Source organism: Phoxinus phoxinus (assembly GCF_949152265.1).
Source record: "Phoxinus phoxinus genome assembly, chromosome: 13".
Taxonomy (NCBI): Eukaryota; Metazoa; Chordata; class Actinopteri; order Cypriniformes; family Leuciscidae; genus Phoxinus; species Phoxinus phoxinus.
In genome coordinates, this window is record NC_136888.1 from 7880448 (window position 1) to 7945447 (window position 65000).

A 65000-nucleotide genomic window follows, 5' to 3' on the forward strand; every position below is an offset into this window, starting at 1 on the left:
CATCTCCATCTCCGCTGTTAAGTAGATGCGCTTTTAGAGAGAAATGCTCCTTTCATACGCATTACATAATCAGAATGTATTAGCTTTCGATTCGAATTTGTTCGTTTTAAAGTGGACATTTCAAGCTTTAGCCTACATAGGCTATATTTTATTTCAGTTCTCGCGCTCCAGTTCATGGAGATCATGAAAGCGCGCCTGATTGTTTTATTTTATTTTACAAAAGCACAACGCTTTCTTGTTATTGTGAGTTCACACAAATAAAAGTAGTTGCGAATAATGTATTATTATTTTCTGTATGACCAGAAATGATAAGAGTAGGCTATTTTAAGTTGTTTCCACTGTTGATAGGAAAATGCAAGTGTTCGCGTCCGCGGCTCCGTGCCATGTAGTGCGCGCTCCACACAAACCCTTGGATATGCGTCAAAATCTTGTGTTTATTTGTGATAATCTCAGCCCTGTATTATCATTGTCTAACCCGTATTATGAATGACATTTGACGAATTGCTTTGTTCCTTTTTTGGACAAAAGCGTCTCTAAATATGTAGCCTAATAAATGTTATAATAATGATGATAATTATTATTATTATTTGCGTACACGGATCCCAAACACACCGCGTCTTCTAAGTCAGGTGACTGTAAATGCGCAAAAACTGTTTCCATTGCAGTTTTGCGAAATATTCCTTTTTGCACAGTTGGTCGCAAGATTTGTGTGCTTTGCAAAGGACAGCTTGGTAAAAGGCAGGACACACCTTGGAAATGCCAGGCATGTAATGTTCACTTGTGTCTTCAGTTGAACATTTAGTTCCTCCACATAGAGGAATTACAATAAAACAGATTGAAAAACAAAACCTTTCAATCTCTTTGTTTAGGCTTGCCTCATGATGGGCCATTGGGGGAGTGTCTGTCACACCCTGTGTCTGAATCTCATTAATATTGATGGGCCATTACCACTTCATGCATAACCTCTTCTGACAAATGGTCTTACAAAGTTTAAATCAATGTATTGTTTTATGTGAACGATTAGGCAGGATGTTTTTCACATCATTTTGAAGCCAGAACTCGAAGCGACAACATCCATTAGTCAGAAGTCTTCGGAACACATATTATGCATAGTATGCGTTTTGTGGTCTATTTCAGCAACTTTCATTTATAGTTTTTTCAATAACCACGCATAAACATTATTCTCTTAAAAATACAAACATGTACATACTGTCACATGTCTGTCCTGTCTTGTGATGCACATGGGTGTTTTGTTATTTTGGGGCCATGTGCTCTTGTCATTGTCTGGTCCCTCCCCCTTGTTATCTGATTATTGGTTTAGTTGTCCCACCTGTCCTGCTCGTTACCCTCCTTGTTTGCCTCCCTATTTAGTCTTCCTGTGTTTGCTGTCCTGTGCTGGTTCGTTGTACATGTTACGTGTGTCTGTGCCTGTCCTGCCCTGTTCCGTGTTGGATTAAGTTCTGATTTCCTTTGTTGGTTTGTTTGTTTCTTGTTTTATCTTTATTAAATCTTCATTTCACTCCGCATTTGAGTCCTTTTCCATTTTCCACTACCCACCGTGACAGAACGAACCAGCCCCATGTGGATTCAGCGGAGCGAACTTTGTCCGGCAGAGAGGGAGAATGGGATCTCCTTGTTCAAGTATTTTTCGATGTGCGCCCAAAGGAATCTGGAGAGGAATTCTTTGTCACTGGATCCATCCAGCGTTGGGACGTCATCGGTGGTTTTGGCCAGCCTCGAGTCTTCAGGCGTCCGTCGGGGAGGACGGAGGAGGAGGAGGAGATCTGCGCCGGCCCAGTCAGAGACCGTGCACGTCCCGTCTGCCCAGTCAGAGGCCATGCACGTCCCGTCTGCTCAGTCAGAGGCCATGCACGTCCCGTCTGCCCAGTCAGAGACCGTTCGCGTTCCGTCTGCCCAGTCAGAGACCGTGCACGTTCCGTCTGCCCAGTCAGAGACCGTGCACGTCCCGTCTGCCCAGTCAGAGACCGTTCGCGTCCCGTCTGCCCAGTCAGAGACCGTTCGCGTCCCGTCTGCCCAGTCAGAGACCGTGCACGTCCCGTCTGCCCAGTCAGAGACCGTTCACGTCCCGTCTGCCCAGTCAGAGACCGTTCACGTCCCGTCTGCCCAGTCAGAGACCGTGCGCGTCCCGTCTGCCCAGTCAGAGACCGTTCACGTCCCGTCTGCCCAGTGTGAGACAGATTTAGAAATGACCATTTGTGGAGCCGCCCAGGCAATGATGGACTATTTGGAGCGTCTGGCTCGGATCCTAGACATGCCAGTGTCTGCTGTTCCTGAGTCGGAGCCAGTGTCTGCTGTTCCTGAGTCGGAGCCAGTGTCTGCTGTTCCTGAGTCGGAGCCAGTGTCTGCTGTTCCTGAGTCGGAGCCAGTGTCTGCTGTTCCTGAGTCGGAGCCAGTGTCTGCTGTTCCTGAGTCGGAGCCAGTGTCTGCTGTTCCTGAGTCGGAGCCAGTGTCTGCTGTTCCTGAGTCGGAGCCAGTGTCTGCTGTTCCTGAGTCGGAGCCAGTGTCTGCTGTTCCTGAGTCGGAGCCAGTGTCTGCTGTTCCTGAGTCGGAGCCAGTGTCTGCTGTTCCTGAGTCGGAGCCAGTGTCTGCTGTTCCGATTTCGGTGGTTCGGAGACGGAGGAGGAGAAGGAGAGGAGCCTCTTCATCGGGTCGTCTGGTGGGTTCTAACCCAGAGACCAGCCCGGAGGTAACTGCCATCCCTGCCGCGCCGCCCGAGCTGCTCGCCCTGCCGGCCCCGCCCGAGCTGCTCGCCCTGCCGGCCCCGCCCGAGCTGCTCGCCCTGCCGGCCCCGCCCGAGCTGCTCGCCCTGCCGGGACCGTCCCAGTTACTCGCCCTGGTTCCTGAGCCGGTGTCTGAGTCGCTGTCTGTTGCTGTTCCTGAGCCGGTGTCTGTTGCAGTTCCTGAGCCGGTGTCTGTTGCAGTTCCTGAGCCGGTGGTGTCTGTTGCAGTTCCTGAGCCGGTGGTGTCTGTTGCAGTTCCTGAGCCGGTGTCTGTTGCAGTTCCTGAGCCGGTGTCTGTTGCAGTTCCTGAGCCGGTGGTGTCTGTTGCAGTTCCTGAGCCGGTGGTGTCTGTTGCAGTTCCTGAGCCGGTGGTGTCTGTTGCAGTTTCTGAGCCGGTGGTGTCTGTTGCAGTTCCTGAGCCGGTGGTGTCTGTTGCAGTTCCTGAGCCGGTGGTGTCTGTTGCAGTTCCTGAGCCGGTGGTGTCTGTTGCAGTTCCTGAGCCGGTGGTGTCTGTTGCAGTTCCTGAGCCGGTGGTGTCTGTTGCAGTTCCTGAGCCGGTGGTGTCTGTTGCAGTTCCTGAGCCGGTGGTGTCTGTTGCAGTTCCTGAGCCGGTGGTGTCTGTTGCAGTTCCTGAGCCGGTGGTGTCTGTTGCAGTTCCTGAGCCGGTGGTGTCTGTTGCTGTTGCAGTTCCTGAGCCGGTGGTGTCTGTGACTGTTCCTGAGCAAGGGTCTGTTCCTGTTCCGCTTTGGTCTTCACCGCCCTGGCCGCCCGAGGGGTCTTCACCGCCCTGGCCGCCCGAGGGGTCTTCACCGCCCTGGCCGCCCGAGGGGTCTTCACCGCCCTGGCCGCCCGAGGGGTCTTCACCGCCCTGGCCGCCCGAGGGGTCTTCACCGCCCTGGCCGCCAGAGGGGTCTTCACCGCCCTGGCCGCCCGATGAACTGTCCACTTTGCCCTGGCCGCCCGATGAACTGTCCGCTTCGCCTGTCCCTTCCGTCCCACCCTGGTCTGTCCCTCCCGTCCCGCCCTGGTCTGTCCCTCCCGTCCCGCCCTGGTCTGTCCCTCCCGTCCCGCCCTGGTCTGTCCCTCCCGTCCCGCCCTGGTCTGTCCCTCCCATCCCGCCCTGGTCTTATGGAGCGTCTGGTAGCCGCTCCGTAGGGAGGGGGTAATGTCACATGTCTGTCCTGTCTTGTGATGCACATGGGTGTTTTGTTATTTTGGGGCCATGTGCTCTTGTCATTGTCTGGTCCCTCCCCCTTGTTATCTGATTATTGGTTTAGTTGTCCCACCTGTCCTGCTCGTTACCCTCCTTGTTTGCCTCCCTATTTAGTCTTCCTGTGTTTGCTGTCCTGTGCTGGTTCGTTGTACATGTTACGTGTGTCTGTGCCTGTCCTGCCCTGTTCCGTGTTGGATTAAGTTCTGATTTCCTTTGTTGGTTTGTTTGTTTCTTGTTTTATCTTTATTAAATCTTCATTTCACTCCGCATTTGAGTCCTTTTCAATTTTCCACTACCCACCGTGACACATACATGTTGCTCACATATTATGGTAGCCCTGTTTGTGCTATATAGAGTGAATTTACACCTTTGCCATTAACATGTTTATAAATAACTGAAAAAAGCACAAATGTCAGGGCATTTCAAAACATCCCAAGGGCCCCAAAAACACCTTGGTCCCCAGAGGGTTAAAGACATTGTAAACTCAATTGGAGTTAGACAACACATGTCAGGACCGACTCATTGCCGTAATCATACTCTAGATCTAATACTATCACATGGAATAGATGTTGATGCCGTTGAAATACTGCAGCAGAGCGATGACGTCTCAGATCATTATCTAGTCTCGTGTAAATTACATTTAGCCAAGGCTGCAAAGCCGACTCCGTGTTATAAATATGTTAGACCTATCACTTCTGCCACTAAAGATTGCTTTATCAATAATCTTCCTAATCAGTTTCATCATCTCAGCATCCCGGATAGCTTAGAAGAACTTGATATTGCAACAGAAACTTTTAACTCTCTCTTTTCCAGCACTTTAGACACAGTTGCTCCGTTGCGCTTAAAGAAGATTAAAGAACATAGTCCAACGCCGTGGCACAACGAGCACACTTAAGAGAGCAGCCAGAAAAATGGAGCGCAACTGGAAGAAAACAAAACTAGAGGTGTTTCGGAATTCATGGAAGGAGAGCTCGATTGCTAACAGAGAGGCTTTAAAAGCTTCTAGATCTGCTTATTTGTCAACACTATTAGAAGAAAATAAACAATCCTAGGTATTTATTTGAAACAGTGGCTAAACTAACGAAAAAGAAAGCTTCAAGCCCAGAATTTCCAAGCAACACAGCAGTAATGACTTTATGAACTTCTTCACTTATAAGATCGATAATATCAGGGACAAAATTATAACGCAACCGTCTAATACAGTATCGCATCAGGAAGTGCACAAGACATTACTCACCGTGTTTGTTGACTGATTCTTACTCACCTGGGCTTTTATGAACTCAAAGGCGCGGGCGCGCGAGAGAAAAATGAATAACTGAGCACACGGGTGGTGCGTTAAAAGGCTAGCGAGTTAGCGTGTTGTGCTGACAATAACGGAAGCTAGCAATGTCAGGTTAATCTGAGATGTTGGGTAAGCTGTATTTAGTTGTATAAACAACTAGAAATGATGATGGTTCAAAACAGAAAGAAATACGAAGCTAATACGAGGCTTAGACGCAGCAAACAAACTCACAGCAGCAGCAGAGTCACAGCGGGGCAGACAGGAGCAATCGATCTCAGAGCAGCAATCACACTTAGTGTTAAGGCGAGCTTAACACTAAGCTCGATCATTCACAGGCTTCGGTCACAAGCTTCAAATCAGAATAGATTTTTTGACATGCGCACACTGCACAAATATAGTTTCCAGCTGTTTGCACATAACTCCATTCGCCGAATCCGTAATTTTTGTCCGACAAAGCAGTCAGGAGAGTTAACTTAGTAGATTAACGTTGGAGATTTGAACTTGAAAAACGGAGTGTACTTGTGTCTTTCTGCGGTTAAAACAACATTCCTTCTTATGTTCATTCATGTTTATTTGATGCTATAAATTAACTAGAAGGAAGAGATGATCGGCTCACGAGCAGCTTTAACTGGGGCTCTACAGCGATCTGTCAGGCACATTAAAGAGCCACAAAATGGTATTTATTGTTTAAATTTCTTGACAAAATTGAAAGTTGAGACTTTGTTTCATATCAAAAATAACCTGGTCTGTCCTGTCTGTCGGCGAGTTGTCAGTTTCCTTTCTGCTGCGATGTATTTTTCACTGCGTGAGAACATGGTGTGGCGTGAGAGCGGCATAGCTTGTTGGACATAGCAACAGTAACTAAAGGGGACGGGTCTTTATGAACAGTCAATTTGGAGACAATGAACGTGTAGTGGCGGTTTTATGATATTCATTGATCTTTAGTAAAATATAGATGATTCAAAGAATGTCACATGTGTGACTCTCACTTGTTAGTGTGAGAAGATTCTGTTTATGTACCTGGGAAGGCAGAAGGGAGAGACACTCCAGAGAACAGACGAACGAGGACCTCTGACCTAGATGTCAGAAGGCCATTTGGTGAAGGAGGGCTTAGGAGTTGGCTCTAGTGACGAATCGAAACTAGTGTTATGGCTTCCTTGTCTATGGAAAATTACTGAATGGAAAACTACTGTGGGAGGAGGGCTCTGAAGAAGAAGACCTTGAATCTTAGATAAAAGCTGGTTCAGTCTGTCTGGGGGTGTGTCACTCTTCTGCACAGGGTAACAGCTGTGTATTAGACTGCTCCTTCTTGCAAGAATAAATACTTCTATTTTATAATTTGACTCTGAGTCTCCCTTACGCAGTGATGTTTGTTTGATGAATTTTTGCCACAACAATTTGGTGTCAGAAGTGGGATTCCTTGGACGATGCCTCCTGGACCTGAGATCGGACGGTGTTTGGCCACCTGGACTGAGTAAGTTCCAGCTCTACCTCGTAAACTTGAGAGAGAGAGGCCGGCCGATGTCAGAGCCCGGGGGGGTCGACCACTGGAATCAAAGAACTCAGGTGGCTCCGAACAACATATCTCTGGGTAAGGTATAATTCAATTAAGTTTAATTGGGGGAAGAGTGAAATTGAACCATATTGGCTGAGAACTGTTTTCTGTGGTACGTAATCTGAAATTAATTGAGATCTACGTACAGATCAAGATATTTCAAACAGATACGAGGAAAATAATCTGAAATTAATTGAGGTCTGTGACAGAACAAGATATTTCAAGCAGATAAATAATCTGGAATTAATTGAGAACTGTGGCAGACCAAGACATTTCACACAGATAGGTACCTGAAAATTCATTGTTCCACCACGGAGCGAACTATTTTTGGGTGCTGAGACTAATTGGGGGAACCAAGACAATCGTAACAGATTTTTTTTGGTAAACCGTAATTAGGAGGACACTAATAGTGTGACCCGTCCGGCTGGGTTAAAAGAAAGGTCGGGTTTGTCGGGGACGCCTGACAAATAAAGAGAACGCGCGTAAAAGAGAAATCCACAGAGAACAGATAAGCGGCCAATATGGGGAAGTCTCAAAAGCAAGCTTGCGAAATTTGGTACACCGGTGTTTTGTCAAATGAGATAAAATTAAGGGCAGAAATGTATGATATTGAGCGCCACAAGATTAAAGATGGTGCGGGAATCAGTTGAACAGGGCAGAGAGAAACAAAGGTTGTTGTGTCTGCGTTCAACGTGTGTAAAAGTGTGAAAAGACAATGAGTTGTTGGCTTGAAGAAGATAAAAGATAAAAGAGTCGATGTAGAATGTATTTCCATATAGTAAGATTGAATATAACTGATAAAAGGTTTTATTTTTTCATCCATTAGATGGATGCATGACATTAGATGTCAGAAGATTTTGTTTGTAACAAAAGTTGAAGTAGCAAGCAGCAATAAGGCTGTCTTTGTGAAGGATTGAGATATGAGTAATATGATATTTTGGTTTCTGTAAAAAACAGTAAGTGGTAAGATAAGTGGCACAGAGACAGTAATGATAATAGTTGTTGAATCGGCAGACTAACCATTTTGAGGAGAAAACAACTGTAGAAAATGTATGTTATGAAAATAACATTTCTGATCAAATTTATGGAACTATATATGAACGGCTGTTAAGTCAGATTAAGAAATGGTATGAAAAGTGAGGTTCAGATTAAAACTTATAATAAGGTATTGAGTATGATTAACAGGGATTAACATGAAATAAAGATAATGAATGTTTCATTTAGCAAAATGGGGAACAATTCTATATTTTAGTGGTAAAATAAAGAGTGAAATTATGTTTATTTTTGGTTTGACAAACATTGTCTTTTGAACCTAAAGACTCCAGCTATGCTGGGAGAGTACAGCAACAGCGCGTGCTTATTCAGCCCGGCTTCCGGATGTTAAATGTGTACGTGCTATTGTAATCAGTGTTGTTGATAATAATACCGAATTAGAGAAATGTAAAGACATATTTTGGAATTCAAAAAGGTAAAATGTCGGATATTTTGTTGATATTAAGTCATTGAGGGAAAAAAAGACATTGTCTGTTTTATAAAGGAAATTATGGGTCGGGGATAATTTTCCCTGGACAAGTGTTAAAGTTAAACAGAAACTTTGTGAAAACAACTTAGAAACAATTTATGCATTTCCGTGCAGTTTATGAAAATGAATGTTCTGCCAATAATGATGAAGATTATGATTTGGCTAGTGTGATAGAATCCGCCACTGGTGGACTGTCAAAGAATAGAGAGAACTGCTTATCAGCTGTGTTTACATTCTGATTGGGACACACTGCTTCAAGGGTGTCAGTAAGCTGGAGCTGCTAGAAAGCTCAAGGTAATCGAACTATAGGCAAGGGGACAGAGAATGTTTTAATTGTGGTCAGCTGCGTTTAGCAGTAACTGTAAATGACCACTCATGAAAGAAAAAAGAAAGTTGATAGATGGAAGTCGTAAGTAGATTGAAAGAGAAAAGAAAGTTGAAAGATTTAAGTTGTAAGGAAATCCTTTTAAAAGGAAAGAACTAAAGTACCAGTAGATGTAAATTGCAGATAAGCAAAATATTTGTAAAAGTAAAGGTAACTAAAAATATGATTGTCTTATAATGAAACGCTTAAAAAAAAAGGTTTTGGAAGATCCTAATTGTAGATTGGTAAACCCCTAGAAGAGAAAATATGGAAAATATTGTCAGATAAAGTTGTAATTGAAAACCTGACAACTAAAATGTAGATGTTTTAATGAAACGTTATTGAGAAATAGAATAACTATTTGTTGCTAAATGTAAAAATGTAGAAAGGGATCTGATTAAACAAACAGCTTGGTAGTGTTGACCATGAAGCAGCTAGAAGATGTTTTGGTTTCAAAAGATAAGATTGGGACTTGGCTGAAACTGACTCAATATGAGTGGAAATTTGTAATGTCTAAATTCCCTGATGTATGGGCAAAAGACAACTATAAAATTATTCTAAAATTGAAAAGCGTATGTAATTTCTGGCAAAGATGCCTTAAGCTGCCAGAATTAAAAGATAAAGTAGAGAATGTTTAGTATGACAAAAAAGTGTACCAAGTCCTGAAGGCCTCAGAGTCTCTGTCTCATTCAATGTCAGAAGGCTGTTATCTTAGCCTGTCATGACAATAAGCTATTTAGTAAAGCACAGTGTTTCAGTTGAAAATTATAGACACAGATGTTAAAAGAAATCATGTTAAAGGAAATCATTGCCATTCAGAGGGCAATTTGTACTTAAATATTTTAGATTTGTAAAACTGAATGACTTTAAAGAAGTCTTTAAAATAATAATGTAGACCTGAATTGAGAAGTGACATTTTTGTACTTGTTATTTTAGGACCAGTAATGTCTCTGTCTGATCTTAGCCTTCACCATGACACAGGACCTATGACCATGCTATAGATGTACACTGAACAGATGGATGTGAATAAAGTTCACTGTGATTTTGTTGATTCAGACAGGTCTAACAGATTTGAGTGATTAAATACTGTTGTTATTAACCTGTCTCCCTTAACATTTATTAGGCATGCAGTCCAGATAGAGGTGACTCTTGAATGTGCCTTTCCTAAGCTCCAGAAAACAGCTGAGTTCTGTTGAAGAAACTGATTGTGTGAGCGGGTCATCAGTGGGTACGAGTGGCCTATCCAACGACGGGGCAGATCCTTCTGGCCAGGGGACTATACCTAAGGCAGGGAGGTCACGCAATAACACTGGGCACCTCCGGATGGAGGTGCCATATGTGAGAAGGTATGAGAGTTGAGCGCTGATTACCGGAGGCCAACCGGGGTCAGCATAGCATTGGGAGGTCAGATGCTGTGTGAGGAATCGCGACGGTCTGACCCGAGAGAATGTAAGTTCCTCTATACCACTCACCAGAGAAAACCCCGCAATTCACTGTATGGCTTGTTTTCAATTGTGACAAGTCTGATGGAAATTATAGATAAAGAGCTAATGTGAAATGTGCTTTCAAGAGTCAGCTGAGACCATGAGGTGATTGTCCTTATTTGTTGGGGAGACAGTAACATAACTTATTCATTTATATCAGGAACATGTTGGTTGCCTTATGGGCAAGGAAAATTATAGAAGTTGATTTTGAACTAATGTGTCTATAAGATGGTTTTAACTCCTGAAGGTTAGACATGGTGATAGCTATAGATTAAGACCGATTTTGTAGAGTTTGGATAACAAAGGTTAGGTGAATTGAGAATTTATACAAGTATTCAAACTAAAGATAACCTTATAAATACTCAGAGCATAATGTATTTTAGATTATTGTAATGGTTCTAATTTGAGTTAAACATTTGTATATTAACATTTATGAACTATTAAGGGTTCTATGATTAATTAAGTTTCAGTCTTAGGAGGCTGTTGAAAAGATTATTTGTATAAGAGAGACTGCTGAGTGGAGGAAGGGACTTGGTACTCTGTTTGTCTTTCTGTTATCAGGCATGGTAAGGCAAGCTTAAACAAAATAATGATAATGAACCAAAACAACCCAGCTGACTTTTCTAAAGACAAAATGAATAATGAACAGATAGAACATTTGAAAGGCCATGTAAAATTATATGAAAGCTACAGGAGAATGTGAAGTTTAAATCTTATTTAAACCTTAAATATTATACTTTTAGAGTTAATATAAAAAAAAAAAGCGAACATTGTAAATGAGCAGTTAACATGCTGTATGTGTGTCTTTAACCTCTGGAGAGTGTTTTTTCATTACAGATGTGTTAAGGCAAGTGTGATGGGGACAGCACTTTATGTCTTGTGTTAGTTTAGGGCAGCTATTCCGCCCCAATATTGCGCTCGCGACATTTGCCATCAAAATATGCCATAGAAACCTGCAGGTATGAATAATATGATGCGCAATACCTGCAATCCCGCGCTGAGGGGAGGGTGTCAAACTCGCTGTCGGAGATATGAGAGAATGAGAACGCGCAGCTGGTATCGGTGTAGGCTATATACTTCAGAAAATTAGTAGCCTATTGGAGTATTGTCAGATATTTCAGTATCGAAATGTATCTATGTAGTTTGTTGTTTCTCCAAACTTTCAGTCCAGCCATTAATCACCCTGAGCTACTTGCCTCCTTCACTTATGATCAGCTCTTAAAAACCTCAGACTGCGGCGGCTTTTTTCAGTCCAAATATCAGGGTTTTTATTGGTCCGTTTACGATCAGATATTTTTATTGGCTATCGAAATGCCGGTCAAAGATTTGAATATCAATTCAAATTGTACTCAGTAACGAAATATGATTTTACAAGTAGTGAAGTAGATTACTTGGCTAAATATCTACTTGAGTACAAGTAAAATTACAGATTTAAAAATATACTCAAAAAAGTACAAGTACCCGAAAAAACTACTTAATTACAGTAACGTGAGTAGTTGTAATTCGTTACTTCCACTTCTGTGTAACACAGAGTCGGCATTGAAGCCTTGGCTAAATTAAACAAGACGATAATGATCTGAGAAGTTATCGCTCTGCTGTAGAATTTCAACGGCATCAACATTGATTCCATGATATAATATTAGAGTATGATTACGACTGAGTAGGTCCTGACACGTGTTGTCTAACTCCAATATAGTTCAGAATGTCTTTAAATGCCAACCCAATGCATCTTTTTCGTTATCTACATGTATAATAAAATCACCAACAATTAGGACTTTATCTGCAGCCAGTACCAACTCTGATAGAAAATCAGCAAATTATTTGATAAAGTCTGTGTTGTACCCTACCCTGGTGGCCTGTATACAGTACCAGCACAAATTTCAAACGTGATTTATCATTTACACTAGATAGTGTTACATTAAGCACCAACACTTCAAAAACTCAGTAATTCTGAAGATATTACTATAAATTACAGCAACACCTCCCCCTTTGCCTTTCAGACGAGGCTCATGTTTATAACAGTAATCTTGCGGGGTGGACTCTTTAAAGTAATGTATTCGTCTGGTTTTAGCCAGGTTTCTGTCAAACACAGTACATCTAGGTTATAATCTGTAATCATATCATTAACAATACGTGCTTGAAGTAAGGGATAGAGTATTCAGCAACCCAAGCTTTATCATTTGTTCATCCGTATTATATCTCCTTTTTATTTGTTGAACATCAATTAAATTTTTACCCTTAAATTAATTTAGGAGTTTTTTGTATGTCCTTATTCGGGGAACAGACACAGTCTCTATATGATGATAATATCTAGGTGAAAGAGTCTCTATGTGATGGGATTTATCTGACCTCAGTGACGTGAGACAGCTAGCAGACGGTCGTTTTAACCAGTCTGTCTGCTTCCTGACCTGGGCCCCAATTCATGTTTGAGCTCTAAGACTATATGCCATATTACTAGAGAGAAGAGCAGCACCATCCCAAGAGGGATGAATACTATCTCTTTTATACAGGTCAGGTCTGCCCCAAAAACCTTTCCAATTGTCTATGAATTCTATATTATTTTGCGGACACCACTTAGACAGCCAGCTATTGAGTGAGTACAGTCTGTTACTTCACTATTGTGTTACTTTACTATGTGTGTTACTTAGGTAAGTACCTGCTTGTTATTTGTGCTCAGGAACCTAAGACGAGGAGTCTGTAGCAGCACTGTCTCACTTGTTGGACTCTGGGCCCGTCTTCCTGTGGTCATCCTGTTCTAATTTCCTCGCGGTGGTCTCTGTCTGTGTGTGGAGCGCACGGGAACCACCATACTGAGAATCATTTATTTTTGCATTTATTTTGTGCTACAAAGTTTACTCATAAACTTTTCACGTTTGTCACTGCTTTTGAGTCCTCCATTTATTTGAGTTACTTGACAGAATCAACTGACCACGATGGACTCAGCGGATGAACTTAAGTTGCGTCGAGCCTTTACTCAACAGGGAGTTATTTTAGGATGGCAACAGGAAGAACGGACAGCTTCTCATCAGGCCATGACATCTAAACCCACCTGCTCCTCATTCCAGTGAGCCCAATTCATGTCGCTCATTTCTCTCACAGTGCTCACTGACTTTCTCACTGCAACCTTCCTGCTTTTTGACAGAGAGGTTTAGAGCGGCTTTACCCATCATGCATCTTGCAGGGCTCGCAAGGAGGTGGGGAGCTTTTTGACAGAGGTTTAGAGTGGCTTTCGTCATCATGCATCTTGCAGGGCTCGCAAGGAAGTGGGGAACAGCCATGTGCAGGATTCCTGCAGATCGCATGAGAATTTCTCACAGGTGTTTCGTAAAGACTTTGATCGTTCAGCATTGGGTACAGTGGCGGCACGGCATGGTCGCTGTTGCAGCAGGAAGCCAGGTGCGTGGCGGAATATTCGATCGAGTTCCGTACACTCGCTGCATCCTGGGGTTAGAAACCCAAAGCTCAAACAACCTGCTTGTTATTTGAGCTCAGGAACCTAAGACGACGAGTCTGTAGCAGCACTGTCTCACTTGCTGGACTCGGGACCCATCTTTCTGTGGTCATCCTGTGCTAATTTCCTCTCTGTGGTCTCCTCTGTATGTATGCGGAGTGCACTGGAACCACCATACTGAGAATCATTTATGTTTGCATTTATTTTGTGTTTACTAATAAACTTTTCACGTTTGTCACCGTTATTGAGTCCTGACACAAACAAGAAGAAAATCAGTGCAAACACAACTGGGCTCCAGGACCTTTTGAGCTTGTACCCATAAATGTATCAATACATCTTAAATATATGCCTCTATTATTTTAAAATGATGATTGGTTTGAAAAAGTATGTATTTTTCTAAAAAATGTCACCCTTCACCCTGGTTTTATATGGTTTCTAGCCAGACCAAGCATAGAATTTATGGTCCCACTTTTGCTGATGATCCAGTTTTATCTGTTAAAAGAAAGTATTTATTTTGTATTCATCATATATAAATACATCAAATATGTGTACTGTATATTTACATTAATTTGGGTTATTGCATCTGAAGAGCCTTGTGCACCACCACAAATGCTAAAAATTAAAGGGATAGTTCATACAAATTTTTTAATTCTGTCATAATTTACTTACCCTGAAGTTGTTCCATATCTGTATGAATTTATTCATTCTGCTGAACACAAAAGACGACATTTTGAAGAATGTCAGTAACCAAACAGTTGACTTCCATAGTATGGCGAAAAAAATACTATGGAAGTCAGTGGGGCCCATCAATGTGGGGCCCAATGGGGGTTGGTTACTGAAATTCTTCAAAATATCTTCTTTTGTGTTCAGCAGAAGAAAGAAATTGACAGTTTTGGAAGAACTTGAGGGTGAGTAAATAATGCCAGAATTTAAATCTTTGAGGGAACTATCCCTTTAAACTAACCACTGTTCTTGAACAGTATTATCAAAATTGCTCCCTGTCTTTCAGCCTGACATCCTGGCCATGGCTCACATGCACAGGCGTACTCCCTCTCCAGCTCTCATTTTCAACACAATCATTTCTCTTATTGTTCTCATTCCGGGAGACTTCCAGGACATAGTCAACTTCTTCAGGTATAGTGCCTGATTTTGCATTACACAATATTACCCATGGATACAGATGATTTAACATAGAAATAGGAGTTGGTATGAATGAATTCCTAAACCTCCTTGTCCTCCCCCCAGTTGCCCTGTATCTGCGGCCTGATGGGAGGACAACAATCTCTTTGTGCATCAAAGTTTAATTTATTAACCACTGTACCCAGAAATCTACAGTATATTCATCAACAAGCTCAGTGTCTTTTCCATGAACGACAGTAAGGGAGATAGGAATGGACTTTCTAAGATAGGAATAGACTTTCTAGTCATAACTCATATAGTCTATAATCATAACTTTGGTCTTTGCTATGTTTAGATTTAGACTACAGTTTGCACAACAAAAAAAAATTATATACTCCACCACATGCGAGATGTCTCCTCATTTGCTAGGAGGGTCACAATAACTGTATCACTTGCAAACTGCATAAGAGTAGTTACGGCATCTTCAAAACCCCTTCCCCTATATGCAAACTTAAATGGGTATAACATATATTCTACATGCTTCAATATCTCTATATCTCAATTTTCTCAAATGTTTTAATTACCAGAGAAGTGAGGACTACTGTTCTAAAATAATTTAAAACCTTTTGGGTCATTCATTTCGCCATAGAGACAACTGTAGCATGTTCCCAATTTTGTGGGACAATTTGCATTTTAAGCACTTTATTACTGCACTCAGGTGAAGTAATAAAGTCCGTGATAGTTGCTCTTGGGGTAGGGAAAAAATCCAAAGACACAAAGAACAGGTCCCAGGCACTCAAATTTCAAATGAGGAGTAGGATTAAGTTAAAGAGCCTTTATTGAATATGGCTTAGGTCATTAGGTCAAATTTCTCTCTGGCGCGTTCACTACTGCGAAGATCACGAGTCAGCATCGTCAACTTCATCTTTGCAGACGACACCGACAGAAAACACTTGATTATTAATAAACAATTGAAATGTCCTTGCAGGTGTGCTTTCTGTCTGTCCGTGAACTTTTTTTCTGGAGCACGTCTCTAAACTTAAACAAAACTCAGCGAATACTATTCACCCAGGCATGAGCAATATATCTTTATAATCATTTAAGTGTGTACTTTTAAATTATCTAATTCAAAACTAAAACAAATATTCTCTGTTTATGTAATCTATATAAAAAGAGTGAGTTCTCATTTCAGCTAATTATAGCTCATTATCTTTTAATGTGACCACGCCCACAGAGTTACATTTTACAAAATTACATTTCCGGACATGACCATTGACTCCAATGTTAAATGGGTCCATGGCCAATTCTATTATAGTCAAAAACTCGAGAGAGGAACCATTGTCAAAAAAATGTTGTCCACCACTCTTGTTCATCCAAAACAAACTACAATATAGACTCAAGGTGTTAAATACCGGAATTATCCTTTAACTTTTAAATATGTATGATAAAATGTATACTTTAAAAAAAGAAAGATTACACTTGAAATATTGTTAAATTGTAATTGTTGTTGATTTACATGTGAACACTTTTTAATAAAATAGCAAAATATATATTTACAAGGTAGATCTTTATAGGTCAATATAAGCCTTCTCATTAAATTATTTATTATTGTTTTTTATTAGTGACACATTTGGGCAGAGGATATATTCCAAAACTTTCTGAAAATACAGTATGAGAATTAACTGCACAATTACTAGAAATGTTTACCTTGGATATTATACAATTTGCATGTATAAAAAAAATTGTGAAAAAATAAAAGTTTCCAAATCTAACTTTGAACCAATTCTGTAGAATGGCCCATATAGCCTATTTGAACATGATTTGTTTCCAGGTATGACTATGTACTAAAAATGTGCTTTTGACTTAAATTTATATTTGGATTATATATATTTATTTATTTATTTTGTCCTCACATTCTTTCTTGTGTGACACACCTGAATGAAAGGCTCATTATGCAAGCTCATTATGCGGGTCATTGGCTTCTCAGGTGTGAACCACTTACTATTCATCCACGCCCCTGTGCATATTGCCTTTCCAAACAAAAAGTGTTTTACAAAATTTAAATCAATGTATTGTTTTATGTCAATGATTAGGCAGGATGATTTTCAGATCATTTTGAAGGAAAAACTCTAGGCGACAACATCCATTACTCAAAAGTATTGTGAACACATATTTACTGTGTGTTTTGTGGCGTTATTTCAGACACTTTAATTTTTTTGTTTTTTGAATAACCATGCATAAACATTATTCTCTCAAAAATACAAAGATGTACATGCATGTTGCTCACATATTATGTCCATACACATATTATGCCCTGCTTGTAATAAATAGAGTGTAATTACACCTTTGCCATTAATATGTTTAAAAGCAACTGAAAAAAGCACAAATGTCAGGGCATGTCAGACCATCTCAAGGACCCCAAAAACACCTTAGACCCCAGAGGGTTAACCTTGCGGCTCATATCCAATGCCCTGTTTTACATCAGGTATTGATGAATGGAGGTTTGGTTACAGCCTGAATCCACGAAAGCCTGATATGTACCCCCATTAACCCTCTGGGGTCTGAGGGGTTTTCTGGGTCCTGGAGGTGTTCTGACATGCTCTGACATTTGCGCTTATTTCTGTTACTTGTGACATTTTCATTGTCTTAGTACACTGTATTCAGAACACACTCTGCTACAATATCAGGAGCATGTATGTAAAAGTTTGTAGTTTTGAGATAATTATGTTTTGAGATAATGATGTCATAATACCCATACTAATTATTTCATCACAAGACTTTTGAAAATTGTATCATGTGGCCTAGAATATTTGCTTCAAAACTATGTGAAAATCATCCTGCATACTTATTCATATAAAACAATATATTGATTTAAAATTTGTAAGACATGTTTTGTGTAAGAAAGCTGTATGCGAGGAGGCGTGAACAACCCATGCATATTAAGTGTTTCACACCTGAGAAAGACAAAGACCCTCCCATAATGGCCCTATTAGGAGCTCTCAGGCCATATCATTATGAGGAACCTTGCACAAAGAATGACTGCATTTAAAAAAGAGTGGCTTTTTGATTTTTGGGATTTATTTACAACACAACATAATCCAAAGAAACACAAAAAGCACATTATTGAACACACTGATCACACCTTTGTGCCATTCCTGAAACATAGTACAAGTTGCAATATGGCAAAAAAGAGCAAACAAGCGTTGTGTTGTTCCCTGCCCACGTTATTTTACGAGCGGGGACACACACATCAGCTTGTTTGGGAGTGGAGCATGTTAACAGTCAGTTCTCGAGGGGACTGCTTGTGAGCATTGCTAGAAGCTGTCCGTGAGGACGCTCTGCTCCCGCCGGCCGTTCTTCGAGGATGACGGTTCGGTTCGCGTTCCCCGAGGCGCAGGTCCCGCTGTTGCCGAGGCGCGGCGGGGACTCGTTTCGTGGGGTTCGTAAACGGATCTGACAGCGGGGTTGAGACGGGCGCGCCCTATCTCGGCTCTCATCTGCCAGATCCAGTGGCTTTTCTCGGGAGAAGCACGCGCTGCGTTTCTCCTCCCCGCGATGAGGCACCGCACTTATGCTGCGATTTTCCAGTTCCGAGGTATCGTTTATGTTTTGTTAAGAAAGAGAGAACAAAACAATAAAGAATATATATATATATATATATATATATATATATATATATATATATATATATATATAATAAGGCAGATCTTTATGAGTTTCTATAATAAATAATTAAGTTAGCTCATAACTCTGTTGAATAAAGAGGAGCTTATAAAGGGAGGTTTTATCTAGTGCTGTTGCTAAGTTAAATATTTACTGGCCAGCCAACATTATGAGAGTGAGAATATAATGATTCTGAGAGTGAGAATATAATGAATATAAACTCTATATCTCAGCCTCCTCGTCGGGGATTGCCGATATTTCTCAGTGGGTCCTGCACACTATAGAAGGGTTTCAGAATTCAGTTCGGTTCTCGTCTGCCCAGATTTCTAGGGGTCCTCCCCACAGTGGTGGACCCCGAGCAGGCTCTGGTTATGGAGCAGGAAGTGCTGACACTTCTGCAAAAGGAGCTATAGAAGGGGTTCCTCCTCCCAGCAGACAGTCAGGGTTTTTCAGCCGTTACTTCATTGTTCCGAAAGAGGATGAAGGGTTGCGTCCTATTCTAGATCTGCGTCAATTAAACAGCAGGTTTCAGAATCTCAAGTTCAAAGCATGCTTACGCTAATATGATTGTGCACAGATTCAGTCCAAGGACCGGTTTGTCACAATAGACTTGAAGGACGCTTACTTATCTATCCATCCTCATCACAGGAGGTTCCTGAGGTTTGCTTTCAGGGGCGAAGCATACCAGTATCGGGTTCTTCCATTTGGCCTATGTTTATCACCCCGCATCTTTACAATATGCGTGGATGCAGCTCTGGCTCCTCTAAGACTCCAGGGCATTCACGTATTATATTATATCGACGACTGGTTGATCCTAGCTCAATCTGAGCATATGGCAGTTCGGCATCAAGATGTCGTCCTGTTTTATTTAAAGATGTTGGGGTTGCGACTCAACACCAAGAAGAGTGTGCTCCTCCCAGCTCAGAGGACCACTTTTCTAGGTGTGCTATAACGATTCGCCGTAAATGGGGAAAAACTAGGCCAGTCACTCACTGTGAAGCAGTTTCAGACTGTTGGGTCTCATGGCAGCTGCGTCCAACGTAATTACTTTTGGCCTTCTGTACATGAGACCCCTGCAGTGGTGGCTCAGGACCAAGGGGTTTTCTCCGAGGGGAAATCCGTTTTCACATGATCAAGGTCACGCGGCTATGCCTACGTGCCTCGGTCATGTGAAAGAACATTGGTTCCTCGCCCAGGCCCAGTGTTGGGGGCTTCTTGTCGATGCATAATGCTATCGACAGATGCTTCCCTCACAAGTGGGGGGTGATCATGAGTGGTCACTCTGCGAAGGGTCTTTGGCAGGACTATCTTCCTTTTTGCACATAATTGGCTAGAAGTGATGGCGGTATTCCGATTATCTCAATACTTCCTGTCAGACCCGAGAGGTCACCATGTGCCCGTCCTTTCGGACAACACACTGATGGTCTCGTATATCAGAGCAGATATCCTGTTGAGGCAGGGGCTGAGGCCCGGGGAATGGACACTTCACCCCGAGGTGGTGGAGCTCCTTTGGGAGAACTTCGGTAAACTCAGTCTACCTTTTTGCATCGTTTATATTACGCATTGCCCTTTGTGGTTCTCCCTGATGCATCCAGCTCCGCTTGGACTGGATACGATGTACTAGGTGTGGTTGAGGTTACACCTGTACGCATTTCCCGATATCTTTGCTCCCGGGAGTTCCGGAGAGGGTTTGCCGGGTAGGGGCTCATCTATTATTAGTAGCCCTATTCCGGCCGGCCCGAGAGTGTTTCTCAGACCTACTGTCCCTTCTAGATGGCTCTCCCATGGAGATTCCGTTCAGGAGGGACTTAGTGTCCCAATCAGGGACACAATATTTCACCCTCTTCCGGAGTTATGGATACTGTGGGCTCGGCCTCTGAGGGGGCCCAGCTCATAGATTCAGGTCTCTCGACCAAGGTCGTGGAGACCATACTCCAGTCTAGAGCTCCCTCCACGAGAATACTGAATATGCATTGAAATAGATACTGTTCTCTGCCTGGTGCGGAGAACACCTTCTGAATCTTGTTATCTGCCCTGATGGTACAATACTTGATTTCTGCAATTAATGTTTCTTTGCTGGGTTATCTCTGAGGAGAGATCCTTAATTTCGTTTTCTCCGTGGTACATGAGGCTGAGGCCTGCACATACTTGGATTTGCACCTGGTAGGGTGATAGTCTTTCTTCACCCCAGGCCGGGTTGTATTCCTAGGTCCCTTCTAAAATTGCGGCCTTCTGTCCTCCACCTAATACCCCAGATCTGGAAAAACTTAATCTGTTATGCCCTGTCCGGGCTTTGGATGCTTATGTCCACAGAGCTGCCCTGTGGCGTATATAAGAGCAATTATTTGTTTGCTTTGGGTTAACTAGTTAGGTTGCCCTGCATCTAAACAGATAATGAGCAAGTGAGTAGTTGATGCTATCTCACTTGCTTATGAAGCGGCCGGACAGCCTTCACCTTGGCTGTCCGGGCCCATTCTACGAGGAGTATGGCTGCCTCTATGGCTCTAATTTCGGGAGTTTCCCTTCACGACATTTGTGATGCGGCAGGCTGGTCCTCGCCGCATACATTTGTCAAATTTTATGACTTAGACCTCTCCACTCCTGGGGCTAGGTTGCTTGCTTCTAGTGTGCGCAAGGTCTTCACACAGAACGGGCACTTGTCATTATGGCGTAGTGGGTATGGGGTTCCCATTGCGTAAACGCAGCGGGAGTTCCCTTGATAGGGAACGTCTCTGGTTACGTATGTAACCTTAGTTCCCTGAGAGGGAACGAAACGCTGCGTTCGCCTGCCATACTTCCTGCACTTTTGAGAGGTAGGTTAAATAATAAAATAACTGTTTTTTGGATGGCTGATGACTCAGTATGTTCCAGTACTCACCATGATGAGTCTAGTTATTCAAAGCCAGTCCAGAGGAATGCCGTAAAATCGGCCACAGGGTAAGTGTTCCAGACAAGTGCATTTATAAAAACAATTCTTAAAAATTTTTTAGTTTATGAATAGTTCTCTAAAAGACAGCAGTGCATAGGCTAATTATTGACAGCTTTCCAAATCATAAGTCTGCTACGCTATTACATATTTATAATTAGTGTACATTATCTAGCAGTAATGTTAATCTAGTGCTAGTAATTTTTCCTGCATTAGTTATTAAGTTTTGCATGAATTGTGAATTTTTTTCATTATTTCTCTGGGAAGTATTGAAAAATAGTAGTTATTGATTAGTTATTAGTGAACTACCACTTAAATCTGTAAAAAATTAGTTCTCTGGGAAGTATTAAAAAAATGGTAGTTATTGATTAGTTAATAGTGAACTACCACTTAAATCTGTGTGCTATTAATTACTAATTCGTTAATCAGAGTTACTTGTTAGTTAACTGTAGTTACTAGATTGTTAACATTGTGTTACTCATTTGTTCCTGTGTAGTTATTCATTAACGAAGGATCCGTATTTTAAAGTGTTACCAAAAAAAATATATGTAATGAACACCTTGTTGTGCCTTGTAGGCATATACGTGCAGTACTGCATACAATAATAATAACAAGCCTATAGCAGCTAGGCAGCCTATAAATCGTTAAACACTTCAGTAACACTACACTAGAGTAAAAATATAATTGATTATCATATGTTACTTTAAATGTTTACAATTTTTATGACGTTATGAATTGAGATTGGAGTAAAAACATGCGTTTTGCTTTTCAAGCAGACATCGCGACTGACTCAAACTCACTGTGCGTGCAGAGAACATTTACTGAAGCGATGGAGACGCTGAATGTGAAGTTTATGCAACAATAAAACTAACTAATATAATTCAGAATTATTTCTTATCTTAAAATCTTTGTCTTCAAATCGCATTCTTCTTCGGATGTAAATCCAATAATCTCGCGCGCGTCTTCCAAACTCGACAAACAGTAGAGGACTGATGGAGTTAGGTGCTTTGTTTTTGAGGTAATGAGCGCGATTTGCATGTCTATATCTTTTGCGCGTGTGGGTGTGGTCACATTAAAACTAATAAGCAAGGGTTTGAGAAACTGGATATCTTGTTGGTTTTATACAAGTGACTTAAACAGAGAATATTTGTTCTCTTACGTAGAGTTCTCTCCTACTGCGTCGAAGCGACGCTACGGGAAAGATATTCTTTTTCGAGATTGAAGCCAAAAATTAATCCTTAATTTTGTAAATATGTAAAACGCTTTTCTGTAGCATACAACCTAAGGCGGAGCGAATCGCGCGCCCATTGGCTGCTTAGCCAGAAAAGCACAGCCTATGCGAGGCCAGTGACGCCAACCAATGAGGACGCTCCGCGCCCTCTGCGTCAACTCCCGCCGAAACGGGCGTGGTCTAGGCCTCTAAATATGAGCATAGCTGTCTCCACTCTGATTTTCTATTCTTCACGAAGCTACACGCATCGTAGGACCGGATTCGAGCCACCACAGCCGCCTGATACAAGCACCTCAGCAGGACGAGCCCTTATCTGAAGCCGCTGGTCTTCGCCGCCTTCAGCCGCCGTTCCCTGCTGCGCTTCTCCGGCGTGGAATATCCTTTCTTTATCCTTGTGTGTGTTTTGTGTGTGTGTTCGCCGCCGCGTCACACATTTTTTCTCACAAAAGAGCAACGAGTGTCTTTTTAAAGATGCCTCGTGATTCCTGCGGCTCCTGCCGAGCCACGCTCATCGACGGGGACCACCACATGCTGTGTGTTTCCTGCTTGGGCGAGGAACATGCAGCTATCGCTCTCGGTGATGGCGGCTGCCATCACTGTGACATGATGCCAATCGCGACTCTGCGGACTCGCCTGGCATCTTTCACGGAAGCTGCTCCTCCACCCCCTGTAGCGCCGCGCCGTAAAAAGCGCCGCGCTCAGCGGGTCCCGGAACCCCCCTCCACGAGGAGCTCGCCGCCGCTGCCGCCGCCGCTAGCTCCTCTCTCCGCTTCGTTGGAGTCGCTCTCCGACGGACAAAGGCCGCAGCCCGCCGCCTTGTCTGTCATGGACGACGACCAGCTAGCCGCATCTGAGGGGGATGACGACTGCTGTTCGCTTCTCGCTTCGGAAAGCGAGGGATGGGCGAGCTCCGTGGATCTCCCCTCCCCCGCTGTCCCGGAACGTCGAGGAGGGAAGAAAAGCATCGAAGCAGAGCTAATGCGTCTGCTCGCGCAGGCCGTGTCGAGCCTCGGCCTCGATTGGTCGACGCCCGAGGAGCCTGCCTTCAACCGGCTGGATGGATGCTTCCTTTCTGGAGACCGCGCTTCGCCCCCCTCCAGGCACGCCCCGTTTCTTCCTGAGCTTCATGAAGAGGTGGCGAAATCATGGAAGGCGCCTTTTTCAGCCAGAGTACGTACTTCTGCCTCGCCAGCATTCTCCGTTGTGGACGGTGCTCGAGACAGAGGCTACCATGCTCTCCCTCCGGTCGAGGAGGCCGTAGCGACTCACTTTTGCCGGCCCTCTGCTGGACGACGGGCTAAGGGAGTCCTACCATCCAAAGCCTGCCGCACGTCGTCAGCTTTGAACGGCCGCGTGTATTCCGCCGCCGGACAAGCTGCATCGGCGCTGCACACCATGGCGGTGCTTCAAATCCACCAGGCTAACCTCCTCCGCAAGCTAGACGAGGAAGGCCCGGGCGCGATCAACGTGCCGGACTTGCGTAGCGCCACAGACCTCGCTCTTCGTGCTACTAAGTCCGCCGCACACGCCATTGGTAGGATTATGGCCTCAGCAACTGTTTCTGAGAGACATTTGTGGTTGACGCTATCTGAAATGGCGGAGTCAGAGCGCTCTGCGTTCCTCGACGCACCCGTTTCAGCGACTGGCCTCTTCGGATCGTCCGTCAAAGACTTCGCGGACCGATTCGCCGAGGTGCAGAAAACATCGCAGGCAATGAAACATTTCCTACCAAAGCGCTCCAGTTCCGCAACAGGCCGCCCTAAACAGCCGTCTGTTCGAACTCAGCAGCGCCCCGCGCCAGCCGCGCCAACCCAGCAGCAACAGGCCCGAGAGAGACCACGGTCTCGCTCCGCTGGAAGCCGCCCGCCGCCACGAGGTCCTCGGCCTAAGATCACACTCAAGCCCGAGGCCTCGGCGCCATCCTAGCCTTGCTAGGAAAAAGACGGTGTTCGAGTCCCGCTGCAGCCGGACTTCCACCCAAGATTCCCGCTTGTACAGCCCTAAGTTCCGTGTTTGTACCAGCGTATTTAGCAGCCAACAAACCGGCCGTAAAGCCCGTTTGCCTGCACACAAACGCCGTTTTCACGGCGACCCAGATAAATCTAAAAAAGAGTTTAATTTCTGGTGTTCCGGCCACGGCCGATGGTGTAATGTGTGTAAATGCAATGCCCACCCAGTGCCCATTCATTCACACAAGCACAGCCCCGTACAACACAGGGTTTGCACACATAAAATCGGCTCATGCCGATTGTGCTTTACATGTAGTGAGCGTGCCCACTGTCCAGTGCCCACAACCACTACACACTGCACGCTCCGCGGTTTCTGTAAAAACGAAACCAACGAACGATCAGTCAGTTCACAAACACAGTATTCCCGGTGTTATAAATGTGCCCGCCACCCCGCGCCCACATTTACTCACAAATATAACGAGCCCTACGGGACTCGTCCCGCGCGCTCTCTCTCAACTCAGAGAGCAGAGCGCGCGCGGGATGCATACTGTGTTAAACATGCCCCCCGCCTCAGACGCCACGGCGTCCATGTTACAGCACACGGTTGCTCTCGTGTCGCCGCCATTTCGCGACCAGGGCCCAGATTACATTCAACCCCTAGGCACGCGTGCAGATGCATGGGAAAGACTTCCCGGGGTCTCAGAATGGGTGCTAGAGACTATAAAAAGAGGCTATTCGCTACAGTTTTATCGACGCCCTCCCCGTTACACGGCGAGAGTCGAAACCACGGTAAAAACAGAAGTAGCACATCTACTTCGAGCCGAAATAGCGAAGCTATTGAGCAAAGGGGCCATAGAGCCTTTATCTCAAGCTCAGAGCGAAGGGGGTCTGTACAGCAGATATTTCCTGGTACCGAAAAAAGACGGGGGTCTCAGACCCATTTTAGATCTGAGGCATCTGAACAAAGCGCTAACAAAGCGAAAGTTCAGAATGCTCACGACCAGAAAAATCCTCGCGCAGATTCGCTGGTTTATGGCAATAGATCTGAAAGACGCGTATTTTCACATACAAATTGCGTCACGTCACAGGCGATTTTTGAGATTCGCCTTCGAGGGCCGGGCATATCAGTACACAGTCCTGCCATTCGGCCTGTTCCTAGCACCTCGTACATTTACAGTGTGCATGGACGCGGCGCTGGCACCCCTGAGACTCCGAGGCATCCGAATTCTGAATTATTTGGACGATTGGCTGATTCTAGCTCAATCGCCTTCAGAACTCATTCGCCACAAGACCCTAATACTCGATCACCTCGAGCACTTAGGTCTGAGAGTCAATTGGGAGAAAAGTTCACTGTTTCCCAGTCAAGGGATCTCCTTTTTGGGACTGGAACTGAACTCGCTGTCTATGACAGCGCGGCTGTCATCACGGCGCAGGCAAAACACCCTGCTGATGGCGAAATCCTTCCGCAGCGGTCATGTAATGCCGCTAAAGAAGTTTAAAAAAATGCTGGGCCTCATGGCTTCAGCCTCGGCAGCTCTGCAGTTGGGCCTGCTGCGCATGCGTCCACTGCAGTTCTGGCTGAGAGCGCGCGTACCGCGCCGAGCATGGGTTTACGGTCGTTATCGCCTCAAGGTCGATCAGGAATGCATTTCAGCCCTGACACCATGGAGAGCGTCAGACTGGTACCGCTCAGGTGTAAGCCTGGGGACTTCCTCGAGCCTGAAGGTGGTGTCCACGGACGCGTCCACCTCAGGCTGGGGAGCACTGCTCGAAGGCAGACCGTTCTTTGGCCAGTGGGCGGAACGAGTCGAACTACCGCACATAAACTGCCTAGAAATGATGGCAGTGGACTTAGCGCTGAGGCGTTTTCGTCCTCGGATAAAGGGACACCACGTCCTGGTCCGTTCGGACAACACGTCGGTAGTGGCCTATATAAACCGCCAGGGTGGCGTGGGATCCAGAAACCTCTTCAGGTTGACGGAACGCATACTGGTGTGGGCCCAGCACAACCTGCGCTCGCTGAGAGCAATACATGTGCCAGGTCACCTGAACGTAGGACCAGACAGACTCTCACGGGACAACGTCCCGACGGGAGAGTGGTCTCTACACACACAGACAGTGAGTCTGTTGTGGGAAAGGTTCGGCAGAGCGGAAATAGACCTGTTTGCAAACCAGGAAAACGCTCACTGCCCGGAATTCTTTTCAAAGAGCGTGAACGCGCTGGCCAGTGTCTGGCCTCGCCGTCCGCTCTATGCTTTTCCCCCTGTCTCACTCCTGCCTCAAGTGCTGGAGCGGATCAGGAAAAGCGGATGCTCAGTGCTTCTTGTCGCACCATACTGGACGAATCAACCTTGGTTCCCAGTTTTGATGCAGCTGAAGAGTACTGCCCCGTGGCCGATCCCAGTGAGAAGGGACCTCCTCTCGCAGGCCATGGGCTCGATTTTGCATCCTCGCCCGGATCTATGGTCCCTACATGTGTGGGCCATAAATGGGTACCCGCTTACCTCCCTAGAGGAGTGTTAGACACGATCGAGCAGGCTAGAGCCCCGTCTACTAGACGGCTCTACGCGTCCAAATGGTCGGTGTTTTCTGGTTGGTGTTCAGACCAAGGTCTGTCACCACTCCAGTGCGGGGAAACGGAGATCTTCTCCTTCCTGCAGGAGCTATTGGATAAGGGAAGAACCCCATCCACGCTCAAAGTCTATGTGGCAGCCATATCAGCGTTCGTTAATCCAACGCTTGGCCATTCACTGGGCAGAAACGACCTGGTGGTCCGTTTCCATAGAGGAGCCAGGAGGTTGAATCCTCCGAGGCCTCCTTCAGTCCCCGTTTGGGACCTTTCTACGGTGTTGAACGCTATGAAAGGGGCCCCTTTCGAGCCTATTCACTCAGTTGACATGAAGCACCTGTCTCTTAAGACCGTGTTTCTTTTGGCTCTCGCTTCAGTGAAGCGTGTTGGGGATTTGCAAGCGCTCTCAGTTAAAGCTTCTTGCATGGAGTTCGGGCCCAACGACTCTGTAGTTGTACTGAAACCGAAGCATGGGTACGTACCTAAGTCCCTCAACACTCCGTTCAGGGCTCAGGTCATCTCCCTGTCGGCTCAGCCGGCCTCTGAGGACGGAAATAGCTCCCTTTGCCCGGTTAGGGCATTAAGAGCTTATGTGTCCCGCTCCGCCGTTTTTCGGCAGTCGGAGCAGCTCTTTGTTTCGTTTAGTGGGCGCTCTAAAGGGCGAGCTGCGACGAAACAGAGTCTATCTCGATGGGTAGTGGACGCCATTGCGCTAGCCTACGCATCTAGAGGTTTGGAATGCCCCCTGGGCATTAGAGCACATTCTACGAGAGGCGTGGCCTCTTCGTGGGCTTGGTATAGCGGAATCTCACTACAAGATATCTGTATGGCGGCAGGCTGGGCCTCCCCGTCTACATTTATAAGGTTCTATAACCTAGAGGTTCCTGCGCTGCAGGCTAAACTGCTCTCGGTCTAGAAAGACTATATATAGTGTTCCTGCCCCGCGCTGCGGCCCAGGTCACTCTTATGTTTAAGCATCACTCACTGACAATGTGTCCCATGAGCATGCTATTACCCCTCACATATATATCTAATATTCATATATATGTTTTTTATGCCCTTATGAGGCATTATTATTATAAAGGGATGATGCTATTTAGCCGCTCTCCCTATACATTCTTGGTGTAGGCGCTTGTATACCAGCGCGCGCGCCCTCGGGTGTCTGTGTCGGTCCAAGAGCACGCACGGCGTGTTACAAGGGTTCCCGTAGCGTCGCTTCGACGCAGTAGGAGAGAACTCTACGTAAGAGAACGTACTCGGTTACTAACGTAACCTCGGTTCTCTCTAGGAGAGGGAACGAGTACTGCGTCTCAGGCCTAGCGTGCCCACGCTGTGTCGCTTCAAGTGACGAAAATCAGAGTGGAGACAGCTATGCTCATATTTATAGGCCTAGACCACGCCCGTTTCGGCGGGAGGTGACGCAGAGGGCGCGGAGCGTCCTCATTGGTTGGCGTCACTGGCCTTGCATAGGCTGGGCTTTTCTGGCTAAGCAGCCAATGGGCGCGCGATTCGCTCCGCCTTAGGTTGTATGCTACAGAAAAGCGTTTTACATATTTGCAAAATTAAGGATTAATTTTTGGCTTCAATCTCGAAAAAGAATATCTTTCCCGTAGCGTCGCTTCGACGCAGTACTCGTTCCCTCTCCTAGAGAGAACGTCTCGGTTACGGATGTAACCCTCGTTCCCTGAGTAGGGAACGGAGACGTTACGTCGAATGACGACGAATGGGGTTCGCTTAGAAGCCTATCCTCTTCGAATATTAATAAAACGAGCCAATGGCAAGCAAATGCCATGGGTCTGCTGAATTTGCATAGCGTAACTCCGCCCCACTGTGTGGGTATATAAGGAAGTGAGCCGGCAACATGCAGATATGTTTCTTCGCTGAAGGAGCCAAGCTGAACTCAGGCTGTTCCAGCGGTACAGCGGAAGTGGCAGGAAGACGTAACGTCTCCGTTCCCTACTCAGGGAACGAGGGTTACATCCGTAACCGAGACGTTCCCTTTCGTTGTCACTTCGAGTTACGTCGAATGACGACGAATGGGGTTACCAGTCCAATCACGCCACCTCGGCTGTCTTCCAGTGCCCTGCGTAAGACTGAGCTCCCTGTCGTGCTAGCACGGACGAAGGACTCCACTTAACACAGGAATACCAAGGTACACTGGGAGCATATCTCAGTGGAATATGCAATCAGTGCCCGCCCGAAGGGGGGACTTAAGAATAACATATGACCCGGAGGGGGGTGCATACGGAAACACTGGGGTGTCCAGCCCGTAGGGTGGAGTATTTCAACCCCAGGGGTGGCAGACTGGCTTGCCAAGGGAAAGACACATGCTCGAGAGAGGCTTACAGTGGAATACACACGTGGGGGTCGCCCAGCGGGGGAACCATGCACATGGAGGCACCTAGCCAACGCGAAAGCTGCCGGAGGCATAACTCTGGCGTTGACGTCAACAGCGCTGGAGGAACTCAGGGCTTATCAGGCTCACCTGAGGAATATCGCACGTATCCAGTCCGTGGAGTGGAATGGCGAGCAAGCGAAGACACCTGAGCGGGTCCTAGCACCGGCTGGTTGAAGCGAGTACACAGGAGGACACTGGCTCCACTCGGAGATTATAGAATCTGGCGAATGTGTTGGGTGTCGCCCAGCCTGCAGCTCTGCAGATGTCTGTTAGCGAGGCGCCATGCGCTAGAGCCCAAGAGGAGGCCACACTCCGGGTGGAGTGGGCCGTCACACCAAGGGGGCACGGTCGACCTTGCTGCTGGTAAGCCAAGCAATGGCGTCCACTATCCAGTGAGACAACCTTTGCTTGGAGAGAGCCTTTCCCTTCAGCTTCCCACCATAACAGACAAAGAGCTGGTCTGAGGTCCTGAAACACTGCGTTCTGTCTACGTAAGCACGGAGGGCGCGTACTGAACAGAGCAATGCCAAGGCTGGGTCTGCCTCCTCCAGGGGCAGCGCTTGCAGGTTCACCACCTGGTCCCGGAAGGGAGTGGTGGGAACCTTGGGCACATATCCAGGCCGGGGTCTCAGGATCACGTGAGAAAAGGCCGGCCCGAATTCCAGGCACGCTTCGTCTACAGAAAATGCGTGCAGGTCCCCTACCCTCTTGATGGAGGCCAAAGCAACCAGGAGCGCTGTCTTAATTGACAGGAACTTAAGCTCCACTGATTGCAAAGGCTCAAAGGGAGCACTCTGCAGGGCATTTAGTACCACCGAGAGGTCCCAAGAGGGAACGAGAGGAGGGCGAGGAGGCTGTAGTCTCCTCGCTCCTCTCAGGAACCTGATGACCAGGTCGTGCTTTCCCACGGACTTACCATCAACTGCATCGTGATGTGCGGCGATAGCGGCAACATATACTTTCAGGGTGGAGGGAGACAGCCTTCGCTCCAACCCAGCAGGAAGGAAAGCACGACACTGATCGGGCATGATCTGGGGTCTTCTGAGTGAGAAGAGCACCAAAGACGAAGAGGTTCCACTTCAACGCGTAGGCATGTCTTGTCTTAGTGGACGACGCTCTAGCGGAAGTGATGGTAGCCACCACCGCTGGTGGTAGGGTACTCAAACCTGCCTCGTCCCGTCCAGGAGCCACACGTGGAGGTTCCAAAGATCGAGACGAGGGTGCCAAGGGGTGCCCCGTCCCTGAGAAAGGAGGTCCTTCCTCAGAGGAATTGGCCAGGGAGGTGCTGTCGCGAGGAGTACAAGTTCGGAGAACCAGGTTCGGGTGGGCCAGTGCGGCGCAACCAATATGACCTGCTCCTCGTCCTCCCTGATCTTGCACAGGTCTGTGCAAGAAGGCTCACTGGGGGAACGCATACTTGCGGAGGCCCCGGGGCCAGCTGTGCACCAGAGCGTCCGTGCCGAGCGTGCCCTCGGTCAGGGAGTAAAACTGGGCGCAGTGGGACGAGTCGTGGGAGGCAAACAGGTCTACCTGTGCGTCCCCGAACTGATCCCAATCAGCTGGACCGCCTGGGGATGGAGTCTCCATTCTCTCGGAAGAGGCTGAAGCCGTGAGAGCTCGTCGGCTGCACAGTTCAGGTCTCCCGGAATATAATGGCTCGAAGCGACCTCAGATGCTTCTGACTCCATATGAGGAGGTGGCGGGCGAGTTGCGACATACGGCGGGAGCGTAGACCACCTTGTCGGTTGATGTACGCTACTGTCGCGGTATTGTCTGATGGGACTAGTACGTGCTGGTTCTTGAGCAGCGCCCGGAAGCGGTGCAGAGCGAGACGTACTGCCAGCAACTCGAGGCAATTGACATGCCATAGGCGGTGGGGACCTGTCCAGGAGCCCACGGCAGCATGTCCATTGCACATGGCGGCCCAGCCCGTGGAGGAGGCATCCGTTGAGACAACAACATGCCTGGAAACTCGTTCTAAGGGCACTCCGGCCCGAGAAAGCTGAGATTCGTCCACGGGGAGAAGGTCTGATGGCAGGTCGGAGTAACTGGTACTCGGAACGTGCCCTGACGCCATGCCCACCTCGGGACTCAATCGCAAAGCCAGTGCTGAAGCGGTCTCATATGAAGCAATCCGAGCGGCGTTGCCGCGGCTGCAGATGCCATATGCCCCAGGAGCCTCTGAAAAAGTTTCAGTGGAACCGCACTCTTGCCCTCAAATTGTCTCAGGCAAGTCGGCAGTGACTGCGCGCGCTCGCTCGTAAGCTGCGCGCACATGGCGACCGAGTCGAATTTCCTACCGAGAAAAGAGATCCTCTGCACGGGGCAAAGTTTGCTCTTCTCCCAGTTGACCCGAAGGCCCAGACGGGCTAGGTGCCGGAGCACTAGGTCCCTGTGTTTGCAACCCTGGTCCGAGAGTGAGCTAGGATTAGCCAGTCATCGGGATAATTCAGGATGCGAACCCCGTGCTGCCGTAGCGGCACAAGGGCTGCCTCGACGACCTTCGTGAAGACGCGAGGAGACAGGGCCAACCCGAATGGGAGAACAGCGTACTGGAATGCCTGCCCCTCGAAAGCAACCCGCAAGAACGGTCTGTGTCGAGAAAAAATGGAGACATGAAGTAGGCGTCCTTCAGGTCGATCGCTGCAAACCAATCCTGTGGCTGCACACATTCGAAAATGCGCTAGGCCATGAGCCTCTTGAACGGAAGCCTGTGAAGGGAACGGTTCAAGACGCGCAGATCCAGGATTGGCCGTAACCCACCGGATTTCCTGGGGACAATGAAGTAGGGGCTGTAGAAGCCGGACCTCATTGCGGCTGGAGGGACAGTCTCGATCGCACCCTTTGCCAGCAGGGTGGCGACCTCCGCTCTCATGACAGGGGCATAGCCACCGACCATAGTGAAGCGGACTCCCCGGAAGCGGGGAGGAGACCGTGCGAACTGAATCGCATAGCCGAGCCTGATGGTTCGCGCAAGCCAGCGGGACAGGGGGGAAGCTCTAACCAGGCTCCCACGGACTGTGCCAGCGGGGTCATGCGAACGACAGACGTCCCCCCGGGGGTGCAGCGAAGCGGAATGACCGGCCCAGACGTGGGTGGCATAGCGGCCCGGTGTGGGGGCACGGTCATTAGCCGCGTCCTGCCAGAGGAGGCCAGGGAAGGACCAGCGTTCCACAGGGGCGTGCTCTGGCAGGGGTCTGGCGACAGAGGGGGACGAGAGTGGCGAGGCCCGTGAGCGTGCGCACTGTCATCCGAGAACTCTGTGACAGAGGAGGGCGAGAGTGGCGGGACCCGAGGGTGGCGCGCACTGTCGTCCGAGAACTCTGTGTGCTCAGAGATGGGAGAGACAGTTCTTTGGAAAAAGAGGTTTTCCCCCGGCCCTCCACCGGGGGAAGGAGTGGCCCTGCAACCAACTCCTAGAAAGAACTGCAACCCATCTCTGAGCTGCCCGTAACGGGAGCACCGCATTGCTGCGGGGCTGGTACGGGCTGGGGCGCCTTCCTGCGACTACCTCCACGGCACGGCCTGGGTGAAGGGTGCTGCTAGGGCCGGCAGGGAGTGTCGCAGGAGGGCGCCCTCGGCGGCGAGCGGAATGAGGCAGCTGAGCCGGCGGCTGAGCAGCTGGCCGCGGGATCAGAGCCTCAGTCCGCTCTGGGCAGCCGAGAACTCTGGGCAGAGTCCTCGACTGCGCCGCCGCGGAGGCCAGTCTGGGATATGGGGAGTTGAGGAAGCGGCTTCGCTCAGCCTCGCCCATATCAACCAGACTAAGCCAGTTTTTGTCTCTGGACCACATATGTGGACATCACCTGACCCAGGGAGCGTGTGGTCACCTTCGTCGCCCGTAGAGCGAGGTCGGTGGCGGCACGCAGCTCTTGCAAGAGCCCTGTACCAGCCCTAACCTCGTGCATTAGCAATGAGCACCCCTGGCCTGGTAGACCTGAAGGATGGGCATAGCATGCAGTGAGGTGGCAGCCAGCCCCGCAGCTCTATAGATCTCTGCCACCGGAGTAGACAAAAACCTACATGCTTTGGGGTGGGTGGGTGCTTAGGGCCGCCACGCCAGTGGAGGCGCTGTGGGGACACAGTTGTGTTGCCACAGAACACTCCATAGGGGGAACCCCAGTGTACCCACTGGCCGCGACCTCATCGAGGGCAGAGAAGGCGGAAGAGGCCGCTGAGTAATCTCATGACCTCTTCATGCACGTCCAGGAAGAAAGGAATTGGGGGCGGGCCGACGTGTGCCGGTGCGTCCCCAAAAACCGATCATCAGCTTTAAGCACTTGGGACATGGCGGAGGGTTCCACACAAGCCCAAATGCTCGCGACTGCCCGGGGAAGCATGGCAGAGTTCTGGTTCAGACTCGGGCAATGCTGGCACACCCGGAGGAGGCAGCACAGCCGAGTCTTCTCCAGCGTACTCACGCCCACCTTGTGATGCGGCGATAGACAAGATTTCATCTGCCGGGGCATCGAATGAAATGCTGGACCAGCCCGCGACCTCTGGCCGGGACTGGTCAGCGATCTCATCCGGATACCACACGGGTTGCAATGTGAAGAGGAGTGTGTGGACCGAGGATAGATCGTCGGGTTGGTTCCACACAGCAGCCTCTGATCACCCTGGCCACCAGCCGAAGTATTCCCTCTTGCGGAGAGAATAGATCGGGGTGTGGATGAGGGGACTCTCTCTCGAGGAGGTCATCGAGTCTCGATCGTTACATTGCGATGGTCATGTCCCCGCAATGAGAACATGACGCATCCACGAACGCTGTCTGTGCGTTTGCCCAAACACATCAGACAGCGTCCATGCCCATCAGCTGATTTAATCTGTGTATCGCACCCAGAAACACACGGGCGAACCGTCTTTAAAAAGACGCGCCGCGTGCAGCTCTTTTAGAGAGATAAAACTCAAACAGCAGTGTTGAAGCGCCCAGGGAGAGACACACGACTGGCAGACCACTGCGCAGATCGGCAGGCAATATGAAGCTCGCTGGAATTCGCCGTCACACCAACACTTCTGAAGAGTAGCTCGTCTCGAAGAGTGAAGAGAGATGATCTCAGAATGGCTTGTGGAGTGAAGAATGCTCTTGGCTCCGAAAGCGAAAACATATCTGCATGTTGCCGGCTCACTTCCTTATATACCCACACAGTGGGGCGGAGTTACGCTATGCAAATTCAGCAGACCCATGGCATTTGCTTGCCATTGGCTCGTTTTATTAATATTCGAAGAGGATAGGCTTCTAAGCGAACCCCATTCGTCGTCATTCGACGTAACTCGAAGTGACAACGGAAGGGAACCGAGGTTACGTTAGTAACCGAGTACGTTTTCTTTTTTAATCAGGTCATTTAAAAGTACACACTTAAATGTTTATAAAGATATATAGCTCATAAATGTGTGACAAGTATTCGCTGAGTTTTGTTTATGTTTAGAGACGTGCTCAAGAAAAAAAAGTTCACGAGACGGAGAGGCAGAAAGCACACCGTTTTTTTCTTTCTTTATTTTACAAAAGCACACCGTTTTGTTTTGATTGTAAGTGGACACATACAAAAGTAGACATCTCACAGATTCTTTTTTCATATTTCTTAAGTCTGTATGACCATAAATGACGGAGTATTTTAAGTCTATGTTGCTGCTATGTAAAAAAAAACAGCAAAACGTGCCCGCGCGTTTGCCGCCCCCAGAGGGTTAATACTAAGAGGTATTAGGTACTGCCCGGCTTGATCAGCGGCAGCCCATGGGGAATCTGGGATGCAGATCAATGTGCTCACCTCCATAACTGGAAACCTGTCCTACAAAAGACCCGGGTCCTCTCTTCTCCAGCAGACCGACCCAGGCCTCCCCGTCTCCCCAGTGGCAGAAAGTTGGCCAAGCGACTGACAGAGAGGGGAGGGATGAAGGAAACACGGATGCGCTGGCACTCTTCGACATGCCCCCTCGCGTTCCAGTTCTGGAACCCAGGGAATATTGTGAGGTTAAGCTGCCTCTTTTCCCCACGGTGGCTGTCAAGGGGGCGCGTTGCTCCGTGACCTAGTACTAGTACTCTGCCAGCTGGATGGCCAGATTCAGCGACGCCGGGCGATGGCACTGGACCCACTCAGCAGTCCTGCGTGGCAGCAGAGCGATGAACTGCTCCAGATCAGCAGCCACTTGCGGCAAGGGTCCCGAAGCTGTTGGGCCATCACGACGAGCCGACCGTCATTCTTCAGCTCCCATTACCTGAAGCGCTGTCGATGTTGTTCGGAGGAGAGGCCGACCCGTAGCAGAATGGCCTGCTAGAGGTCGTCATTTGCCAGGAGGTTCTCCACATGCAACTGTTGGGCTGTTACCGGTGCCTTCACCGGGCAGCAGTGGGATCAGGAGCACTGGCCATTGGACATGAGCCTACCCACATGCCTCCGCTGTCTTCTCAAACAGGTCCTATGGGCCTCCGGATAATCCTGTGGACCGATTTTGTCAATGGGTAATTTTGTCCTCGTATTTTTATCTGATGGCATTGGACAGTTTCTTTCTATTAGTCCACCAAGATCCAATCAAAATGTAGCTAATTTTTGTCCACTGTTATGGACAGAGAGGGGCCTGGCCGTAAACTGTGCCCTGGAATGTGCTGTTCACCACACCAGTGATCACACGCTCCTGATCACATGCACTTAAGCATTTTCTGAAGTTTATTGGAGAATTTTTATTTTGGGCCATGGTAATCAGAATTTCTTTCTAGCAAAATTTGGCCAAAAATGTTTCTCTGACATTTTTCCATTTGTTTTCTAGCTTTACTGCCTGGATCTTCTATGGGATGACAGTATCAGGTCTTCTGTATTTAAAAATCAAGAAACCTGACCTTCCCCGGAAAATTACGGTGAGAACACACATTCATGATCCATTTATTAACCCATTCATTGCAAATGTGTGTTATTGCGTTTACCCTTGTGGGAAATTAAACTTTCTCTCATAGAGCCGACTCTTTTAAGTGAACGATGAGAGTCGGATCGCATCTGAGAGCTGATTTCCTTTTTTGTATATTAATACTAGATAGAATATTATGATTATCATTCGCTACACTGCTCAGCCACACGTAGTCCATACACTAACTCAGGGGTCGGCAACCCGCGGCTCTAGAGCCGCATGCGGCTCTTAAGCGCCGCCCTAGTGGCTCCCTGGAGCTTTTTCAAAAATAGGAAAATGGAAAAAATATTTTTTCGTTTTAACCCTTTCGCACGTACGATCACACCGATGTGATCAGTCTTGGCTGCTCCCTGGAGCGTACGATAACGGTGGGATTAGAGCGCTCAGTGCATCACGTGATCAACTGCTAAATTCAAACGTGCTTTGGCGCGTTGGCTGGCGCTGAGCCAGAGACGGACGCGCTCAGTGCTTGTCATATCACAACTATTCAGTGTTTTCAACCACATAATGGTTAATTTAGGTTTAAGACATTTAAGAATAACATAAGTACTAAAAAAACCAATGAATTTGATGTTGTAAAATATACACTGATGTCTATGGAAGCGGCAATAATTATCCTTTATAATAAAAAAAAGACGACACGTTTTATTCATATCAGATACACATTGTGTAAGTAGCTTTACATTTTACCCTATTCTTCTCCCAGTTCACCAGCCACTTACTTTCATGTATTTCGGGAGAAGTGGAGGAATTGACGTGTTGTAAATCCAACAGATTCCGAATCTCTGTCTGAACAGTGGCACAAACTACATGGTGCCGCCCATTGCGCATACAGATCAACTAACGCGATCGTTATAAAGGTGTTTATACAACAAAACACATCCACATGCACATATTTGACAATCGGAAATATCATTGTTTCATACTATAGATAATAAATGTGTGAATATTTTTAATAAAAAAGGAAAAATTACATAAAAGCAGATCATCATTGATTCAGCGCTGTGCTATATGTAGTATAGTAGCTGCAGACCTGGAGCCGGTAGATATACGCCCCAGGCAGTTTTACGCCCCAGGCAGTTTTACGCCCCTGTTGTTCCTGATGCGTCCAGTAGGGGGATATACTGCGAAATAACATCATTAAATTGACGCTAACACATTAATAACCCGTCCATAGACTTGACAATTTTGTGTTTTTTGTTAATTTAAATATAAACGCTACAGTGTAGATCTGCACGGATTAAAATAGAAAAATAGATGCAGATATTCAGTCGGGGTTCACTCTCTTCACACAGCCTACTTTTGTTTTTGTGAATTGAAAAATTAAAAATACACATAGTTGGATCAACTACGTGTTATGACAAGTAATGATGATATGACCTACTGCAGTTATAGGCCTATTCACCGTATGTTTTTATATGGAGACTAATTGAAATATGTTGTTGTGAATTTATATAAAGTTACATTTAGATATTAACCATATTTAGACTGTTAAGAAGGTTTCATCCAATCAGAGCGTTGTTTAATAAATTACGTCAGTCAGTGCCTAGTCAGTAAAAGACGAACAATATGAATGCTCCGATGCAGAAGATTAATATCTTATCTTTCCTTCAGCAGTGGTCTTATGTGAGCGAGTTAGTGACAATAATAACACTCACTGTTACCACTCACTGTTACTATTCAACCTGAATCAAGAGTAAACTACAAACTCTGCTTCAAACTCTGAGTTTTATGTGTTCTTGCCGACACACCAGTGCGGATACAAAATCCACCTGCTCCAGTAAATACAGTCCTTAATTAATCCTCCAAACATTTGGTCCTTCGAGCCGGATAGTGTGTTTACACTGGACTAATGATGTCAGAAGAGCAGAGTGCAGAGTATCAAGATCAAGGAGCACGCCCTAGACGTTTAGTTCGTCAACCAGCTTACTTACAAGATTTCGAGTTGCAGTATGCTGGGCTGCCTAGAGCTAATGTCCTCCTGCCTCAGACAACACCACATCCACATGGGTCAGATGACTTTCAGCAGGATGAGGAGGACATAGATATGACCCGTCTACATGCACCCAGTATGTACCATGATCAAAGAGAAGAGACTGTTAGATCACCTGATTCTTTAGAATCATCACGCCTGGCTTTAGAGCCCTGGTACCTTACCACAGATCGTTGGAGTGAGAGATATGTATACAGCCCTCAACGGAATGGACGTTCTTCACTTCCTGACGTCCAAAGCACAATGCGCGATCTGGAAGAAGAGAATAAACGTCTCCGTGCTGCTCAGTTATCAATGAGGGAAGATATCAGCGAACTTCTAGTGATCCAGAAAGGCATGCAGGAAATGCTGGTTACCCAGTCACAAAGTCAGAGGTCAACTTCTACACCTAGGCCACAGTCCAGAGTATTAACCCCTCCAGTTCCTTTGCCTAGAGTTGTAAGCCAAAAGTCAGAGTCTTCAGTGACTATACCAGCCCCTAGAGCCTTTCCAGTACCTGCACCACGCCAGCTTTCTACACCTAAGAGTACTGATCCTTATGCAGCTACATTCAGCTATTCACAGCATGGCCCTCCTTCAATTCAGCCTGACTCAAATGCCTTTGTTACTAAGAACGTAGACGCTAATATTCACTCAGACACTGTGGATACTCACAGAGTTACCCAGGTCAGATGGCAGCCAACGACAGAAAGGAGAGCTTCTATTATCTCCACACCTCATACTCCTTACTCCAGTCAGTTGCATGTGGTACCGGCTAACCTTTCAGGGATGCAGACTAACACTTCAAGACAGGAGATCATTTATAGAGGTCCACAGCCAACTATTCCAGACTTTACTCGTAGAGACCCTAGTGAATTTGCCCGTCTCAAGCTTGCCCTTGGTAACCTACTACCTGACGAAGCTACAGAGCTATTCAAATACCAGGTTTTGGTAGACCACCTGAAATTAACAGATGCTCGCCTCATTGCTGATTCCTTTATAAATTCATCCACTCCCTACTCCGATACTCTGGCAACACTCACTGAACGGTTTGGCCAACCTCACCAGCTTGCTCTGAGCAAAATTGCTGCCATTATGGATGCATCAGATATTCAGCCTGGTGACACTGTGGGCTTTGAGCGTTTCGCTCTTCAGATCTAGGCCTTAGTAGGATTCCTTAAGACATTAGGAACTGAAGGAGACATTGAATTGCATTGTGGTTCCCATGTTGCTCGACTTTTGTCCAAGCTCCCGCCAGAACAAAGAGCATCCTTCCGAAGACACATGAGTTATGAACCAGGTTCAGTATACACTCTTCTTGATCTAGCAAAATGGCTTAATTTCGAATCCTGGTGCCAAGACCCAGAGAGCTTTGGTGGATATAAGCCTCAGAAAGATAGAGCCCGTAACCGAGTGGATCAACACAAAGAGACTAAACCCAAGGTCAGACAGACTACAATCCTTCATGGCTCAAACGAACCATTTTCCTCAACACCATCAGTGCCAACCAAGAGTCAAGGCAAAAGCTTTGCCTTCTGTTCATACTGTGACAGTAAAGAACATTACCTGAGTTAATGTACCACATTCCAGTCCTTAACCAAAGACCAAGTGATCGACTGGATTAAGACTAATAACAGATGCTGGAAGTGTGGACGCAACCACAGAGCTGCACAATGTACTCTCAAGAAACTCTGTCACCTGTGTAATGGAAAGCACCTCCAAATCCTCCATGAAGTCAACTTTAAGCCAGTGAAAGAAGGGACCTGTTTAGTCAGTTCAACTAGCAAAATGCTATACTTAGACCGCCCTCAAGGATTCAGCAGCGTCCTCCTAAAAGTGGTCAGAGTCATTCTGAAGCATAAGGGAAAAAGCCTAGATACTTACGCTGTGCTTGATGATGGTTCTGAACGGACTATGCTGTTACCATCCGCAGCCCGGAGGCTGGGACTTACAGGCCAGGCAGAGGACTTAGCCTTGAGAACTATAAGGCAAGACGTCACTAAGCTGTGTGGTTCCTCTGTGTCCTTTCAGATTTCAACTCCATCCCAGCCTAGCAGGAGTTACAAAATAACGGGAGCCTTCACTGCAGAACTACTTAGCTTAGCTGAGCATTCCTACCCTGTTGCAGACCTGCAGCGACGGTACCAGCATTTGAAAGGTTTACCATTACAGCCTATTCACAAAGCCTGTCCCCTGTTACTGATTGGAGCAGATCATCCTCACCTTATCACTCCGATTGAACCAGTCCGTCTCGGTCCACCTGGAGGTCCGGCAGCTGTCAAGACAAGACTGGGTTGGTCTTTACAAGGCCCAGCAAGAGTCTTTGGAGATAATGTGAAATCTCAACAGTGTCTGCACATTGCCGTTATTCCCTCGATGACAGAGTTGTTCCAGAATGTTGAGAGACTCTGGCAAGCAGACGTGATTCCCAACAAAAATGAAAAATCTGTCACTAGGTCTAAGCAGGACCAAGAATCCCTTGTCTTGCTGCAGTCAATGACTGTTAGAGTACTGATCGATGGTGTAAGTCGCTATGCCACTCCTCTCCTGCGTAAGAAGGATATGCCAATATTTCATGCTCCTGTGGAGGCAGTGCTTCCTAACCTCAGGAGCACAGAGAAACGCCTGGAGAAAGACCCCAGTAAAGCAGCCGCCTACCAACAAGAGATAAAGAAACTAGAGACCTCAGGCTATGTTGTCAAACTCCCATCGGAAACAGTTAATTCGCAAAGTGAATCATGGTTTATCCCTCACCACCTCGTGCAGCACAACGGTAAGAACCGTGTGGTTTTTAACTGTTCATTTGACTTTGAAGGTCACAACCTGAATAACTACCTACTGCCAGGACCAGCCTTAGGCTCATCCTTGTTAGGTGTATTCCTACGCTTTCGTGAACACCCAGTGGCAATAAGCGGTGACATTAAAGGGATGTTCCATCAGGTTCGTCTCCTTTCAGCAGATAGGCATCTTCTCCGCTTTGCATGGCGAGACTTGGACAGAACTAAACCACCAGACATCTACGAGTGGCAAGTACTACCCTTTGGCACTACCTGTAGTCCGTGTTGTGCCATTTATGCTGTCCAGAGACATGTTATGGATCATAGCACTCCCGATGACAATATCAGAACCACTGTAGAAAGGAATTTCTATGTGGACAATTGTTTGAAGAGCCTACCATCACCTCAAGAGGCAAGGCAGCTTGTAGACAAACTCTGTACCCTCTTTGCCAGCGGTGGCTTCGAACTGCGCCAGTGGGCATGTAATGATCCCAGTGTGGTTGACCACCTACCGACAGAATTGAGATCCAGCAGTACCGAATTGTGGCTATCTCAAGATCGTACCGATGTGCAAGAATCCGCATTGGGTTTAAGGTGGCACTGCAAATCAGATCTCCTTGGGTATAATACTCGTCCCGTCAAGCCTGGACCATGTACCCTTCGGCACATCTACAAGGTACTTGCAACCCAGTACGACCCCTTAGGTTTCATAATCCCATTCACCACACGGGCCAAGGTTTTAGTTCAGAGATTATGGGACAAGCAACGAGAATGGGATGACCCAAATCTACCTGATGACCTTTTGAGATCCTGGAAGGAATGGGAGGGAGAACTCCCTACGTTAGCAAGTATTTCACTTCCCCGCTGTGTCACATCCTCAGACATCGACCAGACTCAAATCACCAGACAGATTTACATCTTTTGCGACGCATCCGAGCAAGCTTATGGATCTGTGCTGAGGAGGACAGTGGTCATGTCCAGTTAGCCTTTATACTAGCAAGATCCAAGGTTCCCCCGAAACGACGTCTGACCATCCCCCGACTAGAGCTGTGTGCTGCCCTGAATGGTGCCCAATTAGCCAAACTCTTGCAAACTGAGCTTACCCTAAAGATCAATACAGTGACACTGTGGACAGATTCCACCACTGTACTTGCCTGGCTCAACTCCGAATCATACAGATTCAAGGTGTTCGTTGGAACCAGGATAGCCGAAATTCAAGAGCTGACTGCAGAATATTCCTGGCGATATGTGGATTCCAGCAGTAATCCAGCAGACGACCTTACCAGAGGTAAAACTCTTTCTCAGTTATCAGTGCCTAACAGATGGAGTCAGGGACCATCATTCCTGCTTGAGTCTGAGTCAGTATGGCCTGTCACTCCTCCCATACAACCACCGGAAATCAAAACAGAGCAGCGTAAAAGAATCTTCTGTGTCCTTATGACAGAAGTGGTTGTTCCTGACATTCCTGACCCTAACACACACAACACCTGGAGTGAGTTAGTAGAGGCCACAGTTCAGCGGCTAAAAGATACAGGACCACCGTCAGCAGTGGACTACCAAACTGCAGAATGGCATATCCTGCAGAAATCTCAAATTGATAGTTTTCCAGATTAATACAAATTGCTAAAAGCTGGTAAATCTGTACCTTCCACTAGTCGACTACTTGCTCTTGCCCCAGAATTTGACGACTCTTGTCAGTTTATAAGAGTTGGTGGCCGTTTACGTCGAGCTGAAGGACTAGAGATGTCAGTTATACACCCTGTAGTCCTTGACCCACATCACTGGGTTACCAAGTTACTGATCCGAGACTTTGATAGTAAACTCTGCCATCCAGGACCTGAAAGAGTCTTTGGAGAGATAAGGAGAAGCTTTTGGATACTGAGAGGATGAGAAGCTATACGCAAACAACAACATTTGTGCAAAGACTGTCAAAAATGGAAGAACAAACCAGTTATTCCCCGAATGGCAGATTTACCTCCATCTCGACTCAGACTGCTTAAACCCCCATTCTACAGTACAGGCATGGACTGTTTCGGGCCATTCCAAGTTAAGATTGGCAGACGATGTGAAAAAAGGTGGGGAATCATCTTTAAGTGTCTCACGACACGAAGCGTTCATCTAGACCTCCTTACAGCCATTGATACTGATTCCTTTCTGATGGCCTTGAGGAGGTTTATAGCTCGCCGTGGCACACCTCGTGAGTTATATTCAGACAATTGCACTAACTTTCATGGAGGACAGAGAGAGTTGCAAGAAGCCTTTGCATCACTTGCTCCACAGATCCAGCTACAGTTAACTAAACAAAAGATTTCTTTCCACTTTAACCCACCTGCAGCCCCACACTTTGGAGGTGTGTGGGAAAGAGAAATTAGGTCGGTCAAGACTGCTCTCCGCATCACAGTCAGCTCCCAAGTCGTAACTGAGGAAGTTCTCCAAACAGTCCTCATTGAGGTGGAGGGAATGCTTAATAGCAAGCCCCTGGGTTACACTTCCAGTAATGTAGCTGACCTTGACCCTGTTACACCAAATTATTTGCTGATGGGGCGGCCAGATAGCTCACTACCACTCGTAGTTTATCCTGCTACAGAGCTTATGGGTCGAAGAAGGTGGAAGCAAAGTCAGGTTCTGGCCGCTCAGTTCTGGTCAAGTTTCATCCAGCACTACCTGCCTACACTACAGACCCGCAACAAGTGGCACACAGATACCAGTGACATTTCTACCGGAACAGTGGTAATGCTCATCGATCCACAACTACCACGAGCATTGTGGTTGGTAGGCAAAGTTGCTAAGACCTTCCCAGGTTCTGATGGCCATATCAGATCTGCGGAGATTCAAGTTAAGGATAAGACCTACACCCGGCCTGTTTCTCGCTTGATCCCCCTTCCTGCATTCACAGATGCCCTTCATACTGATTAATTTGTGCAAATATGCTTGGCATATTTGGGGGCGGCAATGTTAAGAAGGTTTCATCCAATCAGAGCGTTGTTTAATAAATGACGTCAGTCAGTGCCTAGTCAGTAAAAGACGAACAATATGAATGCTCCGATGCAGAAGATTAATATCTTATCTTTCCTTCAGCAGTGGTCTTATGTGAGCAAGTTAGTGACAATAATCCCACTCACTGTTACCACTCACTGTTACTATTCAACCTGAATCAAGAGTAAACTACAAACTCTGCTTCAAACTCTGAGTCTTATGTGTTCTTGCCGACACACCAGTGCGGATACAAAATCCACCTGCTCCAGTAAATACAGTCCTTAATTAATCCTCCAAACATAGACCATTAGACATACAGTAGCCTACCGTGTAATCATCCTCGATTTAATATCTGCTGTAGGCTATTCTCTATTGGTCGTCATACAGCTACAAAACAGTGTTCTACATACACGATAAATTTAAGCCAGATCGTCTTGAACTTTTTGGTAAATTCTGGGCAAGTTTCATCTGCATAAAGACAGAACCATCCAATGGCAAAACCTTTAAACTCAAAGGTTTCTAAAACAAATAATATCCTTGAGTCTGTTGTAAAGAACCTTTAATTTTTTATTGACAAAATGTAATATTGTATTGATTTGTGTAGCCTAATTAAATCTCTTTTGATGTCCGTATACCCCCCTTGTTTTTTTTGTTTTTTTTTGTTTTCCTCTTCTCACTGTTAATGTCTGGATCCTTTCATTTGCAATACAAAATAAATAAATTAATTAATTTAAAAAAAGATTAAAACATACCTCAATTCGTGTCGCTGTACAGCCCTCCCCCTACTGGACGCATCAGGAACAACAGGGGCGTAAAACTGCCAGGGGCGTAAAACTGTTTGGGTCCTATATCTACCGGCTCCAGGTCTGCAGCCTCCCCATACTCGCGTGACAAGCAATGACGCGTAACCATAGAAACAATAAAGCAACAGATTCGAAACAACGGTCGCCTTGCTCATTATGTATTTGTAGCCTACTTATCATTTTGATACTAGGGGGCTAATATAGACACTTACAGCATGTGTTGCCTTCATTATAAGGCTTATATAAGGCTTTAAATTTTTTGCGGCTCCAGACAGATTAGATTTTTTTTTTTTGGTCCAATATGGCTCTTTCAACATTTTGGGTTGCCGACCCCTGCACTAACTGAATGTTATTTTTGATGTGTATGTGTGTGCGATCACATGTGATGTGATCCCGCCGCTCCTGATTCGTCGCACGCACATTCACATTAACATAACATTCAGTCACTGCATGGAGTTTGTGTGGTCGAAACATCATCCTAAATATTGGGTCAGAAAACAAGATGAGTTACACGCAAACAAAGTAGCACTTGAATGCATTTTAGACAAAATTAAGTTGTCTAATTGTCTAAAATGTGCATGCATTTTTCCACGCACATTTTAGAGTGCGTGGAAGAACAAGTGTAAGTGCAGAAGCCGATCTTAAAATGCGGGAAGGAGTATGTATATGAACAAGATCTAGAAGATATGAAGGAGCCAAGTTGTTAAGTGCTTTGGAAGTTAGAAGTAAAATCTTAAAATTTACCTAGGAGCTAATGCAATTTTTTTTAAACAGGAGAAATATGTTAAAAAATGAACGTTTTGGTAATGACTCGAGCTGCGGCATTTTGTACCAACTGTAATTTATGTAAAGATTTGGAAGGGAGCTCATAAAACAAGGCAGTGCAATAGTCGATTCGTGATGTTACAAGAGCATGCACATGCGTAGCAGTACTCTTGAGTGAAAGGACAGGACGCAGACGATTTATATTCCTAATATGGAACAATGCAGAACGGGTAACACTATTTGTAGCAGGTTTCAATGATTCTGGGAAGGAAGAGGACAGACTCGGCTCGTGGAGACTGCGGGTGTTTATTAGAACAAAACAAAACAAACAAAAACAACGTCGCGCACACAGCGCTCTATGATCTCAAAACTCAGTCAAATAATATTCAATTACTCAAACGTTCTGTTACAGCACTCTTTCCGCTGACTTCAGCTTCCATGCGATCACCCACAGATCTCCACTGGTCTCTCTCCCCCGTACTGTTTCCACTTGGCTTTTATTCACTCTCCACACCAATCACTGAAACAAGACACAGGTGTTTGTCATTTGCACTTGACCCACTTACTCCTCACCTGTCTCCCAATCTTCTCTCCTGTCACAGACTCCGCTAGACCACGCCCCCCTTGCCACATACCCCCACCGCCCGACTCAGGCCGGGGAGCCATCCGGTGGGCCGCTGGACGTCTGGGACCCGGATCATTGTCCCGATATCCATCATGGGACATCTATCAATGAAATGGTCCGGGTCCCCACAACGCCAGCAGGCCGGCCCAGACCTCCCCGCCGCCCTAGTGGCAGTAAGTGGGCCAAGGGATTGGCGTGGAGAGAGTGTGGAAACCGGAGGAGAAGTTTCCGCTCCAGCGGAGGCGAAGCCCCTGGGCTGCCCCCGGGCGTCCCCTGACTGGTCCGACGTCATCCCAGCTCGGCCCCGGGGTGGCTCTCGGAATGGACCCGGCGGACGGGTCCTAGGGAGCGGGAAAGGACGCTGTGAGGGTGTAGAGGGGGACAAAACTGAAAGAGACGGGAGAGAGACGTTAGGTAGGGTTTCGCCGACCCTGGAGCACGCCACCAGATCCTCCGCCAGATGGATGGCCGTCGGTCGGTGGCAATGGACCCACTCGGCCGTCTTCCTCGGGAGCCGAGTGATGAACTGCTCCAGTACCACACGGTCGATGATCTTTTCGACGTCGCTTCCCTCGGCCAGTAGCCACTTGCGCCAGGAGTCCCGGAGCTGCTGGGCCATGACGAAGGGCCGGCCATTGTCGCCCAGATCCATCGACCGAAACCGCTGGCGGTGTTGCTCTGGGCTCCGGCCGACCCTCTGGAGGATGGCCCTTTTTAGGTCGTCGAAGACCAGGAGGTTCTGGACCGGCAGCTGTTGGGCAGCCGCCTGCGCCTCCCCCGACAGCAGTGGGATGAGGCGCACCGGCCAGTGGTCCTTCGGCCACCCACCTGCCTCTGCTGCCTTTTCGAAGAGGTCCAGGAATACCTCTGGGTCATCCTGGGACCCCATCTTGTTCATGGCCTGGTGAGGGAGCTCGACCGGTGGCGGCGTGGCTCTGGTCCGAACCTCCCGATCCATCCAGCTCCAGAAGCTCTCGCGGTCCTCTTGCTGACCCTGGACAAGGAGCTCGAAACGACGTTCCAGGTCGCTCCTCATACCCACCAGGGCCTGATGGTGTTCGTGGTGGAGGGCCGCGAGGGATGTGATGACTTCCGCAAGTGGGGATGATGCAGACGGAGTTGATTGGCTGGCGGCGGCTTCCATCTCCCTTCCCGGGTTTCGGCACCAGTGTAGCAGGTTTCAATGATTCTGGGAAGGAAGAGGACAGGGTCAGCTCGTGGAGACTGCGGGTGTTTATTAGAACAAAACAAAACAAACAAAAACAACGTCGAGCACACAGCGCTCTATGATCTCAAAACTCAGTCAAATAATATTCAATCACTCAAACGTTCTGTTACAGCACTCTTTCCGCTGACTTCAGCTTCCATGCGATCACCCACAGATCTCCACTGGTCTCTCTCCCCCGTACTGTTTCCACTTGGCTTTTATTCACTCTCCACACCAATCACTGGAACAAGACACAGGTGTTTGTCATTTGCACTTGACCCACTTACTCCTCACCTGTCTCCCAATCTTCTCTCCTGTCACAGACTCCGCTAGACCACGCCCCCCTTGCCACACTATTAATATGAGCTTCAATAGACAGAGTTCTGTCAAGAATGACACCCAAACTTTTAACCTGATTTGACAGAGGAACAGAACAATTATCTATTACCACAGAAAAAATATTTGACTTAGTTATTGTGTTTTTTGAACCAACGATGTCGGTTTTACTACTGTTCAATTTTAGAAAATTACTTGAAAACCAATTTTGTAAATCACTTAAGCACTCACCAAGAGCAGAAGAGGGAAACTTTGAAGAAGGTTTAGCAGACAGATAAAGCTGGGTGTCGTCGGCATAACAATGAAAATGAATAACATATTTCCTAAAGATGCTGCCAAATAGTAAAATATAAATAATAAACAGAAGAGGTCCTAAAACAGAACCCTGGGGAACACCAGTGACAACATAGGTCGTTTTTGATTTAAACTGTTTAAGTTGTACGAATTGAATGCGGTCCGTGAGGTAGGAACGAAACCAACTTAAAGCCATACCAGTAATTCCAATAGATTCCAGCTTGCTCAAAAGTATAGGATGAGAAATGGTGTCAAATGCTGCACTAAGATCAAGAAGTATAAGTATTGATAAAAGACCAGCATCAGCAGCTAGCAATAGATAGTTAGAAATCTTTACAAGTGCAGTTTCAACACTGTGATGAAAACGAAACCCCGATTGAAACTGCTCATCTAAACTTTTACAAGAAAGATGTTCACAGAGCTGGAGAGTAACAATTTTTATAGGATTTTTGACAGAAACAGCAGATCCAAAATGGGAGGAAAATTATCACAATTCTTTGAGTCAGTCCCAGGTTTCTTAAGAATAGGTGTTATAACAGCAGTTTTAAGTGCAGTAGGGACAGTACCAGAAATCGCAGAGCTTCTCGACTCCTTTGCCTTAGAAAGTTGTTTACCAAACTTTATAGAGAATTTTCGGCACTCATATTTAAAAAATTCCCACTTTGCAATAGCAGAATCTGAATTAACTTTACATTTTTCGATAATGTTTTTAATACCTGAACAATATGAAGGAAGTTGCAAAAAAGGTTCATCTTCCAGTATCCTGGTCGTCTCTGAAAACTGTTACGAATCTCAGATATTTCAAGATCGATACAGGCATGATCAGTTAGAGGGGCAGGAGAAATAGTACAGGAGCTATTAAAAGAGACTAGCCGGTCAGATATAAGCCAAAGGTCTATTCTAGATTTTTGTGACATGTCTGCTTTAAACCATGTAAATGACGAGATACTGTTTCCATGGACGTGTCTGTAAGCATCCAACAAGGAAAGGCTGCTACAAAAATCATTTATAGCGTCCCCTAGCGGTGAAAAAAAATACATGTTGTAGCTTTAACTAATGTGAGCTGTGCATCTGATCGCATTCTTCTTCTGGGGTAAATTCAAGGCTTATTTCTTACACACAATGTGTAGTATATAGTACAAAAAGTATGTAACCTGATGAAGCTTGATTCTTTGTTTATCAGGGTGATGGGGGTGTTAGCCATCACTGCATGTGGGTATGACCATATTGCCAATATTGATCTCAGATGGGAAAGACTGTACCTGTACCTGGTTTCATATGGATTATGTAATCAAATCAAATGTATTCAGGGAATGTAGTCAGGGAATATTGTTATCGATTTGATTTCATTTAACCTTTTCGAAATCCTGCTAATTTTGCCAAAAACGCCTATGAAAAAGGCATCCCCAAATTAAATTGCATGCTGTTCTTGAACCATTTGGAGTATATGCATGGTTTTGGTCTCTTGTGAAAGGGGACACTTTGAGGTTTGTTCCTGAATTGTCAGAATCACTGTAAGTATAGACCCTTTTACAGCCCACGTGATCAAATAGTTGCGCGCGCATTTTGGCAACGGAAGTGGTGTTGTTCCCCACTGGCTCTAACGTGTTAGCAACTCCGAAAGTTTATTAAAACGGTTTCCCAGCATCAAAATGTCTGGTTGTTACGTTTACGGTTGCACTAATCGATATTCCACCAAGGGGCTTAAAGGTTGGGTAGGTAAGAATTGTCTAAATAACTTTTTTTCAAATTGGCTTAAACTGTCTTTATATACCAATACATAATTAAAATGTAAGTACTTTGAAAAAGAGAGTATAAAAATTGAGTGACTATAGTGTATTTAATCTTCAAAAAACAGCTCATTAATTCCTACCGGGACGAAACAAGTGATTGGCTTGCGCGACTGTCACTCTCCGTCGCCATGACTACCGTCGCTATTACTGGCTCTGCCCACGTACGCGCAGTCGCGCACCCGTTTTTAGGTGGGAGTGAATGGAATTAATGAGCTGTGTTTATTGAAGATTAAATACACTAGAGTCACTCAGTTTTTTTATACTCTCTATTTCAGAGTACTTGCATTTTAATTATGTATTGGTATATAAAGACAGTTTAAACTCATTTGAATAAAAGTTTTTTTAGACAATTCTGACCTACCCTCAGTAGAACCGGCAGCGCCTGTGGCTGCAGGCGATTAAACGTATTGATTGGAGCGAAAGACATAATAAAAAATGCTCGCGTCTGCAGCACCCACTTGTTTATATACTGTCTATGCTTGACACTCTGCTGATTCACGCCATACTTCCGTTGCCGATATGCGCGCGCATACGTTGCTACGTCATCATTGTGTACAAACAGTAAAAGGGTCTATTGCTGGTATTGAGTAATAGAACTTTGAACACACTAAAAAAGGTGGAAAAATTTCCACCTACATTTTTTTTTTTAAAAACATGCCTGCAGATAACTCCAGCTGGGAGGTATTAGCTGGAAAACACAATGGGATCACAGCATGGAGCCTTACCAAACCCAGTTTACAATTTGATAACAATACCTTGAATAATGAGTGTTTTACACATGTTTATCTAAGTTTATGTCTAGGCGCTCCCCAAAAAAGGCCACTTGGAGACTCCAAATGACCCTTTGTAACCACAGACACATAACATGCTGCTATTCTTGAATGCTTTACTCTACAGTCATAATTTTGGGCTCTAATGAAAGGTTACACTTAGAGCTATTATATACCTTATCCAGATTCACTGTCAGTAACTGCTGATGCATAGTAACTGAAGTATAAACACATTATAGTGGGGTTTTTTTTTTTCAATTCTTGAAACCAAACTTTCTACAAATAAAGAGACAAAACAAGTGCTATGTATTAAAACACTTTAATATTAGAATTATAAAATAAATAAATATATATATACACATGTATGTACATGTATTTCAAACTATTTACAAATTATATTTTTCAGAATCAAAGAAAATATATCTTCCAGGGGAACATCTACAAAAAAAATAACTATGGGTGCTCTACAACAGATCCCACCTAACATAACACCTAACTTGACTGCTGCTGCTGCCAGATCTCCCCCTCCCCCTTGCCCTTGCTCTACCTCTCCCCCTTGCTCTGCCTCTCCCCCTCCCCCGTGCTCTGCCTCTTGGTGTTTTGCTGGCTCTCTGGTACCCCTTTTCCACCAAGGCAGAGCTGGTGCTGGTTCGGAGCCAGAGCCTAGTTTCAAATCGGTTCTTTGTTTTTCGACCACCAAAGCACCAGCTCCGAACCAGTAAAAGTGGTTCTTAAGTAGCACCGAAACATTGCTGTGCTAGAGTAAGAACCGCTTGCGTCAGGGGCTGGGGGCGGGGTTACCGTGACCAACAAGATGAAAAGAAACTTGTGACCGCCATTTTTTAAATAGCTGCTAATCGAGCTAATGGCTGCTCGATTGTAATCTCCATCTATGCAAGTTACGGCGAGCTGCACGAACGCTCTAGCTCTGAACCAGCACCTGGTTCTTGTTGGTGGAAAAGGGGTATGGGAAGGTGGAGGATGGGGCTCCTCTCCTGATGAGGTGCTGTCATTCTGTCCCTCAGTATGTTGTTTTTTACTGACTGGCTCCCAGACTTCATCAGAATCATTTTCAGATGATGGTCTGTAATATAAAAAAAATAAAGAAATAAATAATTTGCAAAACATTTACATTGTTTCTGTATCCCCACAAACAACCAGGCTTATACCATTCATGAGCACACACACACACACACACACACACACACACACACACACACACACACACACACACACACCTGTGCTTCATCCCACATAAACAAACATTCCTGCACGAGCACACACACACACACACACACACACACACACACACACACACACACACCTGTGCTTCATCCCACATAAACAAATATTCCTGCACGAGCGCACAAACACACAAACACACACCTGTGCTTGACCCCACATATACAAACATTCCTGCACGAGCACACACACACACACACACACACACACACACACAAACACACCTGTGCTTCATCCCACATAAACAAACATTCCTGCACAAGCACACACACACACACACACACACACACACACACACACACACACACACACACACACACACACCTGTGCTTCATCCCACATAAACAAATATTCCTGCACGAGCGCACAAACACACACCTGTGCTTGAGCCCACATAAACAAACATTCCTGCACGAACACACACACACACACACACACACACACACACACACACACACACACACACACCTACACACACACACACCTGTGCTTCAGCCCACAAAAATGTACATTCCTGCACGAGCGCACACGACAGAAGTTAGCAGCTAACGTTAGCAGGTAGCAGCTACTGTACATGCCAAAACACACACACACACACACACACACACTCGACCAAACACACGACATAAGCTGACAAGTACACCTAAAAACAAACACATAAAGTTACCTCAGTATATATAATAAAATAAGTTGTATAATATTATTGGAATCAAAAGGTTTTGATGTAGTAGAAACCGTTAAAAACCTTGGGGTAATTATTGATAGTGACCTAAGCTTCGAAAGCCACATGAAGGCTATTACAAAATCTGCTTTTTTTAATTTAAAAAACGTTGCAAAGGTTAAAAATTGTATACTACCGGTAGATTTAGAAAAACTTATTCATGCTTTTATAACTAGTAGGGTTGATTACTGCAATGGTATTTTCACTGGGCTCCCTAAAAAAACAATAAAACCTCTTCAATTAATTCAGGCTAGGCTACTGACCAGAACCAAAAGAAGAGAACATATTACACCTATTTTAAAAACTCTACACTGGTTACCAGTGAATTATAGAATTGATTTTAAAGTCCTTTTTCTTCTTTTTAAAACATTAAATGGTCAAGGACCTCTCTATATAGCAGAGATGTTTGAAACATATAACCCTATAAGATCAATTAGATCAGCTGCAAAACTCCAATTGGTACAACCCAGTGCTCGTACTAAACAAGGGGAGGCAGCCTTTAGCTGTTATGCGGTCCGTCTTTGGAACCGTCTTCCCATAGACATTAAGACCTCTCCTACTATTTCCATTTTTAAATCTAGACTAAAAACTAAACTTTTCTCTGATGCGTTTTCGTTATAACTGACTTAATTTGTACTTGTATTTTTTACTTGTTTTAACTATATTGTTTACTTTGTTATGATGATGTAAAGCACATTGGACTACCGTTCTGTGTATGAAATGGGCTATATCAATAAACCTGAACCTAAACCTAAAACACTTAGCCTACTTGTCGAGAGTGACGTCTCCACCATCAAAAAACATATCCTCTGCTACCGAGTCAATGGATATTTTGCTCTCTTCATCAGAAATAGCATCCTCCGACTCATGTCAAGTCAAGTCACCTTTATTTATATAGCGCTTTTTACAATACAGATTGTATCAAAGCAGCTTCACAGTGATTACATGAAAATAATACAATAATACATCATCGTCCACCTTTAAGGCAGATCTATAATATTGTTGAATATTAAATGTCCCCAACTAAGCAAGCCAGAAGGTAAGGCAACAGCGGCAAGGAACCAAAACTCCATCAGGGACAGAATGGAGAAAAAAACCTTGGGAGAACCCAGGCTCAGTCGGGGGCCAGTTCTCCTCTGGCCAATGAGTGAACAGTGTATGAAGTTAAGAATGAATCAGAGTTTTTGTCCGGTTCCAGTTGGTTGTAGTCGGAGTGGAGAGGAGGAGAGACCGGTTGACACTTCAGGTCAGCGGCGTCGTCGTGTCCTGGCGCTGGTCCTTCATCAGATCTGGATACGGCCTGGTTCCGGTGGACAGCGGTAAACCTCGGGATAGACAGAGAGACTAATATTAGCGTAGACGCCATCCTTCTTATGATGTACCAAGTACATCAGGATTTACGGGAAGTGTTCCCGGTCCCGGCTGTTCTAAACTATGCAGCCTAATTATAGAAGTCTATAATGTGTTATGTGTATGCTAGGCCGAAGAGATGTGTTTTTAGTCTAGATTTGAACTGACAGAGTGTGTCTGCTTCCCGATCACTCATCACTATCACGGGAAGTGCACTGTTCATTAAAAGTAGACATTTCAAGCTTTCTATAAAACATACAGTAGGCCTATCTCTGATGTCTGTGTGGCAAGTACACGCTGAGTTTCGGTTCATTTTTGTGATGTGTTCCAGAAAGAAGTTCACAGAGCACAAAGTTCTACCAGAAAGACTCAGGAGAATAAATACTGTGACAATTAAACATTTATTAACAGCCCAGCAAGTAATCAAGTTCTTTGGCGTAGGCCCCGTCCGTAGCTTGCAATCTGAGGGTCCGGACTCTGCATATCATGCCTGAAGACAAAGGCAGGGGCGCAGCCGACCCCCTGCGAGGTATGGGAAGGGACCATCCTGGTGGTGGTGAGGTGGATGGAGGGAAGAGACCATCTTGGTGGTGTTGGGGAGGATGGAGGGAAAGACCCGTCTTGGTGATGGTGGGGAGGATGGAGGTGAATGGAGGCGTCAGCATCTGCGAACTCAGACGTGTGTAAGTACCAATCTTTTATACCACAAGTATAAGAATATGATTGGATAGATGAGAAGGTAATAAGTGACGTAACGATTGAGTCTTCCCGGCAGAACTTATGCGAACGCTTTCATTTTTGTTATTATTGTGAGCATACACAAATAAAAGTTTACAGTTTTGAATGATGAATCCCTTTTATCTATAACCAAATCTGACAGAGTACTAAGTTCGGCTGCATTCTCTCTGCTGTTATCATGAAAAAAATGACACAGCAGGAAGCAATCAGCTGTGCCCTAATAGAGAATGATGTGATTGCAAGCAGGTTGAGTTAAGAGCCTATTAGCCTGCGCCATCTAAAGTGTCATGACAGAGCTTTGTATTTATTTTGTAGAAATGGACAATCCAAGAAGAAAACTTGAAAGTACCAGTAAAAAACTGTTTCCTCGTGTTAAGTTTTTCTTTTTTCTTTTTGGTTGTTTGGACTGGATTTCAAACTAAATGAAAGCTTTAGCGTAAGTTCTGCCAGGAAGACTCAATCAGCGCATCACGTATTACTTCACTTCTAACCAATCATGTGCTAACACATAAAAGATTGGTACTTACATTTGTCTTAGTTTGCAGATGCTGACGCTGCGAATTACCTCCATCCTCCCCAACCACCACCAAGATGGTACCTTCCCCTTCATCCTCCCCACCACCACCAGGATTGTCCCTTCCTTTACCTCCAGGGAGGTCGGCTGCGCCCCTGCCTTCATCTTCAGGCAGGATATGCAGATTCCGCTACCCTCACATTGCTCGCTAAGGACGGGGCCTACGCCATATCACGGGCCGGAAGGTCCAAAAAGGAAGTGGTGGGAAGTCACTTTACTATAGCCACTAGCTACTGACTTTCCCACTGATAGGCCAGCAGTGGATCTGTATACGTACTCTCTTCACACTGCAGGCGACTCACTTTCCTCACACAGCGAGCGACTCACTTTCCTCACACAGCGAGCGACTCACGCAGCGAGCGAATCACTTTCCTCACGCAGCTAGTGACTCACCTCACACAGCGAGCGACTCACTCTCCTCACACAGCGAGCGACTCACTCTCCTCACACAGTGGGCGACTCACTTTCCTCACACAGCGAGCGACTCACTCTCCTTACATAGCGGGCGACTCACTTTCCTCACACAGCGAGCGACTCACTTTCCTCACACAGCGAACGACTCACTCTCCTCACACAGCGGGCGACTCACTTTCCTCACTCAGCGAGCGACTCACTCTCCTTATATAGCGGGCGACTCACTTTTCTCACACAGCGAGCGACTCACTTTCCTCACACAGCGAGCGACTCACTCTCCTTACATAGCGGGCGACTCACTTTCCTCACACAGCGAGCGACTCACTTTCCTCACACAGCGAGCAACTCACTTTCCTCACACAGCGAGCGACTCACTTTCCTCACACAGCGAGCGACTCACTCTCCTCACACAGTGGGCGACTCACTTTGCAGTGAGTCGCAGACCTGGAGCCGGTAGATATAGGACCCAAACAGTTTTACGCCCCTGGCAGTTTTACGCCCCTGTTGTTCCTGATGCGTCCAGTAGGGGGATATACTGCGAAATAACATCATTAAATCGACGCTAACACATTAATAACCCGTCCATAGACTTGACATTTTTGTGTTTTTTGTTCATTTAAATATAAACGCTACAGTGTAGATCTGCACGGATTAAAATAGAAAAATAAATGTAGATGCAGACTCTCTTCACTCAACCTACAGAAGACTTTTGTTTTTGTGAATTGAAAAATTAAAAATACACATAGTTGGATCAACTACGTGTTATGACAAGTAATGATATGACCTACTGCAGTTATAGGTCTACTCACCGTATGTTTTTATATGGAGACTAAGTGAAATATGTTGTTGTGAATTTATATAAAGTTACATTTAGATATTAACCATATTTAGACCATTAGACATACAGTACCGTGTAATCATATGGATCCTCGATTTAATATCTGCTGTACTATTCTCTATACGGCATTTCAGAATGTTTGTAAACAATAGGCACCAAGATACTTCCGGGTGGCAGAACGCGAGCGGCTTCTACTGACTAACTGAGGAGATCCAGCCGGCTAGTGGGACATTTACATAGTTAAAAACATTATTGTTGATCAAAGTTGAAACGATGATGAAAACGTGTTGTGTTTGGGGTTGCGCTGCCAGATATGCAGTAAAAGGTGTAACGTTAGGGTTTTATTGATTTCCTGTGGGTTAGGAGGTTATAGCGAGTGGACGTCGTTTCGTCAAAAGTAGTGCTAAAAGTAGGAAATCTTAATGATCCCCAAAATTATGATTCATCTGTAACCGCTCAGTCTAATACTAGCAGCTACTGGGGTGGTTTAGCCCCGTAATGCCCTGGCTGACGCGCTGTTTGTTTTGTTTTCTGTTACCATGGCTTCGGTCTTAAGAATGTCCAGGCGTTTGTCTTGCTGATTATTGCGTTTATTTGTTTCTACCGTGCAGAGGTAAATATCCATTTATCCAGTTTCACAGGCAAATCATATTAGTATACAATTACATTGTCAACAATCAGTTTTCAGCCTATATGCGCCACAGCGGTCAAAAACCGTTTGCCCTTCCGGGCCAAACCCCCCTTCCTGTTGGCAGTTTGGATGCTTCTTTTATGCATTTGACCTCAGGTAACACTAGAGCGACACCCACTGTACAAACAGGAAACAACACCCAATATATAAATACACAAACACCACATTTGGCTCTTATATCATCCATAAGTAATTGTCACTTTTCACATCTCTCTCTCTACGCCAAACATCCATTTTCTCACGCAACTTACCGAAATGTATATTCCTCATACATAATATCGAGCAATCAGCTAAGAGGTCAATAGAGGTCAATATAACTGCTGGAGGACAATTATGTCACATAACATTTACCTCAGGAAAGCCATTTAATGACCATGATATATAGCACGTTATTTTGGCTAGAAAAAAAGAGCTGTATAGAGAGTATTTTGCTAATTATGTGTAGGCCCACTATATTACATTATTATTATATTTTTTACTTATATCATTAAATACAGTTCTTATTATAATAAAAAACGCATTATATTTCATTAAATTTTTTATTTTTATTAAATTTTTACTGCCGACGGTGGGTCTCCTTTCCAAGCAATTTACTAGCGTTGCCATAGGAACGCTTCGGCTTTTGACACCCGGAAGAACGTCTATTACTGTTGTGACGTCATGGTGAATTGTCGTATTGGTCGTCATACAGCTACAAAACAGTGTCCTACATACGTGGTAAGATAAATTTAAGCCAGATCGTCCTGAACTTTTTGGTAAATTATGGGCAAGTTTCATCTGCATAAAGACAGAACCATCCAATGGCAAAACCTTTAAACTCAAAGGTTTCTAAAACAAATAATATCCTCTAGTCTGTTGTAAAGAACCTTTAATTTTTTATTGACAATGTAATATTGTATTGATTTGTGTAGCCTAATACAATCTCTTTTGATGTCCGTATACCCCCTTGTTTTTTTTTGTTTTTTAGTTTTTTTCCCTCTTCTCACTGTTAATGTCTGTATCCTTTCATTTGCAATACAAAATAAATTAATTAATTAATTTAAAAAAAGATTAAAATATACCTTCGTGTCGCTGTACAGCCTCCCCCTACTGGACGCATCAGGAACAACAGGGGCGTAAAACTGCCAGGGGCGTAAAACTGTTTGGGTCCTATATCTACCGGCTCCAGGTCTGCAGCCTCCCCATACTCGAGGAAAGTGAGTCGCTCACTGCGTGAGGAAAGTGAGTCGCTCGCTGCGTGAGGAAAGTGAGTCGCTCGCTGCGTGAGGAAAGTGATTAGCTCGCTGCGTGAGGAAAGTGAGTCGCCCGCAGTGTGAGAAGAGTACACATATCCACCGCTGGCCTATCAGTGGGAAAGTCAGTAGTTAGTGGCTATAGTAAAGTGACTTCCCACGACAAAGCATTAGTCCTATTTTTGGACCTTCTGGCCCGCCATAACGCCAAAGAACTTTATAAATTTATGCTTGCTGGGCTGTTAAAGGGGTCATGACATGAGAAACCAAATTTGCCTTGATCTTTTGGTATAAGAGGTCTTTGTCCCATTAAAACGTTTTGCAAGTTTCATAGCTTAAGACGTCCTCCCCATTATAAACGAATCATTTATTTAATCAAGCTCTAAATACAGCTTTTTTTATTATTATTTTTTTTGTAGCTCTAAATACAGCTCGTTCTGGATCCATGGTAAGAAGTGACGTCACGGTGCGAAGTGACGTACCAGTGTTTGCATGACCGCCTCCAGCACAAGACAACTACGCTTTAAGCGCAAGGCAACTACGCTCATTTCGTATCGTTGTCGCCCCCAGTCGCCTGGGTCTGTGTACAGTAAAATTACGATGCCACGCAGATGTGCTGTTCCTGGCTGTGGACAAACACCATCTTTGAAAACGCTGCCGAAAGATCCAGATGTCAGGGAAAAATGGATGCACTTTATTTTTTGCGGACGTCCCAGTCACGGCAGTGTTAATTTAAGCGTTTGTTCTATACATTTAAGGATGACTGTTTTGAGAAAAAATCCCAATATGATGCTGGCTTTGCCAGAAAACTGTTGCTCAAAGATAAGTCCGTGCCGACTATTCTGGGCTCAACAACGACGACGCAAACTTACTTTTTATCATGGCTAATATAAACACATTTGTATAAGAGAATCTTGAAAATATGTCGCCTTTCTAGTAGGCCTACATGTGATAGAAAATTAAAAATGTTGCCTTTATCAATGCTGCATCTTCAAATATGGCCTGTGCATGCATTTTTGTCCGTGGTACACCCTATCATTTCATTGCAACAATAATTCGTTTTCAAGTGTCTCAGGTTACAATTTTTTTATTAATTTAAAATAGTTAGCCAATCATAACAGTGGGTGTTAACACTGAACTCTTAAAGGGGAAACACCCCCAAAACAGACTGTTTGAATCAGAGGATGAAAAGGTCATAAATCACTACATTTTAAAAGTTTTATTTGTAAAAAAAACTATAGTAATACTATAATTGCACCTAAGGGAACATAATAATAAAATAAAATAAAAACATGTCATGACCCCTTTAATAAATATACGCTCGTTATATCATTTTATCTCCCGAGTCTTTCTGGTAGAACATCGTTTATTTTCCAGTGGGCATTATGACATGAACATTGACAGAAAAGCAAGCTAACATTCAACAAATGTCTTTCTGTATACCCTTTCAAGGTACCCATAATTATTCCAATCTTGGTGTTGCTGGCCGCAGTGTTCCTGGTGCTGGCTCCTATCATTGATGACCCTCAGATTGAGTACCTCTATGTGATCCTCTTCATACTGAGCAGCTCTATGATTTACATCCCTTTCATTCACTTCAAGCTGTTCCCAGGATTGTTAAATAAACTCACAGTCTTCCTTCAACTTTTCCTAGAGGTGGCACCAACTGCCAAAAACCTGTAATGCTAAGGGAACAGAACTGTTAATTGAGTGCATTTTAAATTCATGTGTTATAGGCTCTCACAATTCTAAATGTAATATGTGTGATATATAAAAGAGAAAAATTTATAAAATCAATTCATTATATTCTTCTAATCATATGACTCTCAATGTAATGATGATTGTTTTTACTGGGTGTATGAAAGTCAAAATCTAAATAATTGAATAATTGCTATTTTTTAAGAAACAGATGGTACGGTTTAAAGTAAAAAAATATTAAACAATTCTTAATTTATCTTTTGGTAACACTTTACAATAAGGTTCCATTTTTAACATAATACAGTTTTTTTCTCAATCGATTTGACACATTTCTCTATATGAATGTAGTTGCTCTCAAAACAATTAACACGGCAAACTAAACACTCTTATGTTGGCAAAACATTTCAGTATTTACTGCATAATGAAGCACTGCTTTATTCAAGTAATGCATTTATCAACAAATAAATAGTAACATCAAAACTACAAGTGTGTCTTTGTTGATTTGATGATATTTACAGCTGTAGATTCACAAATACATGAATTAAAATACATGTTTTTCGTGTTCTTTAATTGTGACCTTTAAAGTTCATTAATGATAGGTTGTATTAGAATGAGTTTTCACCCCAAAAGAAAAATAAGTACATAACTAAATAAATGTACTGCAATCATTGAATCAATAGACTTAATAGATCTTGCCTCTCATTAACATGGTCGTGGTCAAAGATTTCCATCAACATCACAGCATTTTCATGAGTCATGGATCGTGGGGGGGGGGGGGGGGGGGGGGATTTGTGAATGCTGGATCCATATTTTCCTCAACTTCTCCAAATCGCTTGAAGAAGACTTACTTGGTTTTAAGGGTAATACTTTCCATCTCCAAGAGGAGAATATACTGGAAGGAATACCATACTAAAATGTGGTTGATGCTCAAACCACTCTTGCTGAATAAAATTGGAAATTTTCTCAAACTTCACCTTCATCTTTCACTTTAAAATAATGGTCGAGGTCACTAGTAGTTCCTGCATAGTGGCTAGGTAACACTTGATGGTAACACTTTACAATAAGGTTCATTAGTTAACATTAGTTAACTACATTAGTTAACGTTAACTAATAATGAACTGCACTTATACAGCATTTATTCATCTTTGTTAATGTTAATTTCGACATTTACTAATACTTTATTAAAATCTTGTTAACATGAGTTAATGCACTGTGAACTAACATGAACTAACAATGAACAGCTTTATTCATATTAACTAACATTAACAAAGATTCATAAATACTGTAACAAATGTATTGTTCACGTTAGTTAATACATTAAATAATGTTTAATAAATGAACCTTATTGTAAAGTGTTACCCACTTGATTAATTAGTGATGCATTTTTATGACTACATTCAGAGTAAAAATTATGACTGATTACGTCTCAGACACACAATAATGTTCTTTATAATTTGTCTGTTAGTTAGTTATTAATGAGGCTTATCTCATTAAGCAATTATTGATTACCTAATAAGGAACTGTCTCTTAAATTTGATATTACTTACTGATTAGTTAAGCTTGTTTCTATATTAGTTAATAGTAGTAGCTGAAGTGTTAATGTAGAACTACTCTTTAGTCCTGCATTACTTCCTGCATAGTTACTCATTAATGACGGACCATTATTCTAAAGTGTTACCAAATTATTCATGGTTTATCATCCCCTCCTCTCCACCAGTTTGTCAACATCCGAACAGCAGATCACAGCAGAACCAGAGGTGCAGCGAAGGGAGATTGTATCATTCCCTTTAGGAAAAGTGTATTTGGTCAAACTACTTTTTTCTGTTCGAGCTGCTACTGAATGGAACCTCATTCCCATAATCATCAGAACTCTAAACACATAGTACATTTAAGATATAGCTGTCAACATTAACTTACTTCTAGACCTGCTCTCGCTGCCCTCTGCTAGCTTCCTGCCTTGTGTGTGTGTGTGTGTATGTGTCATGTTTTTGTTTGATGTTTGTTTGATTGTTGGTTTGCTGTGTTTCGATTGTACATTTTAACATAATAGTATTTCTTACTAAATGTATTGTAATTTTTAAATTTTTATGTAAATATAAAATTTTACTCTCTTATAGGGTGACTTTTAACATCTGTCTATAGGACTGTAAATGAAAAATAGCCTTCTGGCTAACTCTGGCTCTTCTGCCCTCGGTTGAGTGTGTGGCTACTCAGCCTATCCAGCGAGCTAAACATACAGTAAGAGAAGGTGGTTCCAGGAATGACAGGACACAGTTTTCTTCTCAGTGCCTTTACTGAAGACCTTTCTTTTTTGATTGTAAAACTGCAAGCAAATTTTTATTAAAAAATACATTATTTAACAAACCAAGACACATTGCTGTGAATTTAAATGCTGGAAGTCATCAGAATTCAAGATATAAGAATCACAAGATTACATTTTTTAATAATTCAGTTTGTGTCAGTTTGCCACCATGTGGTTGCAGAATATACTGCAGTTAATTGCAGTTTCAGTACACAGATTCACAGGCAGTTCAAAATACATATCTTTAATCCCGACATTTATTTACTGCTACTGTAGAAGAAAGTTGTAAATTTTGTAGAACATGAACTCAGCAAGCCTTCGTCAAAGCTACACAGGAAAACAAAAGCTACTTGTTTTACTTTTGACAACCTGTACAACCTGCCGACCTGGGTTGTGGGAAAGCAGTGCTAATGTAATACTTGTTTGTGGGTGTTCTCTAGGCTTTAATCTAAATATAACTTTAGGAATATAGCAATAAAACCCTCGGACACGGGCGAGTTCTTCTTTAGCCTCTCTTCACTTTTTCTCTTCCGCTCTCCTCTCTGTACCCCCGTCATAATAAAAGTCCTCACAACAACATCCACTTTAATACAAATATATAATGCTGAATTAACATTGAGATATTCAAATATAACATCAGCATTAATCTTTTAATATAATGTGCTACACTTTTAACTCTTACACTACTTCCCCCTTATGAAAAGAAACATCCTCGTTTCCTGATATACAAAACAGAAACAATACATCTGTAACAAAATATGCTTTCCTTACATTTGCACTTCAAAACAAAACATTTTGGGGGTACAGAAAAAATGCGAGTAAACAGTTCAGAATGTGAACATGAATCTTTAACATAATACAAATAACACTTTGAATGTGTCAGTTCCCTTTCGTCCAGGGAACTCCGACGTACGTCGGGTTCCCCTGACGAATTGGGTTCCCCTGACGAATTGGAATTGGGATCACGCTAGGGAGCCTATTACCTTCGAGAAACTAAACAAAAAGCCAATGAACATTGGCATGCAACATTTGCATTCCGCGGACCCGCCCGTCAGCGCGGGTATAAAAGCCGGAAGTAAACATTGCATCATCGCCTTTCGCTTCGGAGCCTCAGTTTCCTGTGACTTCCCAAGCCTTCTGGAGAACGAAAACAAATACCTGGAGAGCAGAAATCGCTGGTGTGACGGCGCGGTGCAGCGATCTTCGCCTTCAGCAGCAAAGGGTTGCAGTTTCCCCCGCCTGTCTGCTGCGTTGGTCCCTCAGCGCTTCGGCGTTTTCTCTCTCTCTCTCTCTCTCTTGTTTTTCTCTCTCTCTCTTTTTCTTTCTAAAAGAGCTGGCGGGTGTTTCGCGTCCTTTTCAGGATGTCGACTCACCCGTGCGTTTCTGGATGTGGTAGACTTCTCCCTCCGGATGATGGCCATCAACACTGTCTCGCATGTTTGGGCTTAAGGCATGCTGAGGCAGCGTTGTTGGATGAGTCATGCTCTCTCTGTGGGAGCATGGCCATCGCGACGCTCCGCTCGAGACTGAGATCCCTGAAATATGGGGGAGTCCCTTCGGAGAATGCTCGATCTAGTTCGTCTGTCGGTTCAGTTCGACAGGCGGCTACTTCGGTCATTCCCGTTGGTGAGCGTATGAGGGTTACAGTGCGGAATGTCTCGTGTGGTGAAACATCCTCGCGAGCTTCCCACTCCTCTAGCACTCCTCTGCATGCCATGGCTCTGCTTCAGGTCCACCAGGCCAAAGCACTCCATGACCTGCAGGGGGGTGGTCCCGACCCAGCCTTGCTGCAGGAGCTGCGTGCGGCGACCAACTTCGCTCTACGGGCGACGAAGGTTACCGCACGTTCGCTGGGTCGGGCGATGTCCACACTTGTGGTCCAGGAGCGCCACCTATGGCTCACCCTTGCGGATATGCGGGAAGCCGAGAGGAACAAACTTCTCGACTTCCCCGTGTCCCAAGGGGGCCTCTTCGGCGAGGCGGTGGATAACTTGGCCCAAGAGTTTTCCGCCGCCCAGAAGCAGTCGGAAGCTATGCGGCATGTCCTGCACAGGAGGAAGGCCGCTGCTGGCCCAACTCCTGTTGCTGCACAGCCTCCGGCCGCTCGTCGCCGAGGTCGTCCTCCTGCGGCCGCTCCCCCTCCAGGCCAGCAGCCTCAGCCTGGGGGACGGAGGTCGGGCCGTAAGAGGGCGGCCCAGCCCGCTCCGACGCCACCTGCACCTTCCAGGAAGAAGAGAGGTGGACGTCGTTCCTGATGCGGGCGACCTGGATCAGGATGTTGCTGCTCTGCGGGAGGCGGTCCCTATTCGCCTCCTTCCCCCGGGGGAGGGCCGGGTGGAGAATCTTTGGTTTGTTTTTGTTCCGCCACTGACACAGTCAGTGGTACCCACTTTTTCAATAAAAGAGCAGTTTCCGAAACATCCTTTTCCAGGTCATCCACCGCCGAGACTGTCGGGCACGCAGTCTCCCCCGTGCGAGAGGGTCGCAGCGGCGGCGCGTGTCGTTTCAGTGCGACACG

At 45.3% G+C, this 65000-nt stretch overlaps 1 protein-coding gene across 1 annotated transcript; it reads left to right on the forward strand.

The window, feature by feature from the left end:
- Positions 1–13530: 13530 nt before the first annotated feature.
- LOC307009508 (Y+L amino acid transporter 2-like) lies at positions 13531–60146 on the forward strand (the record flags this gene model as incomplete). The annotated part of the gene is made up of 5 exons (XM_079633300.1): positions 13531–13557; positions 14622–14746; positions 36230–36317; positions 53844–53964; positions 59935–60146. The coding sequence occupies 5 exons, from the start codon at positions 13531–13533 to the stop codon at positions 60000–60002; spliced, it is 429 nt and encodes a 142-aa protein (XP_079489426.1). The 3' UTR covers positions 60003–60146.
- Between the last annotated feature and the right edge of the window lie 4854 nt (positions 60147–65000).